At 46.5% G+C, this 70,775-nt stretch overlaps 3 protein-coding genes across 8 annotated transcripts in view; 1 reads left to right on the forward strand and 2 right to left on the reverse strand.

The window, feature by feature from the left end:
* Window positions 1-13,521: 13,521 nt before the first annotated feature.
* Window positions 13,522-30,372, reverse strand: ATPSCKMT (ATP synthase c subunit lysine N-methyltransferase). Of its 4 annotated transcripts, none has more exons than XM_029216929.1 (6): window positions 30,346-30,372; window positions 24,180-24,469; window positions 22,498-22,635; window positions 20,923-20,973; window positions 16,897-16,946; window positions 13,522-14,661 (listed from the first exon to the last, which is right to left on the reverse strand). In XM_029216929.1, exons 1-6 carry the CDS (start codon window positions 30,356-30,358, stop codon window positions 14,652-14,654), a joined length of 552 nt encoding a protein of 183 aa, XP_029072762.1. In that variant the 5' UTR covers window positions 30,359-30,372; the 3' UTR covers window positions 13,522-14,651. The 4 variants fall into 4 exon arrangements, with proteins under 4 accessions (XP_029072762.1, XP_029072760.1, XP_029072758.1 ...); XM_029216927.1 differs by having other exon boundaries at window positions 13,522-16,319; XM_029216925.1 differs by lacking the exon at window positions 16,897-16,946 and having other exon boundaries at window positions 13,522-14,177.
* Window positions 30,373-30,392: 20 nt separating this feature from the next.
* Window positions 30,393-47,554, forward strand: CCT5 (chaperonin containing TCP1 subunit 5). 2 transcript variants are annotated; one of them, XM_029216931.1, is made up of 12 exons: window positions 30,618-30,893; window positions 33,584-33,644; window positions 34,109-34,273; window positions 35,423-35,621; window positions 37,386-37,578; window positions 37,662-37,811; window positions 40,264-40,383; window positions 40,976-41,161; window positions 41,901-42,038; window positions 42,449-42,629; window positions 43,892-44,046; window positions 47,256-47,554. In XM_029216931.1, exons 1-11 carry the CDS (start codon window positions 30,789-30,791, stop codon window positions 44,017-44,019), a joined length of 1,626 nt encoding a protein of 541 aa, XP_029072764.1. In that variant the 5' UTR covers window positions 30,618-30,788; the 3' UTR covers window positions 44,020-44,046; window positions 47,256-47,554. The 2 variants fall into 2 exon arrangements, with proteins under 2 accessions (XP_029072763.1, XP_029072764.1); XM_029216930.1 differs by lacking the exon at window positions 47,256-47,554 and having other exon boundaries at window positions 30,393-30,893; window positions 43,892-44,471.
* Window positions 47,555-50,064: 2,510 nt separating this feature from the next.
* Window positions 50,065-70,775, reverse strand: part of CMBL (carboxymethylenebutenolidase homolog) — a 23,161-nt gene continuing 2,450 nt past the window's right edge. Inside the window, exons 1-6 of one of the 2 annotated variants that reach the window (XM_029217148.1) lie at window positions 60,959-61,190; window positions 60,615-60,848; window positions 58,468-58,575; window positions 54,798-54,940; window positions 52,168-52,259; window positions 50,065-50,975 (exon numbers count right to left, since the gene is read on the reverse strand). In XM_029217148.1, coding sequence (XP_029072981.1) covers window positions 50,796-50,975; window positions 52,168-52,259; window positions 54,798-54,940; window positions 58,468-58,575; window positions 60,615-60,829 — 738 coding nt within the window. In that variant the 5' untranslated portion in view covers window positions 60,830-60,848; window positions 60,959-61,190 and the 3' untranslated portion in view covers window positions 50,065-50,795. Of the gene's footprint in view, window positions 50,976-52,167; window positions 52,260-54,797; window positions 54,941-58,467; window positions 58,576-60,614; window positions 60,849-60,958; window positions 61,191-70,775 lie in introns of those variants that run through there. The other variant, XM_029217147.1, reaches the window with a different exon arrangement.

The raw sequence follows: 70,775 nt of genomic DNA on the forward strand, positions 1-70,775 counted from the left end.
TCGGGAAGATCCCACATGCCGCGGAGCCACTAAGCCCGTGTGCCACAACTACTGAGCCTGGGCTCTAGAGCCCACGAACCACAACTACTGAAGCCCACATGCCACAACTACTGAGCCCACATGCCACAACTACTGAGCCCGCATGCCACAACTACTGAAGTCCACGTGCCTAGAGCCCATGCTCCACAGCAAGAGAAGCCACCGCAATGAGAAGCCCGTGCACCACAATGAAGAGTAGCCCCCACTCGCCACAACTAGAGGAAGACCGTGTGCAGCAGCAAAGACCCAACGCAGCCAAAAATAATTAATTTTAATATATATATATTATAGAAGTCTACTGTGCCTACAGTGCCTACAGTGAAGAATTCAATATTGTACACTTCACAATTTGTTAGGAGGGCAGACCTCATGGTAAGTGTTCTTACCACCAAGACAAGAACAACTACAAAACACAAAAGAGTAGGAGGAAACTCTTGGAGGGGATGGATATGTTCATACTTTGACTGTGGTGATGGTTTCACAGGTGTGTGCATATGTCCACTCATCAAACTGTATACATTAAATACATCCAGGATTTTGTTGGGGTTTTTTTTGTGTATCAATTAGACTTCAATAAACCTGTTTTGTTTTGTTTTTTAAGAAAAATGTGAGAAAGCAAATAATTAACAAAATGAGTCAAAAAAATATGTAGGGACTACAGAAGACAGTATGGATGGCTAGGAATGAATCATGGCAGGGTAGCGTGTTTTCTTTTTTAACTAGGAAGCCAACACCACTGGGTGTGGGATAAAGGAAAACAGTATAGCTGGACTTCAGTAAGATATGTGAACAACTCTCCCCTGACACCCTTCATTCGCCCATTTATTCAACAAATACTATGGACCAACCGCCTAAGACATCCAGGCACTGTCTTCCGAGCTGGGACACAGTGATGAATTCCACGTGGAGGTGACATTCTGGCTACACGCTCATCTACACATCCTTGTAGTCAAGACAGAGGGACACGAGCTGTACGAGAGCATCACTGAGCAGAGTATAAGCTCAGTGAACAACAGCCTCCCAGGAGTGTGGCCAGAAGAGCAAAAGTACAGGTTACAGGTGGGGAGGTGTCAGGGTTCTGCCTCATTCTGTGGCTGCTTCCTTCACACAACGTGGATGAGAACACTGATGGCATGGTGGTTACAGCTGTGGGCGGCACAGGGGCAACCAGATGACTGGATGATGAAATTAGGATCCAGCAGTCCCCTCAAAACCCCTGGCAGTCGGGCAAGTCAAACACAATAAAATTTCAAAAGGAATATATTTAAGATTCTTTATTTGCTTCAAAAAACTAAAACCCACTTGGGTCAAAAAAAAAAAAAACTCCATGAATGTGGTTTATATAATATTATTATATGGGACGGATGATGACTTAGAAGGATAACTAAAAATTCCATGTGAGTTGAGAGTGTCATGTGTCATCTAACTTGAAGATGAGGAAGGCGGTCATCCGTTCTCCTCTGTGCTGGTTGGGCCACATCTGGGGCCATGTCTGGGTCCAGAAGTCACACTTTAGAAAGATCATCATACAAACTCTAGCTTCTGTTAAGAGGAGAGTTACCAGCCTAGGGAGGTTAGTTTATATGAAGAACTTGGAGAATAGAAGATTCACTGGGGACAGGAGACAGTCCCTCAAATCTTTGAAATTCTAGCCCATGGAAGAAGAATTAGATTCCTTCAGGGTGATCCCCAGGGGGTAAAATTAGACCAGTGGGTGGGAAGTGCCAGGGAGCCTGGTTTCAGTCACGTTTACAGAAGGCATTTCCAACAGGGGTGCCCAAGGTAAACGGGCTGCCTGAAGGGCTGGGAGTGAACTGCCAGTCCCGGGAAGCATTCACTCAGGGCTCCCTAGACACAAAGGAAACATTTCAGACAGGAGTTACGGTTATTTAGAATCAATAACCTAAAGGTTCCATTCAGCACTGTCCGTGCATGTCACTTGCTAATCTACGCAGGATGTCCTTTTTTAGGCAGTACAAAAAGCAAAAGAGAATGCATTTTGGCTTTTAACTTGCTGTCAAAATTTGGTGTTGGGCGTGACCCGTTCCAAACGTTAGTGGCAATCTCCCAGAGAAGGAGGAGGGAAAGGACACCGAGGGCGAAGGTGGTGGGGCGGTGGGGGGGCTGGACGTGACCTACAGCGGCTGGGAAGGAGGGCGGCAGAGGGGAAGGTCTGGCCCAGGGAAGGGAATCTCTGCTCAGGGCTGCCCGCTTCCCTCCTCACCCACTGAATCCACCACCTCGCTCCACCCACCTCCTGTCTTCCAGTCTCTAACTTTGGGGACTGCTGACCTAAATCATACAAATCACGTGTTTCTCTGTTCCATTTGATGATAAAGACACATATCAGGGGAGAAAGAGGGAAAGACCCGAAGATGAAAAGAAAGGACTTCCCTGGTGGTCCAGTGGTTAAGACTCCACATTCCCAAAGCAGGGGGCACAGGTTCGAGCCCTGGTCGGGGAACTAAGATCCCGCATGCTGCACGGCAAGGCCAAAAAAAAAAAGATGAGAAAGAAATCACAAACAATATGTAACCAGAACGATGAAAAAGAAATCACAAACAACAAGTAACCAACACAAACCACTGAAATTTAGCTCTCCATCTTCACAAAAGCACAGTTCTGACTGCCGGTGGATGTGCCCTGAAATACCCAGCTCTCCAATTTTCCACTCATTTACCAACGTACATGGTCACAACAGCCCAGCTTTCAGCCCCACAGCATTGCTGAGCAGGTCTCTCTCCGATGTGCTTTATTTTTTATTATTTTTTTAACATCTTTATTGGAGTATAATTGCTTTACAATTGGTGTGTTAGTTTCTGCTTTATAACAAAGTGAATCAGTTATGCATATACATATGTTCCCATATCTCTTCCCTCTTGCGTCTCCCTCCCTCCCACCCTCCCTATCCCATCCCTCTAGGTGGTCACAAAACACCTAGCTGATCTCCCTGTGCTACGCGGCTGCTTCCCACTAGCTATCTGATTTACGTTTCGTAGTGTATATATGTCCATGCCACTCTCTCACTTTGTCACAGCTTCCCCTTCCCCTTCCCCATATCCTCAAGTCCTTTCTCTAGTAGGTCTGTGTCTTTATTCCCGTCTTACCCCTAGGTACTTCATGACCATTTTTTTTTTCTTAGATTCCATATATATGTGTTAGCGTATGGTATTTGTTTTTCTCTTTCTGACTTACTTCACTCTGTATGACAGTCTCTAGGTTCATCCACCTCACTACAAATAACTCAGTTTCATTCCTTTTTATGGCTGAGTAATATTCCACTGTATATATGTGCCACATCTTCTTTATCCATTCATCTGTTGATGGACACTTAGGTTGCTTCCATGTCCTGGCTATTGTAAATAGAGCTACAATGAACATTGTGGTACATGACTCTTTTTGAATTATGGTTTTCGCAGGGTATATGCCCAGTAGTGGGATTGCTGGGTCGTATGGTAGTTCTATTTTTAGTTTTTTAAGGAACCTCCATACTGTTCTCCATAGTGGCTGCATCAATTTACATTCCCACCAACAGTGCAAGAGGGTTCCCTTTTCTCCACACCCTCTCCAGCATTTATTGTTTCTAGATTTTTTGATGATGGCCATTCTGACCAGTGTGAGATGATATCTCATTGTAGTTTTGATTTGCATTTCTCTAACGATTAATGATGTTGAGCATTCTTTCATGTGTCTGTTGGCAATCTGTATATCTTCTTTGGAGAAATGCCTATTTAAGTCTTCTGCCCATTTTTGGATTGGGTTGTTTGTTTTTTTAATATTGAGCTGCATGAGCTGCTTATAAATTTTGGAGATTAATCCTTTGTCATATTATTTTTTTTGGCTGCATTGAGTCTTCGTTGCTGCACACAGGCTTCAGTGGTTGCAGCACGTGGGCTCAGTAGTTGTGGCTCATAGGCTCTAGAGCACAGGCTCAGTAGTTGTGGCACACAGGCTTAGTTGCTCCGCGGCATGTGGGGTCTTCCCGGACCAGGGCTCGAACCCGCATCCCCTGCATTGGCAGGCAGATTCTTAACCACTACACCACCAGGGAAGTCCCTCAGATGTGCTTTAAAAAGTGGCATCTCATATGTGAATTGGAGCTAACCTTCTATCTGAACTTATAAAAATTAACTTTTCACTGAAAAGTCATATGTATGGTAAAAATGCAAAAAATAATTTTAAAAATATGTAATGAAAGACATCTTCTTCTTACCTCAAGTCCCAAACGCCACCCACCCTCCTGAGACGCAAAAGCTATTACCAGTTTCTCCTATATTCATAGATGACTTCGGGCAGGATGTGTGTGTGTGTGTGTGTGTGTGTGTTAGAAACAGAACACATGTGTGAGCATGTGAATGCCCCGTGATGACATAAACAGATGCAAACATCACTGTTCTGCCCCTTGTTCGTTATACCTGACAACATCCCACGCTGCAACAACACCTATTGTTATAACACCAATTAACTCGCAGACCACTGGTGCAGAGAGTAGAGAATAACCTGTAAGTCGTATTGGTTCATGTGTGATTTTCCTGCAAGGGGAGCTTAGCTTTGAATGATGAGAGCAGAATTGGAAGCTTCGGCTGGAAGGGAAGTAGCTCTCAACCTGGGGCCCTTTCTGTTGTACTTTAAGAAATTGTAAAAGGAGGGTCTGCATCGCCCAAGGGCTTGCACAGTCCTGGGCTTGCAGCAAGTGGAAGCCCTAGGAGACTCATCGTTGCTGTACTGTTCCCCCAAACCAGCATTCCCACGCTATTTGAATAAATTATTATCCCCTGGGGCAGTCTCCAGTGCCACTGAGCTGTCCATCTGGACAGTCCAGGTAATCTCCCCAGGTACCAGTGATTCTTTCTGTTAATGCTCTGATTTCAAGGTTGCACCCATTTTGAATAGTCTCCCATTAACCCAACTTTTCCATAAGGCAGGTGACGTTTAATGTGCATTGTTGAAGAACACGTGTCACAGCACAGGAACCTCTCTCCGGAAATCACACGTGCATTGGTACGTGTCACTCTGCTGTAGTTTTTTTCACAGCTGCTCCAGACACACAGACCAGAAGGTACTAACTAGTCTCCAAACGATGCACATTTAGGCTAGGTCCAATTATTTACTTACGAAACTGATGCCATAATTAACTTGGTCAGATGTTCTTATGGACTGATTTGTGTCCTCCCAAAATTCATGTGTTGAAGCCCTAACTTCCAGGACCTCAAAGACAGGGCCTTTAAAGAGGTGATTAAGTTAACATGAGGCTACTAGGGTGGGGCCCTAATCTGGCAGGACTGGTGCCCTTACAGGAAGAGAAAGACACACCAGGGATGCACGTGCGCAGGGGAAAGGCCACATGAGGACGCAGTGAGAAGGCGGCCATCTGCAAGCCAAGGAGACCAACCCTACTGGCACCTTCATCTTAGATGTCCAGCCTCCAGACTGTGACACATAAACTTCTGTTGTTGAAACCACCCATTTTGTGACATTTTGTCACGGCAACCTGAGCAAACTAATACAGATGGGTACTTTTCACCAGTCGTTTATTTCCCAGCATAGGTGGTCTGTCTGCACTAACCCATCTGTAGGTGGGGTAGACCTATCAGGCAGGTAGATGGGAATTCAGTTCTGCTTAGAAGGTATTATTACTCGAGGACCACCCTGTGCCCGCTACCGTGTGATAGAACCCAGGCTTCAGAGTTTCTCAAGTGTTGCTGATACGTAAGCTAACTGGGTAGACGGGATTGATTCCCGAGCAACAGAATGTCCCCTGCGTCCTGCCCAGGCAGTGAAATGGGGGAAATCGCAGTTTTAATATCAGAGGGCCTGGGTTTGAATACCAGCTCCACTACTTGCCTAGCAGTGCCTGGGCCTTAGCAAACGAATCTCTCTAAATGCCTCCATTTACCCCACTAAGAAATACCATGTCTACACTGCAGAGCTAACATAAGAATTAAAAATAAAATATGTAAAAGGCTGATCACATGGTAGACAGTCATTACACGAGCACTATCATAGTTTCTGGACTACGAATTTCCATTCATAATTAACATTTTCAAGTCAAGAGAAACTTCCGGCAACCACAGTTTGCCTTTCCAAGCTGTCACGGATGTACCAGTTGAGTAGTATAGACTGGGGTAAGGGCAGGTGGAAGCAAGGAATCTGACACTTCTCCATTACAAATTTATCTCTTTCGGTCTTACTCAAATTCATATTAACACACTCCTTAACGAAATGCAAATGCCTTTGAAAATGTAAGGCTTAATAGCAGAGATGTGAAAAAGGGGCTACGAGATGGGAGGAGGGATAAATTAGGAGTTTGGGATTAACAGATACACACTACTGTATATAAAATAAACAAGAAGGGCCTACTGTATAGCACATGGAACTATACTCAATATTTTGTAATAACCTATAAAGGAAAAGAATCTGAAAAATACATATATGTAGAACTGAATCACTTTGCTGTACACCTGAAACTAAAACAACATTGTAAATCAACTATACTTCAATAAAAGTTTTTTTTAAATGTTAAAGTGTGAAAAAATGTGCAAAAAACAAAAAGGTAAAGGGGTAAAGGGTAAGAGCCTGGGACAAGGTCAGTGCAGGGGGAGGTAAAGGGAAGATCACTGGAACAGCAACAGCTTCATGAACTTGCCTTAGGATTTTGCTGACTACCAGCTATGCAGTACGGGCATTCGCCTAATGTCTTGTGACACGCCGCCCCTTCTTCAGCTGTCACGTTCCCCACGGACAATACCGCAAAGCTATATTTATAGCCAACCGTACAAGACCTCGCCAAACGAATGTATCCACGGAGTTTGGGATATAGATGGAGTTTTGTGAAATTATTCTGACACAGCTGCCCAATTGCTCATCCTACAATATTACGGAGAAGAAAACTCACTTGATTCCTCCCTCGAATCCTTGAATTAAACCTAGTGATCGATGAGCTACTGTTTTATCCATCCTTCCGGATAACGTTCACACCATAATATTAAATGAGAAAGAGTTAAGACATCTAATCTCCCTCACCTGGAAAAGGCATATGGTTTTTGTTTGTTTGTTCGTTTTGCGGTACGCGGGCCTCTCACTGTTGTGGCCTCTCCCATTGCGGAGCATAGGCTCCGGACGTGCAGGCTCAGCGGCCATGGCTCACGGACTCAGCCACTCCGCGGCACGTGGGATCTTCCCGGACCGTGGCACGATCCCGCGTCCCCTGCATCGGCAGGCGGACTCCCAACCGCTGCGCCACCAGGGAAGCCCAGGCATATGGTTTTTGTTGCTCATATTCCATTTGCATCAATCCACTGCGTCACGAGTGCACCAATTCCAATACAACCGTAACACGTCCTTATTACAGCAACACTTCACTCCGAAGGGAGAAGGAGTCCTGCCCGAGAGGATCCTGGACGACTAAAGTTTTCTACCTGAGCGAAAAACTTTATTGTGTTATTTAGATGGAGATTTTCTTACATTTATACAAATATCCATCTTTTTCCATTTAAGTATATGACCTGCACCGTCTTTGGGGAAAAAGAGCTCCTCCTGTTTAATACCTGCTATGATGAGTAGTATTTTCATTCGTCCAAAATAACCTGGTTCCTAAATGGAGCTCTTCAAGGAAGAGGACACTCCTCTGACGAGGAGGCAGCTGAGACGTTCCAGGGACAGTGACAGGTCCTCCTGCCGCCCGGCGGGTGGGGGCAGGCACCTGGCAGGGGGTCCCACCCTCCATGTCCCCAGCGCCATGGCCTGGCCCCTGCACGGAGCCCTTGACCCAGAGAGAAACCTGGCTCTCGTCTCTCACACCAAGTTCCTCTGGCCTCAACTTCATAACTTTAACTTCCACTAAGATTTTCCCAATTCTTCTGTTCTCCAGTTAAAATTCTCAACACCGAATCCCGTAGCTCAGCTCGCGTCTATCCGCCAGCCGCACCAGATGTCCAAACCTGGGCTGACAAACTGGAGAAGGGTCGGGGGCTTCTGGTCCTCAGAAGGCTGCTCCGGGGACAAGGTTATGGGTGAGGCAGTGTCAGAAGGGAATGAGGCACCGTTAGTGACCTATTTCCACCAGAGTCTTCAAAAACAGTCCCCTGGTTTAATCAGGACCCAGGGAACACAACTGTGTTGTCTCCAGCTGAGCCCTTGGCAGGGGGGTTATAGATTCCAACTTCCTTCTCTGGTCCTACACATTTCTCAGCTGGAGTCCTGATATGTTTCTCGTCACTCATCTGCACCCCAGTACTTCAACTACCTTGTTAGCAAATCACAGCCTCCTCGTGTTTGGGGATGCTGAGTTCTGCAGTTGTGTGATTCGCCTTCACCGCTGAAGGCTGCTGTGATGCCTCCCAGACCCCCGGAGGTTGGCGGCCCCGCTAAGATGGGAAAACTCATCATCATTTCAAGTCTTAGGACTCAGCCTGCTTGTGGAAGGATCCCTTCGGCAACATCCCCACCAAGTGGCTGTCCAGCCTCTGCTCCAGCATCTCCAGTGACAAGGGACTCACCAGGTCCAGAGGCAACACATTTTGACTTTAAATGACTTTATTAGGACTGTACTTCATCCTGAGGGTGAACGTCACGTCCCTCTGGCACCCACCCAATGACCCCAGTTCACACCCCAGAGCCACAGAACAGGTCGAATTGCAGGGAAGCAGCCAAGTGTAGTAAGACCCTGCGCCTCCGGGTCAGGTTGTAACTGAGCAAGTTAATGATGACACACCACCACCCCCCCTTGGTTAAAAAAGGAAAAATAAGTAAAGACGGTGCCACCTCCCGGAGGATGAGAACGGGACAGTTCCAGTGCATGGAAACCCAGGCACACAGCCGTGTTATCACTTTCCTTTCTGCTGCTGCTTGGCAGCCCTTCAAAATCTGAAAGATCTTTCCTCCGAACCGTCTCTCACCCAGGATAAACATCACAACCACTCTGTGCCTCTTAGGATGTCTTTTCAGGACCCTTTACCATCTAGAAGTCACTCTGCTTATCAATGCGGTTTCTTCTGCTCCCTTTTCTAATTCTAGTTTTTTACATCACCCATGTTAGTTTAGGGACAAACTGCCAAAAGTTTCCCCCGTGTGAGCCTGGAGGGGAGACCTGGAGAGGAGACCCCTCCCGGGGAGGCCTCCTTTGCGAGCATGGTCCAACCACACCCTCCAACAGCGCAGTAGAACTTCTGGAGCCTATTCAGTCCTGACCATCAGGTCAGCGGGATGGTTTGCTGCCCTTCACAGCCGGCACATGGGAGAGTCCTCTTGAAGTTTGGCTCCCTTTAACTTCCTTTCCTCGTCAGAGCTAAGGGAATGCTGGCTAGGGCCCAGACAAGTCTGGGCAGTGCCAAGCGTGGCTCTCTTAAGTACCAGTTTGTCTTAGCCCGGGCTGCTCTAACTGGGGGGCTTAAACACCAAGCATTTACCTCTCACAGTTCTGGAGGCTGGAGAGTCCAAAGTCAAAGCGCTGGCTGATCCAGAGTCTGGTGGGGGCCTGCGTCCTCGTTCATAGATGGCCCTTTTCTCACTGTGTCCTCACGTGGTAGAAGGGGTGAGGGAGCTCTCTGGGGGTCTCTTTTATCAGGGCACTAATCCCGTTGATGAGGGCCCCACCCTCATGACCTAAAGCAAAGGCCCCACCTCCTGATACCATCACACTGTGGGGGGGGTGGGGGGGTTAGGATTTCAACACAGGAATTTTGGGGGACTCAAACGTGCAGTCCATAACACAGCTCCTCTACTTGGCAACCCTACCTGTCAAGAAAGGCAGTCCAAGGTGATTTCTTCCTTTTTCTAATTCCTTTCCCATCCTGAGAAATCATCTCTCCCCCTACAGAATCCCTGGGGGCAGGGATACAGCTGAAGCTCTGCTATTACTCATCCCTGCCCGTGCCCCCAAGGACAGGATGCTCTCCTCGGATGTCACTGTGAAGGCCACGTCCAAGTTCACAGCCCCCTTGACTTGGTAAAGAGTTCCCAAACACCACTCTGGGAGCGGGCTTCCCTGCTCCTGGGAGCTCGCCGTCTCTCTGGGACACTCCAGACATACCTTCCAACCTCGCTAGCAGGTGTTGCCTCCTCCAGTGCCCTCCAGACAGGGGGAGTGGGCTCATTCACACTGCCGGGCACCTCTCGCCCCAATGCAGCCTCAACCCTCCTGTCTCCGTCAGGCTGCTGAGGGTGCAAATAACACAGCACCCACGCAAAAGCAGCTTAAGAACAACATGGTTTTATCACTTCACCGCACAAGATGTCTTGAAGTCAGAGGCTCCAGGTCGGTTCAGCCACTCAGTGCGTCATCAAAGAAAGACCCAGAGTCTTTCCTTCTTTCTGCTCCTCCAGCCTCAGTATCTTGGGTTTCATCTTCATTTTTTCCCCAGTGGTTGCAAAATGGCTGCTAAAACTTCAGGTGTTACTGCCGCAAAACCTTTCCCGAAGTTCCCAGCGGACGGACCCTCCAACCTCACTGGGGGAAACTGGATTACTTGCCCACAGCCCATCCTGACGCCTAGGGGATGGGATCAGACAACGGGCAGGGCCCACGTTCCCTGAACTCATCGATGCCTGACACCTGGATAACTGGTGCCTGTCACCAAGGAGAGGGGAGATGGCTGTTGGGCAGGAGGGAGCAGAGTCTGCACAACCCCTTGGCTGGTCTACTGGCACCCCCTGCTGCCTGGGTCAGCAAACTTTGCTGTCCAGACCAGGTGAGGAATACTCCACCGTGGCCCACATGACTCCAACATCTTAATAAAGGGCTGATCACACTAGGGCCGCAGTGGGCAACAAGCCACACCACACAACCAAGGGATGTGTTTCTTGTCTGTCGAGACTTAAGTAGACTCCTGTCGTATGCTCTGCAATGGCTTCAAGGTCTTTTCTGGAATGCGCTCGGCCAGGCGCTAAGCTAGGAAATACACATACTAGCACAAGCTTAGAAGACTCCTGGACTTGAGGACACTGAATTCTTCACAGCAGGGCTTTAATAATTTTGGCCATCAGGGAAAGTACTTTGGCAGTGGGGTAGTATCCAGTTGTGTGGTTTAAATATCAGGAATCTTACATTTTTTAAATTCTGGCTATCACCTGTCCTGGTGCATGCCGTCTCCCAGCAACGGTGAACAATGTATGTGGAAGAGTCTCATTTCCTACATCTTCTAAACTTGGTTTCATGTGCAGTTGGTGGAGCTAAGCATTTCGAGGAGTCTGAATGCCAGAGTTGGCTGAGGGTCTGATGAGGTGCCCACCTGGCACACCTGGGGAACACAAGCATTGCAATCCTGGGGCCATGCTTCCAGAGAAAGATGCATTCAGATGGAAATGTGCTCAAGTCTTTGAGCACCTGAGTGTTAATGGAACCTCCAAGTCTGTTCACAGAGGCTCCTGTTATGCTACATGACCCCTAAGCTGTATTTCTACTGTTTTTCTTAACTTTAAATTTTATCAGGTTAGCACCTGCCTCTGATTTCAATCTGTATAGACATTTTTTGAATCCCATTTTTTGACATCAAATGTAGCAGCTCTCATTCCCTGCCTCGTGTTGTTTGCAAATTTGATCAATATCCTTAACCTAGGAACTAAAAATCAATTAAAGACCCTACAAATGCCATGAATCACAGAACTTCTATGAAACGGTCCGTTTGTCTCTAAGGCTGCAGGACCTCTCAGGAAGCTAAAGGAGGAACCCCCAAAACAGCCAAGTCGTACATGACTCCGCAGATAGCCTGATGCCTCTACAAGTCCAGCAGGAATATGTCTAGGAAATTATGGAATACCTCCAAGGTTCCACAAAACCCAGCCTCTGCCCACCCCACCCTCCTGGCAGGGAGCTATGAGAGGTCCCTCTCCAGATGCACCCAGTCAAGTTACAGGTCTGGCTGGAATGGAAGGTGGCAGCAAGGGGAAGACACCAAAACTACACACAGTGAGAAAGAATTTGTTCTTCGTAAGGAAATCAGGGACTATTGGGAAACAGATGGATGGTGACAGCTAAAAACCTGACAAATGTCCCCAACATCCCAGCCCCTCACCCCAGACACACAGTTTCTCTCTACACCACCCTCTTCCAGAGAATTCACACACAGTGACATTCACTCACCTGTTTGTCTCTCTTCTAGAACACAAATCCCATAAGATTCAGGAACTTGCATGTCATTAACCATTAAACTGGAAAAGCTTATTACACAGCAGACACTCAATAACCATTTGCTGAATGAATGAATGGAGTCCACAGTGGCTTCTCACTAAAATGAAGATTATCAAATTGATCATATTTTTATCAGTTTAGTTAAAGATGCAAACCATCTCACTTTATATCAAATCCCTCTTAAAACGCTTTGGTATTTAGATTTCAGGTATATAATTGGGAGTTTATTTTCCATGATACACAAGGATTATTCAACTACCATTCAATATTAATTTTTCAGATATGTGAAGCTTGTCTACTCACATTCAGAGGTTTTCCTTAACTTGTCTTTATCTAAATCAGTCAAGTCTCTTCTCATAAATGAGAAATATTAAATAAATGGCTGCTTTCATAAAATAAAGAAGTGACTAGCAGAAATAATCTGCAACTTCTGTGAACAAGCTTTTCTTTAGTGTCTGAAATAATAAACGCCACTTACAGGCCATGGACTTTGTGCCATGAGTTTTACAGATCGGTCCCCAGCCCCCTATTCAGTGTATCCCAACGACAGGGCTGCTCAGGAAACCAAGGGAAAGCCTCTTGTCCAAGGTCCCTGCTAATGAGGAAGCAGGATCTGAACCCAGGTCTGGCTTACACCAAAGCTCAGGACTGTTTATTTTACTATTAAATCCATACCAACTACTCCACTACACCTTGTGTCTTCTCTGAATACCACAGTTCATCATATCGGAGATTCTGTCTATGGTGGGTGACATACAACTACATCATGAAGTACAGCACTGCCAATTACAGTGATAAGACACCATCAACTAGAAAGTACATCACAATTTCAGACATGTTAAAATGTGTATTTATAGACACACATTTACACACACATACACAGCTTAGATTCAACAAAATACAGTAATCCACTAACTTTGGAACAAATTATTCCTAATAAGTGTTATAAAATATAAATACTGGGCTTCTCTGGTGGAGCAGTGGTTAAGAATCCGCCTGCCAATGCAGGGGACACGGGTTCGATCCCTGGTCCGGGAAGATCCCACATGCCGCGGGGCAACTAAGCCCATGCGCCACAACTACTGAGCCTGTGCTCTAGAGCCCACGAGCCGCAACTACTGAGCCTGCCTGCTGCAACTCCTGAAGCCCGCGCGCCTACAGCCTGTGCTCCACAACAAGAAAAGCCACCGCAATGAGAAGCCCACGCATCATAACAAAGAGTAGCCCCCGATCGCCACAACTAGAGAAAAGCCTGCATGCAGCAACGAAGACCCAACACAGCCAAAAATAAATAAATAACTTAATTAAATTTTAAAAAAAAATTTAAAAACTATATATATATATAAATACCTCTCTAAATCCTTTAGAAAATTAATTTTGACCTAGTACAGAAAAAAAAGAGATAAATCTCAAGTGTGAATAAAGTTACAGGAAATTGCAAACATTTGCAAATGCATCCCTCTTTAAATTGTTTATTCTCATCTGTAGCATTAAAGCATGCTCTTTATAATGTGAAGAGCTGCTGACATCTCTCCCACCCATCAACATGACCATAGCTCATCCATATTTTCACACACCCAAGTGCATGAAAAGCAGTGAGCACATTTGTTTTGACACACCATGAAAGGGGCTTTAAATCTACCTACCGTTCTCAACTTATATTTATTTTCTCCAAAAGTTAAGGGAAGCAATCATAATTTCTCATTCCATAACAAGGAAAAATATACTCTTTGCTGAAGACACAGCCTTAAGTCTCTATAAAATCAAAGACTCCCAACACTTCAGAAAACTCCCTGGATAAAGTTTATATTTGAATGACCAACTGGAAATGCACGGATCTTCAGGGCCTTTTCTTACTTCTCCTGAAAGAACTGGCATCGTAGGCCCACACGGTGTCTATGCCCTCCCCCGTGACCTGGGCTGGGGTCCAGTGTGGGAAGGGGAACCGGCAAGCAATGACTCTAGCCTCGTCCTCAAGTTCAAGCTCAAGCTTCTTCTCCAACTGCAGCATCTGTGGAGAACGACAGCCATCATTTCAGTGAGCGGATAGTCCGAGGAAATGACTTCTCAATGTCCTTTTGTATCTGCATCCCTGAAAAAAGCCTGTGCAGAATTACTGATTGTAAAAATGTCACTCCTGGGCATAAATACATCATCAAATAATCCATTAAAATACAGAAGTCACATGAACAACAGTTATAAGAATATTCTAGTATCAATTATAAAATTTGCCATTTATAGCAGATGTGTATCACAGAGTTCCACTCTCCTGACTAAAATCGTGATGTGGCAGTAATTAATGTGAGAAGCAGCCTTAAATTATTTACCTACCTAAACATTTCAATCTACCCTGTCTCAATTACTTATCTTTTTCCACATTTTTAACATGTCTGAAATCAGGATACATCTTACAATTGACATTGTCTTAGAATTATAATTGGCAACATTTTTTTTTCTTTCCCAACAGCAATGGTACATCTTAATATCAACAGCACCTAAAATCAACAAAAAATGGTATAATTAGACCATGAAAAACTATACACATTCTACCAACTTGAAATATGATGAAATATTTCATAGTTTTTAAAAATGCATCCATAATACACTGATAATTTCTTGATAGTCAACATAACTTATAAAAAATAAAATCCTCTTATTTATCACTTTTGCATAATTTTATTACTAATCTATCTGTGAAGGAGGAGTTTTACTGCTTGCTAAGAGTACTGATATTGTAATTATGTCAGCAAATTAACAGCTGCTTAAAATTTTATCTTCAGGTCCTAAAATTATAGTACCACCTTCACCTCCTAAAAACATCTTTTCTACTTTATTCCTTTAATTTGTTATTTTGGAATAATTTCAAATTTATAGAAAAGTTGCAAGAATAGAGCAAAGAACTCCTGTATTCCTTTACCCAGGTTCACCAATTTTTAACAGTTTGTCTTATTGCTCTCTTCCCCTCTCTCTGCACATTTTTTCTAAACCACTTGAGAACAGGTCGTATACAACATGCCCCTTTACTCCTTGGTATTTTGGTGTTTTCTAAGAAAGAGACCCAGCACAATTATCAAATTCAGGAAATTTAACATTGTATTCCAGTAATAATAATTCCAATAGCATCCCAATTTTGTCAAATGTCCCAGTAATGTCCTTCACATTGTCCCACAGCCGAGCTCCCACACTGCATGGAGCTGTAATGGTTCCTCTGCCTCCGTTAGTCTCTCACGACAATAACCTCCTTTAAGAACACAGGCCAGAGCTTCCCTGGTGGCGCAGTGGTTGAGAGTCCGCCTGCCGATGCAGGGGACACGGGTTTGTGCCCCAGTCCGGGAAGATCCCACATACTGCGGAGCGGCTGGGCCTGTGAGCCATGGCCGCTGCGCCTGCGCATCCGGAGCCTGTGCTCCACAATGGGAGAGGCCGCGATAGTGAGAGGCCTGCATACCGCAAAAAAAAAAAAAAAAAAAACCACAGGCCAGTTATTTACCGGGCGTCCCTCCGACACACGCTCATGATGACTTGGTGCGTGCCTCCTTGGCAACGCCCCACGAGCGGGGCTGTGGACTTCGCAGGGCTCCACGATCCCGAGCCCACGGGGTCCTCCTGCTTTGAGGGTGATGTACCACTCGGGCAAGGAGCTTTCTGGTGTCTCCACAGTGTGGTTACTACTGCTCCTTTGCAATGGGTAAGCAATTGCGGGGAGACGCCTTGAGAAGATGCAAATGTCCTGTTACTCATCCAGCTGCCCCCACTCGATGCAGCATTCCTGATGATTCTGCCTGAGTCAAGTTTTACTGTAAGGATTGAAAGTGGCAATTTGCTAATTCCATCCTTCCTCCCAGATCGACAGTCAAAACATCGAGGAATAGCTTTCCCCTCTGTCTCTCCATCACTGTTAAGTGTGAACTCCTGGATTCTCACTTCATTCTATGGGTTACAACCCACCATCGTTCTTGTTTATTCTAGCACACAAATTGTCCCAGCTTGGCCACTGGGAACTCCCTCAAGCTGGCTTCTCTCTCCTGTGGATGTGCCCCATCAAACATTCTGAACACCTCCTGCTATTTGGGCTCAACAAAATGTTCCAGGCTTTTGTATCTTCCCTTCCTCAGCCCTGGGATCAGCCATTTCTCAAACATTCCTGGTTCCTCTGAGTGAGAAATGATATTTAGAAACCAAGATATGAGCAAAACCTACTCCCTTTAAAAGTAACCAATTAAATCAAGATGAACGAATCAATAGGGCTTCTAGGAAGATTTTATTCCTCACTTATATATCTTTAAAGAAAGGTTTGGAAAAACTCCTCTACATGACCTATGGCTGCAGTGAGCCAGAATTCTGATTCTTCATTAGAATCAATACCAAGATAACAAAGAATGAATTCCATTAAGGATGGAATATTTCCATTCTTTTAACTGCTAGTAAAAGATTGCTTTTTTAAAAAATAAAAAAAGGGAAAAGTTTTCTTCCTTGAAGGAAAAAATTAAATAAGCAAAGAATAGGACAATATGTGTTTTTCCAAAATATCAGATGTTTCTTATGGAAATTTTGTTCACAGAAACGACAATTATAAATTTATTCACATTACCATTCTTCTTTTCTCTTTTACAGATCTTTTATTTCCAAATGACTGTCATACGCTAAGTCAAGATAAACGTACAAATGAAAGGCACTATTTCAATCATAAGAAATTAACTGACTAAATTACACATAAATATGCAACAAACCTGGGTCTTGATATCATACACAAAGAGAAGCCGTGATGTGCCATGTCCGCCTAATGAAATTCAAAATTATTCATACAATTACATGTTTCAGAGTGACACGAACTCATCGTATTCTAATTACATCTTCAAAACTTTAAACGTAAGTTGAAACCAGCTCAAAGGCGTAAGACACATTAGAGAAGTGCACCCGCAGCTCCAAGCCGCTTGGTCACTCCTCCCTGGAACGGGCTTCTCTTGGCTTCTGGAGTAACCCACACACACACCTGCTCTCCCCCTCCCCCTCCCCCCCCCCCTCCCCTCCCCCTCCCCTCCCCTCGAGTCCTTTGCTGGGGGTCAAGGCTCAGGCCTTACATGGCTCCGGCCCCTCCCCAGGTGACCTCAGCCACTCCTTGGCTTCAACTCCTGGCACTAATGTCCCACGAGCCCTCCCTCCCACGCCCCAGACTCCTGGCGTCCACCACCGCCCACCTGACGTATCCACACGCGTCCCAGACTGCACAGGCCACGTGGAATTCCTGGTCTCCCCTCCCGCCCCTGCGCACTCTGCCTGCACCTTTCTGGGCTCAGCAAACTCTAGCAGCTCAGGCCAAACACCTTGGGGCGCCCTGGGCTCCTTCCTCCCTCGTGCCCCCAACTGGATCTGCCTGCTCACCCTGTTGGTTCTCTCCTCACGACGCATCCAGAATTGGACCACCTCTCACCAGCTGCTCCATCGATGGCCTCGGATGCCTGCCAGAGCTCAGACCCCGTCCCCTGGCTCCTCCCCCTCTGCTCCCCATGGCAGCCTGTGTCCTTCCCGCCCAAGCCCTGTCTCTTCTCGGACCCCACCTCTCCCCTGCTCCCCTCCTCCCGCCCACCTCCCTGCTGCTCCTGGAACCTGCAGGCACACACCCCTCAGCACCTCTGCCTTCGCAGTGGCTGTTCCTCTGCCTGGACCGCTCTTCCTGACCACCCGGCCACACAGCTCCCCCCTCGCCTCCACGGGTCCCCTTTTCAGGACAGTCTCTGCCCCGTCCCTCTCTCGCTTCAGTTAGCCCCACGGCACTGACCCCCTTTTATCGTACGACACATTCTGTCAGTACACAGACATCTCACTGAATACCTGCTCTCCCCACTAGCACATAAATACCTTGGGGCGGGGATGTTTTTCTTTTTCATCCACTAAAGTATTCCAAGTGAGCAGAACAGGGTCTGCTGCTTAGTGGGCCCTGAATGAACACTTGTTGAATGAATGAATGAATGATAAACGATTCGCTCATGAATCATGTTTCTTGATCAGAACATGATGATAGTGTTTTCATTCATCAGGTCATAACAGGATTCCTAACTGAAAGTACAGGAGTCACATCCTCTGAAGTTACGAAACTTAACAGCCCACTGGAAGAGTGTACTTAATGGGTGTATTTATACGATATTCGTCCGTTCGTTTGACACAAGTTTCCTGGGCCATCACTGGGCCGGGTGCTGCTGAGCTGGAGGTCTGGCAGCGAGGACAACAGGCCCGCCCTGCTCCTGAGCTCACAGTGCGCGGTGCCCATGGCCGACAGCACCAAAGCCATCGCACAAGGAAACGTGCGGCCATGTGTCCTCAGAGAGAGGAAAGGGCTCTGGAAGTCGGGGGTGTTGGGGCTTGTCTCACAGGGCGATCAGGGATGGCTCCTCGAAGGAAAAGACATCCGACCTGCGAGTGCTGAGCAGACGCTCCCTAACCAGGCCCAGAGCTGGGGGCACTGAAGTCGGAGGAAAGGACACACACAGCCCCACACAGTGCAGTTTAAGGGCCAAGAGAAGGATGGAGCTGGTGTGCAGAGGGCTGGCGGAAGCAGGACCACTCGGGCCATGTGGAGGGCCGGGCCTTACCCTCACTGCTTTCAGGTAGCAAGAAGTCACAGAAGGGTTTTCAACAAGGACACAACCGATCTGTCCCACATTCCAAAAAGACACTCTTGGGGCATGAGCTTGTGTTAAAGTGCGGCTGTTTACCATCTGAGCACTGGCCTGCCAGGTCCACTGGCACCCTTACTCCTGCTACGCCGGACACACACCCAGGATCAAAGGTCAGGGCCGCTCTCATCTGAGCTACCACTGCACAGAGCTGCTAGGAAGCACCAGCCCGGTACCAGGAGCAGAGTGAGGATATGTAACACCAGGGTCCCCACCTCTGAAGCTCCCTAAGCATCCTCCGGCTTCTCGCGGCCTATGTGTGCTTCAGTTGCCATTGGAAGCCTTTCCTGCCATGCTGGCTTTGTCCGGCCACCGAGCCACTGCCAGGAAACTGGCCAGGGAAATGCATTCTATTAACAGAAAATGGCATGATGGGGCCCAGACGGGTTGAAGAACTTTCCAGCGCTCACACGACCCGCAGAGGGCCAACCCGGCCCCGTGAGTCCCCTGGGAGCACTCCCCTCCGCTCACTGCCTCCACGTAGGCAAAGCTTGACAAGGGGGAAAGCAGGGCCCTCCACCCGGAAACCGGGGCCCCCAGACCCACAGAAGCCATCTGGGCCCTGCACCCCGATCGATCCCCCTGCATGGAAGACTCCCAGTTGGCTGAATCCCTCTTAACCCAGGGAAAGTGGGTGCTTCGTGTATTTCACCTGCTCCCTTTTTCTGGGAACAGTGAAATGCTGCAAGTTCCTTATTTAAGATTTCTCTGTGTACAGAAGAATGGACAATAATCGTAACAGTATTCATCAAAATTACACACTCTTATTTCCCTTGAGTGAACAGTTCCCAAAACTGACTACAAAAGTGGTTAGAAGCACAAGGAACTAGAGCCCAGCAAAGGCCACTGCTGCCCCCCACTGGGACACAGCTGCTGCAGCCACCACGGGGCCTCTCAAGACAGCGAGGAATAAATATCAACTTTCTATTTTTAGAAAGTACAGATTGCAAATTAAAGTTATTTGCCCCAAAATGCTTATTATTCCAAAAGAATGCCCAAACTTCACAATAAGTAGGAAATAACCATCAAATTCTATAGCAATTCTATGATCCTAAATAGTTTTTTTTCTTTTCTTTTAATAACCAGGGATCATGCCTTTCTACCTCTTTTCATTTCTATAACAGAAGTGTAGATGCGGAGGTTTCATCTTAATTTTAGGCTTGCTAAGAATTACGAACATATAAACTCCTGTCACTTTCAAAATTTTCTAACAAAAGCACTTCTAAATAGACTTTTTAAAGAAAATGGCATCGCACTGAAAGTCCTAATAGTAAGACAAAACTTCTCCAGCGTTGAGACATCTTAAACAAAAAGTAAGGTATGAATAAGAAGGCTTAACAACAAAAAAAGTAAATTTCTTTTTTTTTTAAATTAAAAACCACATCAGTCATACAGTGGCATTTCAGCAAACATCCAATTTTACCAAGATTATTATGGCTACAATTATATACTTTGAAAAGTGAAGGGGGATTTCTTACTATGGTCTGTAAACCAACAATTACAATGAAAGCATCCCATTCTGGTCACCTTTCCAAAGGCTAAATTTAGGATCATTTTCAGTCTGATGCGGCAGCATTTTCACTTGTGAAAGTACAGAGTCAGAGTTCAATACAAATCAGTCAACTGAGGTCAGCTGAAACTAGTCAACGCTCATGCACCCTGAAAATCATCTCACTGCAAAATCCAGGGAATGATCAACTCCAAGGGAACATCCCCTTAACTTTCCCAAGTGATTTCAGCAGAATATAAGTGAGTGAACGTGAAAATATCCACCCATATTAGACACCAGGAGCTCATAAAGCAGTTTTCAGACTGGAATTTTTAGGGCTTAGGTAGATCATTGAGACCTTTATCTAAAGCAAAAGTTTTAAACTACAAGACTGGATCTTTTATGATTAATCTTCTAGGGCCCTGAAGTACTTTGTTAAACCAATGATCTAAAATCCGATGTTCCCTCAGAATCTTGGGAGGCTGTCATTTTGCACATGGGGGAGCAGGCCTCAGATACATGGTCTGTTCGGGCTGGAAGCCCCCTCATAACCTAGAACCAAACACGCAGGGGGCAGGAGAGTGCATACTCACCATCTGGGGCACGCCAAAGACAACAACATTTGAGTACTGCGAAAAAGTGACCTAAAGGGGAGGGAAAAAACAATTCACAGATTAATTTTTGAAAGCCAAACATTAGCTTAAGTTTTATTTCAAAATGAGTAGCAATTTCCCATTTCACCCAACAGTGGGTTTTCGCAAAGAGTGGTCCTTTTTAAGATTTCCCACGTTCACACTTTCGCCCGTGTTAGTTCACCTGTTACAGTTTTCCAAAAGTTTCCCGTAAGTTATCTCATCTCATCTTCACAGCCACTCCATGCAGGGCCGCCCGGGGTCAACTGTCAGAAAGGCAGTGACTCATCCAGGGACCACTGGTACTCATCCAGGTAGCCCGGGCCGTCTGCACCCCTGGCCCACTTTCTACTCCACTCTCTACCAAACGAGCTTAGCAAGAGCTCAAGGGATTTCAGAACCACCTGTTTTTCCTGTTGAGCCATCCTTAGAATTCTAGACCCCCTCCTCTTCTCTAAAATACTAAGTAAAAAATGCAATGAAATGGTCTTTAGTTGGAAAACTGGGGGGAAAAGTGCTTCGCCAGTCAAAATTCTTAGTGCCCAATAAAAGTTTTATTTACTCTATGGAGAGATCATTTACGTATATACAGAATAAAACTCGAGTGAATTTTTATAAGCTACTGATGACAATATTACAATGGGAAATTGTTATTTAAGAAAGAGCATTCCTAAAGCAAAATTACAGGGCACTTTTTAGAGAACAAGTAAACTTGGAAATATCTTGTGCTTTATGAAGACATGAAGGAACCATGACAGCATGGTTGGTGGATCCCTTCTTTTCTCCTGCACCATCTCTGTCTCTCTCTAGGTATGTATACACATACACACACACACTCACACACATACACACACTCACACACATACACTCACACACACATATACACACACACATAAACCACATATACCACACATATACACACTCACACATATACAAACACACATGTACACTCACATAAATACACACATTCACAGACACACACACTCACACACATACACAAACACACATACACACAAACGCACATACACACACATATACACATATACATACACAAACACACATATACACACTCACACATAAACAGTCTCACACATATACACACACACATTCACACACACATACATATACATATACACACAAATAAACACACTCACACACATACACACATACAAACACACACACACACCCCTACTATTTACCAAGAATGACATTAACAAGTTAATGCCTATATTACGATGCATAAGACTTCCAAAAGAGATCAAAATCTTATCACTGCATAATAAATAGAAATGAGAACTTTTTAAATTGAGTAAATAAAATGGTAGTATTCACATGACCTATAAGTTATAAACCTGAAGTTTCTACTCTAGTGTTGATTTGTAAAATGTATCAATTTAAAAGCTGTTCACATTTCATTATGCTGAAATATACACTTATATTTCTTCTTTTAATACATCTTCAGTTTTCAGTCATACTAATCATGAATTATAAAGTTTGGGGGTGGAGTTTCCGAGCACCATCCTCTGCCTTACTTACCTTCCACAAGTCTGAGATGTAAAATCTGGCCGATGCCTGCACCCCTTCCCGCCGAGCGCAGTATCTGGAGTACCAGACGAGCCAGGGGTTTAATTCATAACCCACAGCTGTGAATCCTTCCTTTGCAGCTGCTATTACCTGTGGGGAGAGGCCATGTTCAAAATAAGAAAAACATCAACTCACATAGTCAAATGATATGAAAACTTCCTATTTATGGTCTATAATCATAAAACATCCAATCAAAAGGTGTTTGTTCAAGACACCATTTAAAGGTGGGGCTCTGAAGTTACAATAGCTTTGTGGACAACGTAATGCCTGTCCATTTAAACTCAGTTTTCTTATTTTTCTGTCGAAGATTTCACCTTGAGCATCAGAACAGGCTTGCTTTGGACAGCTGCCTAATTCATTCTGGACTGGCCCACCCCAGGAAGGGCTGACAAAAAGTTTCTGAAAACCTGCCTTCTCCTTCCATCACTGACGGAACAGCAGCAGGCGAACTGAGCGTGCCTGGAGACTGTTTTGTGAACTAGCTGTAACATGCAATGCGAACAACCGGTCAGTGAGGAACCTGCAATTAATTACACATTTCCTTGGTATTTAAAGATGGTTCGCTCAAAATCGACAACGGGTAAAAACAAAATGGAGCGAGTCAGGATAAAGTCAAGTGCCGAATGCCCCCGGCCTCCAAAGGTGACAGGGACGGTGGGCTGGGCTGGGGTCTCTGCTCACCCTGTTTTGCCACCACTGTTCAAGGGAGCAGCCCTGAAGGAACTGTCCCATCTACAGCAATTTCCCAAGTAACTACAGTGTCGCCCCTTTGCCATTTTCTTAGAAACCAGAAAGAGACGATCCAGAGATGTAAAGCGTTCATATCTGGATTTTAAAATGTCCTCCTAGTTAATATATACATCCCCTGATTTCCTCAAAACAAGTCACTCTTGCTGATTATTCCAGGTCACTACCATGAAACTGCAGGGTCCACGTCTGCAGGGGCAGTGAAAGGTGCTGTACCCTGCTGGTTTCCACACTAAATGTTTCCAGAACACGAGCCTATGCTTCTGCTATCCTCACTTTGTGCTCATCATCCGGAGGGAGGCCTAAAGATGGTGCCACCTTGCCCAGCGAGGGACACTGTTGGCCAGTCAGTGGCTTTAAGTCTTTATTTATAGGTTCCCAGCTGGGGTCACAATGAGCTGAAGTCACTGAAAGTCTGATTTTTGGATAAGTAGGGCTCAACACATTGGCTCTTCCTTATTTAACTCAATATTACCACACAGGAATTATGATAGTTGTATAAATACAGGTAAATGTAGAAGCATTTATGATGCAAAAAATGTAAAACAAACTACATGACTTAACATGTTTCTTCTGGTTATGCCACCTCTACTGCCTAAGTTTTTTAATGGACAATTTCATAATTACAAATTAATTGTTCCTTTTTACCTGGCAGATCTACAGTGCACTTTCACCTTTAAGAAAAATTAAATCTGAGAAAAATAAATTCCAAAATCCCGCTGGAGGGCTTAGAAGTTCAGCCAAACAAACACAAAATTAAATGACTACTTTATTAGGCTGTCAATTTAGCAAGTCTTTGCATAAGCCTCACAAGAAATGTGAAACAGAAATTTTAAACCTTAAAACCTAAAAAAACATAAACCTTAAAACATCTTCGCATAACTCACGATACGTCCGTCGCCACTACCGACGTCTACCAGGGGTCCTCTCCTGCATCGCAACATTTTCACAACATTTTCAATCTGCTTTGCAGTTGCAGGTACAAAAGGCAAACAGATTCTTCGGAAGGCTGGTGTTATAAACGGTGTGGCCACAGCATACACGACCACCAGCGTCCCCCCAACAATGCCAGTAAATAAGAACCCCCAATTGCTTTTCTTCAAACTGTTGCCCTCAAGACTTGTAGGTGGAACACATCCTGACTGCCTTTCTTCTTTAAGTGTTTCTGGGGGTGTCCCTGGATTGAGAGCAAGCAGAAAAGATATATGTAGCACCAAATCGGAAATCCAAGATAGTGGGGTTTTTTTACAATTCTTATTGACAAATAAACTCATGCTTTTTAAAGGATAATTTTGCTCAATACAATTTAAATTACAAATGTAGAATTCCACAATGAGTTCTAGAGTCCAGCAACTAAAGTGTTTTACAGAAAAGTATTCAATACTCATGGAAGACTAAAACCTTTTCTTTCCAACATATTGATTTTTTTTCTAGGCATATCCTTAGAAAACAATGTGTTCCAATCTATTTGGTATTTTATGAATCAGTATCCATTAATTCAAATATTAACTATGTACTCCATATTTTTATGGTTCAGAACAAAGCCCCATAAAGAAATAAGCATGAAAATGTCTGATTATTACCCTATTTCAAATAGGATGAAAGTATTCTACATCAAAATTGGTCAGGCATCAATTATCCAGTTGTACAAATTCAATTCTGAAGTACAGAGGAGACAAAACTCAGGTTTTACTAAATATGGTAATAAGGAGATTTTTAAAGCAGATCCACAAAGAACAAAAAATAAAATAAGCATTTCAATGTTATCACAAGTACAGAATAAAGCAAACTCTAGTCACTGATTACAGAGGAAACAAATGGTAACTTACATAACCTCCTCTTGAGTTTATCCTTTAGAACAGTATTCCTAATAGGATCTCAAGTTTTTTAAGTTGAAATTGACTTGAAATTAATTTCTAAATGGATTAATGATGAGCACAGCACAAGAGCGAAGGGCTGCAGAGGCTGCCAAGGTCAGCACCCTGGCTCCACCCCTCACTAAGAGCTGTGACCCTTCACCTCTCCGAACCTCAGTCTCCTCCTCTGTAAGGTGAGGATCATGGGATCCTTGTGAGGATGAAACAAGCGGATACAGGAAGAGCACTCAGAACACCGCCCAGCACCTGAACCCCACAGGGAACAAGCCCATCGCTGCCCTGAACCAGCTCTCGACCATGCTGAGGCACTAAGACCAAAACCACAGGAATCTGCAGGAAAAAGGAGAGTGAGAGGAGGGGCGACAACAGAGTCTTATCCATCGAAGGCATTAGTGTTCATAGTTTTGGCGTTAGTAAGCCGTACAAAAGGCCCACTGGGTTAGTCTCCTGCTGCTGCTGCAAGAAATAACCACAGAGTTGGGGGGTTCGAACACCACGCAGGGCTGATGCGGATGATTTTAATTTTTGTGACTTCCTGTTTGAATTAAAAAAAAAAATCCCACAAGGACTCAGAGGCAAAAAACATATAAATCAATTTTCACAGCAAAGGGAAGGAGCTGTTACAGGGGAGGATTCCTGGACTGAATGTCAATATTATGACACAGTGCGAGTGTGTTTCGTGTTTGGTAATTGCAATCATTGTTGCTTTTGTCGTGGTCATCCATTTACAATGCTTGGTGTCAGTCTATTTATCTCCTGTAAAAATAAAATACAGTGTGTGTGTGTGTGTGTGTGTGTGTGTGTGTGTGTGTGTGAAAAATAAATAAATAAAAACACGCATTTATTAACGTACAGTTCTGGAGGTCAGATGTCTGAAATAGGCTGGCTGTGTTCCTTCTGGAAGCTCTAGGGTAGGATGGGCCACCCGCATTCCTCGGCCACCAGTCCCACATCGCTCAACCTCTGCTTCCATCGCGACACCTCCTCTGACAGCCCTGCCCCCCTTTCCTTTATAGGAAAGGGATCCTCCCCTTGTGAACATACTGGCCCCCCCAGACAAGCCAGGATAATTCCCCCACATCAAGGTCCTTAACTTAACCTCATCTGCCAAGTTGCTCCCCAGGTAGCGGCCTCGCAGGGTCCAGGGATTCAAACATGGACCTATTTCCACCTACCATACCCATAAGATGTGGTAATCTGTCACAGCTGTGGTGAGGTCCAAATGTGAACACAGGACACACCAGAAGCTGGCCCACGGCTGTGAGTCACTGCTTGGGGGGGGTGGGGGGAGGAGCTGACCCACCTCAGCATCTTTGTTGCAGCTTTGTTGTTGCTGCCCGAGGTGCCCTGAAGCGAGTTTTACAACTAGTGTCAGGGAGGAAAACCAGTTCAGACACAACAACAGAAGTCTATTGCTGATGCAGGCGATGGAAGTAAAGTAAAAGTAAAGTTTAGGAAAGTGATCGTGTTTGATAGAAAGCAAGAGTTTTAAATACATTCTCATTTATACTTTTCAGCATTGTATGGAGGACTTACATGCTAATAGAAGTGCATTTGATTTTTTTTTTTTTTAAGTCAAGGCACATCTGTCATGCCTTGTGTAAAATCCTCCTGCAGGCATTCCAACTGTAGAGGACAGTGGTTAGGAAGATTCCAGCCACACAACTCTGGAGTCTCAGAACTGAACAGGTTGTGTGGCACTAGTTAAGCTGTTGCTAAGGCTAATTTTTCTTGCCTGTAACATTCTAAAATAATACTATCCTTACAGAGTTATTGGGTCAGTTAAATAAACAATGCATATAAAGCCCTTAGCACAGCCCGAGAGAGAAAGTGATGACTACTGGCCACTATTATTATTACTCTCAGTACTATCACGGGGGGGCTCAATCATTTTTAACAGCTTTATTGAGATGTAATTCATATATCATACCATTTGCCCATTTGATGTGTACAATTCAAAGGTTCTTAGTAGATTCAGATATGTGTAACCATCACCATAGTTAAATTCAGAACTTCTTCATTACTTCCGGAAGGAACCCCTTATGCTTTAGCCATCACCCCCCATCCTCCCCCCTGCCCCTCTGGCCCTAAGCAGCCACAAATCTGCCTTCTGTCTCTAAAGAAAGCAGACTTTCATGAGTGAAATCATACAGTATGTGGTTTTTGTGAGTGACTTTTCACCTAGCATAATGTTCTCAAGATTCATCCATGTTGTACTATGTATCAGCACTTTATTCCTTCTTTTGGCCAAATATTTAATATCCCACTGTATGGATAGCCCACATTTTGTTTATCCACTTGTCTGTTGATGGACTGTTTCTCTAGTCAGCATAAGCCAATAGGGAGTTGATTAGACCAACACGAGTCAGATGACCCAAACGGTTTCACCTGTGTACACAGGGGCCCTTCAACTTAATCAGCAAAAGATGTGATGAACTCCTGGTCTTCAGGGCCCCCATTAGCCTGAGTGAGTGGTGGGGGCCCAGTGGAGACAGTTACAAGGCAGGTTGTGAGAGATGCTCTAACGTGTACCAAACGCCATAGGAATACGACAGGAGGTGGAGGAAAGACTGATCCCAATGATGGAACCGGGAAGGTGTCGGCAGAAACAGAATCTGAGCGGGGCGTGAGGGTACAGGTTTCCCCCACTGTCCAAAAGCAGACTGTTTCCATGAAATCTTTCGTAAGCCAAACGGCTTAAAGCAAAAGAAATCTAGGTGAAGCACAGATGCTCCTAGACACAGTTCAGGGCTGTGGCGGCTGGATGCTGAGTGTGGTTTCTGGGGAAGGAGCCTGGCGGGGCTGCTCCCGCTGCCGGGGTGCACACTGCCTCCGGGACAGCTCCCTGCAAAACTAACTCAGCACGCTGTGTTCCCTTTTCCCCCTTTGTCATGAAAGCAAAAACCTTCTTTGGACTCCTTTCAGTTTGGGAAAACAGGGGCTAATGTAGGTTTTTCACGAAAGCAAAGTGGTGTAAAGTTCATTTTCAAAAAGCAAAGGATGCCTGTATTAGAAAAGGGACATTCTCAAAAGAAGGATGGACACCTTGGAACCAAGGCATGGAAGGTGGGGGAGCAGTTTGATGAGCACGAGGTGGGAGACAGGAAGGACGGGGGAGCCCTTTCACACCAGGTTAAACATGTACTTTATTCTTATGCACTGGGATGAAACTTTCTGTGCAAAAGCACTACAGTATTTGTGTTTTTTAGAAAGTCAACACTGGCAGCAGCGTATCCCTTGATGAAATCACTCAATCTTCTCTGTCAAGTTTTTAGACCTGCAAAAGTCTTTCAACGTCACAAAAACTTGCATGAGCTTTTGAAGAAGTTACTATGTAAATCCAATGTATATATCCAAAATATTGCTATGTCCGTTCTGTAAAAAAATGTACTGATTTTTATCAGTGAAAACCAATTCTTAAAGATTCAAAGCTAAAATCAAGACTGCTTCTACAAATGTCTAATCCTCTGGATGGAACATGTTAGATTCAGTCTTACTGTCATATAAATGACATAAGATTTCTGTCACATGTGCTCTTTTGAACATGGCAACATTCCTTTACATGAGAGCTGTGGGGACCATTGGCTATTTTTGAGCACTTGGAGGGAGCCAGTTGTTGAAAGTAAATGACCCAAAAAAGTGAACTTCTGTTGTCTCCAGCCTTGCCTAGTTACTGACTTCTGATAATGGTTGAAAATCTCTATTTTCAGTGACAGATTTGGGTCAGCCAAAGCTAGAGGCAGTGAGAGGCACAAAAAGATACAGGGTTCTTATTCAAGTTCAAGCCAAAGGAAAAAGGCCAGGAAGAAAGGCCAGGCCTTTTGGGGATTGGGACCTGCCGTTTGTTTAAAGTGGGGTTTATATTTGAACGTCACAATATTTTAGGGCTGTTCACCGTGTACTTGCATATACATACAGGCTGAAAAACTACAGCATATATTTTATGTCCCTTTAACGTATATTATTTTGTCCCTTAAGAAGCCTTTCTTGTACTGGTCTAACGTCATTTGTGTCTTTTTGAAATAGAGAATGTACTGACATTAGAAAAAAACTTTTTTTCCATGTTTTGACAGGAAATAAACTGCATAGGGGACATCATTAGACATTTCCTATACTTCAGGACAATCTAATGAACCAAATGGATTACAGGATTCATCACTGTGAATGAGGAAACACTGACTTGGCCAAGCCAAAGTGAATTGAGACCAGAGCCAAAATGTCCTCGGAGCATCACTGAAGTGAGCCAAGCAACAGGAGAGGTTAAATGCCCACCACCAAGCATCCACTGACAAAGCCAGTTCTTAACTTTCAGGCCACAGTTAAATGTTATAACCCACGCATTCATTTCAACATCTGAGCAGCCGATAAAGGCTAGGAATAATACAGCAGGGTAAGTCCCTATTCTACAGCAGCTAGAGTGCAGGGAGACTGGAAACCCGTAACAAAGTCTAAGCCTAGAAACTATTACGTCGTGATCAGCACTCCGAAGAAAAAGCAGCAGAGGGGATTCAGAGGACCTGGTATTACTTAGATAGGGTTGCCAGGAAAAGATCTTTCAGAGGCAGCACAACGCAGGGCTTCAAAGTGGGACTCTTAGCGCAAGGCCAGGCCATTTTGCTTCTTACTAGCTGGGTAACTCTGGGCAAGTTACTGGAGTATTCGTGCAAAACGGTGATCTCTTTAACAAATACAAACAAATCTCTTTAACAAACACTTAATACAAACAAACAGAGCTTGCTAGGGACCAGGCACTGTTCTCCCTGAATCCGTAAAGCAGCCGTAAATAGAGATGCTACTGTTACTATTGCCATTTTTGCAGACAAGTCACTTCTCCAAAGACACAGCTAGTAAGTGGCAGAGCTGTGATCCCCACCCGGACAGTGTGACTCCAGTGCCCACATCTCAGAAGACCGTTCCGGATTAAGTGAGTTATTCGCTCTGAAGCGCTGAGAACAGTTCCTGGTGGCCAGATACCAGGACCGCCGCAGGCACAAGCACTGAGCACCGAAACCCAGACCTCGAGCCCGAGCAGCGGCCCCGCAGCTCCCAATCCCGCCGCGCCGACACGGACCTGGTGCATCGCTGACATCCCGGCTGACTGACCACCAGGCCCAGGAGGCCCACGCCGCGCCCGCACCCGCGCCCGTAACACACCACCACGCCCGGCCGCGCTCACCTCCTCCTTCCATCGCGAGATCTCCGGTAGTTTTAAAAACAGGAAGTGGACTCTACCATATTCTCGGAGCCGGGGTGGGAAGGAGGGAGAAAATAATGCTCTAAGTAAATGAGGTCCTCGTTGGGAACCACTGTCAAGAAATAGTCAATTTTATAGATTTAATAAATGTTGAACTTCTATCTACTCCTGGCTTGTGGGTTCTCAAGTTCCCGTCCGTGTCTCCCAACTTCCCCCCACAGCTTCCTGGATGATAGAAGTTTCCGAAGGCCGCTGATTCCAGAAGGTACTGTCCGGCGTTAAACTAGTCTCTAGTAAGAAATAAGTCTCAGGCGGCCTATACTGCGCATGCGCGAGGTTTTGCGCCCGCCCGCGAGAGCAGAGTGTGTTCTTGCTTCCGCGGTAGTTTCCGCCGGTTGCGGGAGAGTAACTGCAGTGGCTGCATCATGGCGTCTGTGGGGACCCTAGCCTTCGATGAATATGGCCGCCCTTTCCTCATCATCAAGGATCAGGACCGCAAGTCTCGTCTTATGGGACTTGAGGCCCTCAAGGTAACGGGACGGGGACGCACTGGCAGTGGGATGAGAGGACGCGGCCGAAGCCAGTGGCTCTGCGCCTGCGCCTCTTCACAGTGGTTCTGCCACGTGCTCCCGGGGAAGGTTCGAGGGAGCCCCTCTGGTCTCCAGTCCTGCGGCCCACGCCTTGGGCCCGGGAAAGGCCAACGTATAAGCCCTAGTCCCATTTGGGGGTTAAAGAGGCCCGCAGGCGCCCTTCAGAGTTGGGTGGGGTGGCTTGAATTCACAGGCGTTGAAGGCGCGTCCCCTCTGGTTTCTCCAGCCTGCAGTCCTTCCGAGCAGCGTTTTCAGCAGTAAGATGCAACGGAGGTATTCTCAGGTCACCTGGCCGGTTAGGACTCTGATTCTTAGCCTTCAGGCGGTGTCCCTACAACAGCCCCAAAGGAAATGAGTTTCATTTTCTTTGTCGCGTTCTAAAGGTTTAGTCATTTACAGCGTATTTCATTTTTGAGTCCGTTTATGCATGACGTATTCCTGGACGTGGGGTCGTAAAAATTTAAAAACGAGCTACAGGAGTGAAAAGTTGTCACCAATAACCATAATACAAGATTGTGTGCGACCAAAATCACCAGATTTGGGAGGGGTGGCAGGTAAAAGTTGGAGGGTGCCCTTCAGGCGTTGGAGAGAGGATTGATTGGCTTTTGATCAGGGATGGAGTTATGTTTTGAACGGGAAAGAGCTAGCTTCCAGGAACAGGAAACAGCGAACGCAAGGACCGGGGCAGGAGAACGCATGGCATCTTGTAGAAGACAGCACTTCGGTTTTAACAGCACAGTCTACTTAAGTTACAGTGGCTCCGAAAAGTGGAAGTTCTTGCATGCCCCGCAATCGAGATGTTATCCTGAGGGATGGGAGGGGAGCCATTGAAGGGGATTTGAACAGAATCACAATTTAAGTAGAACTAAACTTGGGGAGGTAGCATTTAGGATGGAATCCATGACGTTGCTGTGCATGGACCGTGTCACCAGGTCAGAGGTGTCCCTGTTTGCTTAGTTTCTTGGGGTTTTACTAAATTAAGAAGCAGTACAGTTCTACTCCGGGCTGTTTGTTTGACTTAGGACAAGTTACACAACCCAGTGGGGGCAATACACCCCCGTCGAGCTGAGGACCAGAGTTAAACAGGGTAACGTAAGGAGTGGCCGCCCAGTCTTGGTATGTGGTAGATGCTCACACGACTTGTGTTACGCATTCAATTCCATTTTTCACTTCAGAGAAAGTAACAGCCAAATACATGCACCCAAAATACCAGTATAACAGAAGGTCCAGGTTATTTTGGACCTGCCACATCTCACGTAGTTCTCGCACTCTGAGACAGGTACTATTTTATGGAATAGGAAACTTGACCCCAGAGCAGTTAAGGGATTGCTTGAGGTCCCAGAGCTAGTAAAGAACAGGGTCACGGTTCAGGCCCACCTCTGTGTGACTCCGCAGCCAGTGGTCTAAAGCCCCACTTCTCGGCCTCGGCGCTGTTGATATTTGGGGCTGAATCCTTCTCCGTTGTGGCGTCTGTCCTGTTCAGGATGTTTACGCCTCTACCCACGGTGGTCTCCTCCCTGACTGTGGCAACCAGAGGTGTCTCCGGGCATTGCCAAATATCTCCTGGCGGGCAGTATCACCCCTGGTTAAGAATATGTATGCCACGCCCCTGTGGTTATTGGCCTATAAAAATTCCATTGTGCAGACCTATCAGTCAGGGTGTATTTTGAGGATTACCAGTATTTTCACAAACCTGGTGAACTTTGTGTGTTTTGTTACCTGTTAGATGGGGTGACAGGGGTAGGCTTCACGGCATGTGTGCGCTTGAACTGCTTGGAGACTTGGTCAGGATTTTGACGGGCGGAGGGTTTTCTGTGCATCTGTGCTTCAGCGACTAGAGGACCTGTTGGGTCGCAGGCACAGGCTGTCCTCACTGGAAGGGGGTGGGGTCTCAGACTGTGGAGGGCTTTGAAGAGCAGCTGGAGCTTTCAGACGTGAGAGTTGAGGTGCTGGGGAGCCATTTAAGGGCTGGGGACTGGAAAGTAACATGTTTGAGAGAAATGGATAGCTTAGCTGGATGGAGGATGAATCCGAAGGATCGGTGGTGAGGTAAGAGACCAGGAAATCTGTAAGGTGCGATGGATCAGGGTTAGGTCGGTGACGGCAGGAATAGGAAGACAGGGAACCAGACAAATGAGTGTAATCGTGTGGAAGGAGGAAAGGATGCATTCAGGCTGCTGTTATTTTCAGCATTGACCGCCTTGTGGGTTGTGTACTGGCTGGACCACCTGAGAGAGGAGTGTGCAGTAAACCGTAGTGCGACAGTTCAAGGTGCTGTGTGTCGACGGCCAGACTCTTCACATGACGTTAGCATTGCACAGTGCTCTTGCAAGGCCTGTCAGGTCAGACTGTCTATGCTCTGGGCTGTAAAATGGGCCCGTAGAACCTGCCTCATAGATGTGTTGAGGATTAAAGAGAGAACACAGAGCACTTAGTTCTGTTCTTTTACATAAGAATTGTCTTCTCACACTAGCAGTTGGGAAGTGGTCACCGTTAGATGTGGACCTGTCTGCTGCTACTTCTAGAGAATGGAAAATATGTCATAAGTGATTTTTATAACCATCAGCTCTGTGTTCTTAACTCTTAAAATTATATGTAACTTGAATATTGGCTTTTTCTGTTTCATTTAGTCTCATATAATGGCAGCAAAAGCTGTAGCAAATACAATGAAAACATCACTTGGACCAAATGGTAAGAGACTAACATTCTCTGTTTTTTAACAAAAGTCATAAATCATAAATAGTCAATACGGTATCTTTGCCGAAAGTTAGGAAATGAAGGGAAGCATCCTCTCCCCTAATGTGGCCAAACGTTTTTGGTGTATTCCAGACCTTAAACACGGTTACAGTCATAATGTGCATACAATTTTAGATTAGGTGTTTTATCCACTTAACATAATTACCATTAGCATTTTCTAAATCATAGCTGTTGTCTTTTGTGACATTATATTTTGTGATGACTGTTACATTTTTTTGTCATTTCTCTAGTTTTGGCCATTTTAAATTGTTCCCAGTGTTTTGCTTTAGATTAGCCAATCTAGAAAGGTCTCCATGGAGATATTCCTTTATGTATGTTGAATTATTTATTTATAATAAATTCCTAGATAGGAACTGGGTCAAGAGGTCAAAGCCATTTTAAACATTGGTGTCTTTTAGGGCTCGATAAGATGATGGTGGATAAGGATGGCGACGTGACCGTAACTAATGACGGTGCCACCATCTTAAGCATGATGGATGTCGATCATCAGATCGCCAAGCTGATGGTCGAACTGTCCAAATCACAGGATGATGAAATTGGAGATGGAACCACAGGAGTGGTTGGTAAGAAAAGGCAAAATGTCCTTTCTCATTTAAGAGGTGTTATTTAATATTACAGGCCTAACACGCCTGCTGAGAATGTTTATTCTGAATTAAATCATGAGGAGGCAGTCGGACAAATCCAAATGGACACGATACAAGACAAGTGGCCCAGACTCTTCAAAACTGTCACTGTTATAAAAGAACAAGAAAGGGGTGGGGAGTAGAGTTAGGCAATTATTCTAGATTAAAGGAGCTAAATAGAAATGACAGCCAGCTTTAATGTGTAAAACTTGGTTGGATGCCTGGTTGGTTTGTTTTTCCTAGCTGTGAAGAATGTTTGGGACATATGGGGTCATTTGTGAGTCATGTATTAGAGTAGTATCTTATCGATGTTAAGGTTCCTGCGTGTGACAGTTGTGTTACAGAGATGCAGGAGAATGACCTTTTCCTTAGGAGCTGTGTTGAAGTATTTAGGGGTTACATGGAGCTGTGTTGAAGTATTTAGGGGTTACATGTCTGATTTCTGCAACTAATTTTCACATAGTTGAAAAGAAAAGGCACACATCTGTAGAGAAAACAAATGCGGCAAAATGTTATTAATGAGTAAACTAGTGTTCATTTTACTGTCATGAAATTTTTTCTGAAGGTTTGAATTTTTTTAAAGTTTGGGAGGATTGATAAGATGAATATCTTTAATGTTACTTTTTCTGTATCTGAAATTTGAATTAATTTATTCAGCAAATATTTCAAATATTCATTGGGTACCAAGCACTGTTCTGGATGTGCTTGGAATACAGCAGCATTAAAACAAACTCCTCATCGTTGTGATGCTGAAATGAGAGGGAAAGGCAAGGTTGGGGGGAGGGTAATAAACAAATTTTATAATCCTTTTATCGCCAACATATATGTCCCTGAACAGAAATCCCTGGGCCAGGATACATAAGTTTTTTCCCCTTTATAAAAATGTTTGCGATTTATGTTCTTTACATTCTGTATATCACCAAGAATTGAACATACAGGTTAGAACCGAAGCAGAATTAGATTAGATGGCCTCGGCCTCTAAGATGCTTCCACCTTAATTCTGGAACCTTCGTATTTCCAGCGGCAGCATCTAATTTGTTTTGAGTTTTAGCGATTTCCTGAGCCAGGTGTGTGCTGTCTCATTCTCAGTCCTGGCTGGTGCCCTGTTGGAAGAGGCTGAGCAGCTGCTGGACCGCGGCATTCACCCCATCAGGATCGCCGATGGCTACGAGCAGGCCGCCCGCATTGCTATCGAGTACCTGGACAGGATCAGCGATAGTGTCCTCGTCGACACGAAGGACACCGAGCCCCTGATCCAGACCGCGAAGACCACGCTGGGCTCCAAAGTGTGCGTGTACAGTACAGTGTTGCCGGGCGCGTTCACAGAGTGGGCAGAGTTTGTGTGCTTGTTCAGAAAGGCAACTGAGAATTATCATTGATGGTTTCCTGTTGATTTAATGAGCTGCTTTCGGTTTGTGTTGTTATTTTGGTTTACTCTGTCTTTACTGCAAATGTAGACAGGCATTTTGTGTTTTAGTTGGAAGCTGAATTTCCAGGTTTGGTTATTAAGGCCTCTTGACAGTAGTTGGAAACTATAGAGTTCTTTAATTTGGCAGGATAGGACGGGTTAGCAAAAGGTCCTACTAGTGGGCTGTATTAATTTTTCATAGCACTTCTTTCTACCATTTCTTTGCTAGGAAGCCTTTTAGTGGGAAAGTTCTGCTTTTATTCATTCAACAAGCAAGTTAATGATCCAGAATTTTGATTTAGTATGAAGGGGCAGTCTTGAAGTTTGACTTAAGCTGAAAGTGACTTACGTTTGGAACATTTACATAGTACTGACTGTGTGCCAGGCCTGCTGCCAAGTCTTGGGAACTCAAGACCCAGTCGTTGCCCCAGAGACTCAAAGCAGCGTCAGCCCCAGGACACACTTACTTTGAACAACGGTAGAGACTCGTGGGCTCTTATAAAAATGTAGCATAAAAATCCAGTGTAAGGTGCCTTATTATGCTGTTTTTCTTATCCATATCAATTTGAGAAATTTTTTAATTTGTACCAAGAAGGAAGACATGGTCTCAACTTAGAGGTCAGGGGAAGTACTACAAAAATGTCTGCTGCCTTCTGCCTTCGGGGAAGGGCATCCACTGCAGCACTGTGTTAAAGCAGAGAAGTCTTCGGTGATGCCAGCCGTCCCCTTGTTGCATGTCTGAGCTGAGACAGCTCTGGGGCAAGGGTGACTACCCAGGGTGGCCTCTGTCACAAGTACAGCATTGTTTTTCTCCTGGAAAGCAGGCATTACCCTCTCTTGAAGTACACAAATCATGTGTTATTATTGCTTTCTAAGTTGACCCTGCTTTATTTGCAAGTCTTTATAAAACCCCAGTATGTGTAGGTCTTTACTATAGAAAATGTCCAAATGGATTAACGAGAGCCAGATATCCTCAACATAAAGCAAAACGTTGTATATCAGTTACTTAGGTCACACGGTATTTTTAGTTTCATGGTTACCTGCTCTAGGTGACCTAAGATTTCAAGCACTGTATTTCAAGTACTAGAGTTCCCTTGTGGTTTCTCCAGAATCAAATTAAAATTACTGAGCAGTCTTTTCCGATGTTTCAAAACTTTCAAAAAAGATAACGTGCCCCCTCTGTAACTGATATGGTCAGGCCTTTCTCATTAAGTGCTGCACCTCCTGTGGACGAGATTGGCTTCTCCTTGGTGGTTTCATCGCTCTCGCATTCTGTTTTGGACTTCAGAATGTTAGTAGTATTAAAAAGTGGCAGTCTTGGTAAATTTTTGGTTCTTGCCGCACTTCAGTGGTCTCTTACGTATATTCATAATGGAAGGAAATAGTAAATTTCAGTTATTGTTAGTGAAAATAAAGATGGAATTTTTTTCCCATCCCAGGTTATGATTCCCTTTGGGGGTCCCTGCATCCCAGGTTAAGAATCCCTGCTCCAGACGGTTGAAAGTGAAGGTCGTGGTGGCATTCTTTTTGTACAGTATCTGTGGGTCACAGTATGTTGTGTCATATGAGTTACCACATCACATGTTGTGCTCTGGTTGCAGTCACTGTTCAGTGAACGTGAAAGGTTTGTTTCATGTGTTTCAGGGTTAACAGCTGTCACCGACAAATGGCCGAGATTGCCGTGAACGCCGTCCTCACTGTGGCCGACATGCAGCGCAGAGACGTTGACTTCGAGCTCATCAAAGTAGAAGGCAAAGTGGGCGGGAGGCTGGAGGACACCAAGCTGATCAAGGGCGTGATCGTGGACAAGGATTTCAGTCACCCGCAGATGCCCAAAGTGAGTCAGCGCCTTCTGCAGCTTCAGGCTTTTCCCTCCTTAGCCCAGCGGTTTGTTCATAACGTTTCTGTCTCTCACTGTAGCAAGTGGAAGATGCTAAGATTGCCATCCTAACATGTCCGTTTGAACCGCCGAAACCAAAGACGAAGCATAAGCTGGATGTGACGTCTGTAGAAGATTTTAAAGCCCTTCAGAAATATGAGAAGGAGAAGTTTGAGGAGATGATTCGGCAGGTAAGTCTTACCGTGGCTCTTGGTGAAATTTAAAACTTTGAAAGGATGCAGTTAGTTAGCTCCAGGTAGTGAATACATGTGCTGATCTGTGTTAATCTTGCTACTTTATGTGGCTACAAATAAGGTATTAAAGGTATAGGCTTCTTTCCTTTATTTTTTCTTTAAATCTTATTTTTTGTATATATAAACTTATTTATCTTTGGCTGCATTGGGTCCTCGTTGCTTTGCGCGGGCTCTTCTCTAGTTGCGGCGAGCGGGGGCGACTCATTGCGGTGGCTTCTCTTGTGGAACACGGGCTCTACGCGCACGGGCTTCAGTAGTTGTGGCTCGCGGGCTCTAGAGCGCAGGCTCAGTAGTTGTGGCACACGGGCTTAGTGGCTCCGCGGCATGTGGGATCTTCCTGGACCAGGGCTCGAACCCGTGTCCTCTGCATTAGCAGGCGGATTCTTAACCACTGTGCCACCAGGGAAGCCCCTCCTTTACTTTTAAATTATCAAATGGGTAAACATTCACAGTGAGAAAAAAATCAAATGGCACAGGACGGCATAAGGGGGCAAGCCTTAAAATGGTAACGTGTCTGGGGCGCATGAACGACTCGGCCTGTGTATTTGGAGCTGCACTTTTGATTTTATGTGCTTATTCTCCTGGGCACATCTGAGCTAGTGTGTGCCAGGTTTGAACAGTTGTAATGTGGCTTACCACATGTTTGAGACTTCCAAGTATAACTTTCAGACAAAAGAGTTGCTGAGTAACCGAAATCAAACCAGAATGCAGTCATAGTCATCCCAGTTCATTGCTTCAACAAGTCAAGAGTGTTATTTTATAAATACTTAACTTTCTCTCTGGCTATTAACGTTTTACACGTGCCTGCTCTCCGACGAAACGGTTTCCTCTTTTGGGGACTCTGTCCTTGGGAGTTTTAAACACCAGCACTCAGGGGTGCATGAACATGGGTCTCTATTGAAACATTATCATAGCAAACAAACTAGAACCTGTTCCAGTGTTTTTGAGGGGAGGGGGGAATAGTTGAGTTCATTTATGCTTTCATGGTATATCTCTCTGCTTAGTATATACCAGACGCTGTCGTGGGCACTGGATATACGGCAGTAAACAAAGCAGAGCGCTTGCTCTTAGGGTGCAGAATAAGGGGAAAGCGGGTCGGGTGACTGTCACAGACACTGGTCAGAGGGCCTCTGAGGGCGTGGCATGTGGGCAGAGACCTCAGAGAAGTGAGAGCGGCATGGCTGTGTGAGGAGCATTCCAGGCTGCGGCGAGGTGGGAGTGGGCAGCATGTGCAAAGGCCCTGAGGCTGGGAACAGAAGGCTGAGGGGTTGGGTATGCTGACAGAGGGTTGTAAATGAAAGCTTGTTACCTGGGCTCTATCTAGGGTAGCCATGGGAGTGCTGGCCGAGGTGCCCTGCAGGAAAAGAGGACAGGAACCAAGATGCCAAGGGGGTCAGGTGGACCGTGACGATAGGTGTGCAGGTTGCCAGGAATGCTAACAGGAGTTGTGATGGGGCTGGATGCCAACACTGTCAGGAATGAGAGTGTGACCCAAAGAGGGGTGCTGTGGGTGGCCAGGAGAGGCAAGGGCCCCTCCTGTTTGGAGCAGGTGGGAGGGAAAACAGCCATTTGAGGAGGAGGCGTGGCATGTTGGTTTTTCAGGGGACGCCAGCGATCGTTCACAGCCAGAATGGAAAGGGAACATTGCCAAGAAGGAGTTTGTCAATGGGCTCAATTCCAGAGGGCCACTGGAAGCTTCCAGAGGGTCGGGGAAGTGGGGGAGGAGGGGGAGAACCAGGTGGGTGGGTGGAGACAGGAGTGAAATGGCAGCTGTGGGACACGGCATAGTCCTTACCGCCCGGGGAGGGATTGATTGACAGTACCGATCACTGCCGCCGTCCCGGGACGAGCCGCTTAGCTGTTTGTGGCATTGGGGGCGGGGGAAGGTAGTGCTAGAATCAGGGTCACCTCTGTCGGCCTGTAAATTAGCCTGTATCTTGTTCCACGGAGGATAGCCTACTCAAGTGCGAAAAGCAAGCTACAGAAAATTGTATCGCAAGATTCAACTTTTGTTAAACACACACACGAATAAACTGCTTCATAGGTGTTCGTGGCAGCACAGAGCTGCGACCTTGGTTTCCGGGGGGCAGGGTTTTGGCCTTGTTGACGTGCCTCATGTTGCTTCACTTGTAACGGTGGCATTCACGTGAATTGCTAACGTTTAAAGCTTTGTTTAAAAATGAGGTGATTCCCGTTGATACGTGTTCAATATTTAGAGTTCAGAGATGACAGAAGGTAGACATTTGGGTATTTCTTTTCTTCTCTTTTCTGTGCATTATTTTAATGCACCCACCTACACACCTAGCTATGTTTCTCACCGTTTTTCAAACAGAAGAGCTCAAGGAGTACTTACTTTTTATTAACATGATTGTGGCATTTCTTTCCCCAGATTAAAGACACTGGCGCTAACCTAGCCATTTGCCAGTGGGGCTTTGACGACGAAGCAAATCATTTACTTCTTCAGAATAACCTGCCTGCGGTTCGTTGGGTCGGAGGCCCTGAAGTCGAGGTAGGAGGCTCCCTGTGAAGAGACTGTGAACACGGGTTGAGCTTACGGTGCGTTTCTGTACGTGAGGCTGCAGTGACCTCGCTCGCCTGCAGTCAGCACACTGTGCCAGGGCTCCACAGATAAGAGGAGGGTGCGCTGGGGATTGTCACCATTTTTATATGTGTTTCTGATGTTTCACGGCACTTGGAGACGCTTTCCCCTCTCTCCCTGGCTGTCTCATAGGCACTCTGAGGCAGGAGCACAGGCTGCCCGCTTCACTGTCAGCCCCATCAGTACTGAGAGCCATTGCGGACGTGGTCCGTAGCCCGGCACACGTGGCCTCGTGGCTGCTCGTGGCGGGGACGGGTGGGGAGCTGAGGGCTGCGCACGGGGTCATGGCGCTGGGCCGCCGCAGCCTGACCAGGACACCCAGCTCTTCGGAACCTTGCTCAGTGAGCCAGGCTTTCGGGGCAGACTTTGAAACCTGGGCCAGGCTGGGGCAGAGGTTCTACTGAACACGGCGCTCGTGGGTCAAGTGTGGCTCCTCCGTGGTGCGATTCTGAGAGTCCCCGCTCACCAGCCTGGTCTTCCTTTCCCCCGGCCTGCCGGTCAGCTGATCGCCATTGCCACGGGCGGCCGCATCGTCCCGAGGTTCTCAGAGCTCACGGCCGAGAAGCTGGGCTTTGCGGGTCTTGTGAAGGAAATTTCATTCGGGACCACTAAAGACAAGATGCTGGTCATCGAGCAGTGCAAGAACTCCAGAGCCGTCACCATTTTCATCAGAGGAGGAAATAAGATGGTGAGAACACAGTTGTTTGTCCTACATTTTTTCAGAATTTGGAACGTGATTTGGCTTTTCCCATTATGTACTTAACTGAGACACAGTTACCTTAAGAAAGATGACAGCATCTTTCTTAGAGAAGCAAGGACACGTCAGGAATTCCCTGGCGGTCCAGTGGTTAGGACTCAGCACATTCACTGCCAGGGCCTGGGTTCGGTCCCTGGTCAGGGAACTAAGATCCTGCAAGCCGTGCGGTGCAGCCGGGGAAAAAAAGGACATGTCACAACGTAAGATACTGAAGACCGTGTTCCACTGTTGGGTCTACGAGGCCCACTCGCCTTTCCTCTGTCTCATAGGTATAAATGGGGAACCTGAGTGGTAACCATAGGCATGCTCTCCATTCACCAGGAATGGGTTTTTAGTGCATCGAGATGAGTAAGACTCATTGTAAGGGTGTTTCTTTGTCGTTTTTGTTTGACCCCCTTCACTTGGGCATAGGTCCTGGAATGAGTCCCTGGCTGCCCTGTATTTTGGGGGGTTTTAACTACATTATAGGGAGGAAAAGTAGAATAGATAGAAACCATCTGGCAAAGAACTTTCTGGTACCAGTCTTTTTAGCCAAGGATATTACTGGGGACGAGGTAGGAATATTTCCAGTACCCAGCAAGCACTTAGATTAAACCCCAGGTGCACGGTATTCGGCTCTAAAGTGATTAGATTGTGATCACGTTAACCTAGGCAAAATTGTTTTCCCCAGATCATCGAGGAAGCCAAACGATCCCTTCACGATGCTCTGTGTGTCATCCGGAACCTCATCCGTGACAACCGCGTGGTGTACGGCGGAGGCGCTGCTGAAATAGCCTGTGCTCTGGCCGTCAGCCAGGAGGCCGACAAGGTGAGTGAGACCCGTCACAGACTGTGCAGCGGGGATGCTAGACCCCAGGCGTCCGATCTGCGTCGATTCTCGTGCCCGTGTACTCGAGTGCGGGTTACCACAAACCAGCGTGTCTCAGCCTTTTTCAGACCTTGCAGCCTCAACGGCAAATCTCTGCACTCTTAATGTTACTTGAAATTCAGAATTAGACGTCGTACCTGCAGGCACAGCAGGAAGGGCTGACCTGTTCCGACTTCTCACACATGTACCTTCTCCATCCTTATCCTGTAGTGACGTTTTCATAGGACGGTCTGTCCTTAGAATTCTTTATGAGTTAGTTTTTCAAAGTACGCGATTTAATTATGTTTCCAAGTAGCTGCTGGTGGGGGGCATTGGCCGAGCACGCTGACCGTAACCGTGTGCCCTTCCAGTGCCCGACCCTGGAGCAGTACGCCATGAGAGCCTTCGCCGACGCTCTGGAGGTCATCCCCATGGCCCTTGCCGAGAACAGCGGCATGAATCCCATCCAGACTATGACCGAAGTCCGAGCCAAACAAGTGAAGGAGATGAACCCTGCCCTCGGGATTGACTGTATGCACAGGGGAACAAACGGTGAGGCACCGTCACCACTCTGGGGCTGCGGTTCGACTTAACTGGAAACATCACGTGCTGCGTGTTATCCTGTCTTTTTAAGTACTTAAACACACTTCAGGTATTCAGGTCCTGAATTTTAGAACATTTGATTTAATTACCTTGGGAATTGTTAGACTGCTGGTCTTAGCAATCTACAACTAATTTTAATAACAAAAAGCTGCAGTGCGGTATTTATTCCAAAGGTGACTTCCATTTTAGAAAATAATTTCCATCTTACCTTTCTTACGCAAATGTCTGTCGGTGTGGGTTCTGTATGACCTATAAGACAGCTCTGAAATTGACTTTCGGTTTACAGCTGATTCTGTGGTCGTGTCCCATAAATTCCAGGGTGTTTTATAAATGGGATGTACTGTAACTTCTGTAGCACTCGCATAGTTCATCTGCTGAAAAGGTAGCGCAGCTTTAGCCTGTTGGAACGGTGGTCCTGGTGATTCCCAGTGATTCCTGATGGGGCCGTCTCTGGGGTTCTGCAGTTAGTCCTGACCACAGAGTCTCCAGCAGTTCGTGTTTTGGTTTTGTTTGTTTGTTTTGCGGTACGCGGGCCTCTCACTGTTGTGGCCTCTCCCGTTGCGGAGCACAGGCTCCGGACGCGCAGGCTCAGCAGCCATGGCTCATGGGCCCAGCCGCTCCGCGGCATGTGGGATCTTCCCGGACCGGGGCACGAACCCGTGTCCCCTGCATCGGCAGGCGGACTCTCAACCACTGTGCCACCAGGGAAGCCCTTGGTGTTGTTTTGTTCTGTTCTGTTTTTACTTAGAACTGTAGGTATGTTCTGGGTTTTAGGTTAACAGCCCAAGGACTTGAGTAACAGCAGCAACTCCTTGTCAGACACATATTTCAGTTCCTTTAACTTGAATGCCCAGGTCTTCGTTGGAGTCACTTTACGTTTCAGGCACGGTCACATGGGGCTTACTATCAGTAAGTGACGGCATTGGGTGCGCTGTGGGATGAGGTGTTGCTGAGCGATTCCCCCTTCGGCAGGTCACTGAGAAACTCAGCCTGTGGTTGAGGAGGCCCTGTCCCCACAGCTCTCTGGAAACCAGGCTCACATTCCAGAATGTCCTGGGAAGCAGTGGAAGTGTATTCTTCTGAAAATATAACCGGGACTTGTGGCTTCCAAATTTGTGTTTCTTAAGTTTTACTCTAATTCCATAAATTGGAGCAAGGTATTAGTAATAAATATGTATGCTGTTTTATAGTAATTTATATGTGTTTTTCAGATATGAAGCAACAACACGTCATAGAAACCTTGATTGGCAAAAAGCAGCAGATCTCTCTTGCAACACAAGTGGTTAGAATGATTTTGAAGATTGATGACATCCGTAAGCCTGGAGAATCTGAAGAATAAAAAAAGAATTTAGAATAAAATGTAGAAGTAAGATCCACTACCGTGATTAAATAAATGGGTGTCCCGTGATGCATCTACAGTTATTTATTACTGTGTCCTTCATTAGACACTGTAGGTGCTATAACAACAGTAGCTGTTTGGTAGCAATAGTTTGACTTGTTCAGAGACCTGGAATTGTAGAGATGTGATCTCACAGGTTTTTTGTATTTGCTATTAAAGGGAACTCTTTAAACAGCCTTTATATTCTGCTCTTCAAGTTAAGAAACATTCACTGTAACATTCATCAGATGCCTTAATTGAAGGGGTTTGAGTTGGTTTTTTTATTCTTTTTTTTCTTTTTTTTTTAATAAGCCGTAGGACCTGTATTTAACAGCTTTAAATGTTCCGTTTGTTCTCAAGATTTATTTTAACATTGAGGAATTATGGGCTTGGTCCTATTTATTTAAATGCTGCATCTGTGTAAATGGGTGTATCTTTGACTGTAGAGACCCGTCAGAGGTGAGTGTCCACCAGACGATTGTGGGATGTCTTAACGAGCTTTTAGGTTACACCGACGTGTGCTAGGGCATTATTACTGTGCCACTGAGACCGCGTTAACAGCGTAACCTTCACGTAGTCCCCTTGGCGTTATCCTGCCCTGGCTCCACCCTAAGCGCAGGCCAGCACGTGTACAGAGAAGGCCAGAGTGGGCACAGACTCCTGCACCACCTGCAGGTGCTTAGAAGGGCGATTCAGAAACCTGTTGGCATTTTCTTATCAGAGGAACAGAACGAGTGGAGGTTAGAGTGAAATGCAGAAAAATGGGTTAAGTGGGAGGAAATACCTTGCAATGACCATGTGTACCTTGCAATGACCATGTGTGAGTAGATTGGTATTGAATTAATTCTGCTTATTAAAATAATACTGGCTAACAGTGACAGCCCTTACCGAAGGCCGGTGTGTTCTGAGAACTTTACCTGTTCTCACCACCTTGTAAAGGAGACAGTTTTCTTGTTATTCCCATCCTACAGGTGAGTTTTGACCATCTGCCAGCCTCTTCCGGCCAGTACATGGTAGAGCTTAGTCAAACCCTGGCAATCTAACTCGAGAGTTCCCCTCTCCCCATTGGCTTGTGTTTGGTTCTCTAAAAGGATGTTTCTTAGAGAATCATGATGATAAAGTTCACTCTTGTGCCACCAGGGGGAGAGGATTTGGACCAGTCAGTTTCCATAGAATTAGGAAACGATCCAGGGTTCCTTCTGGGGACCTGGGTGCTGACCAGTCCTATCTATTGGGTCGTTGTGTTTTCTCTACGTTAATGCATTGGTGGTTTCGCTAGGAAGCGTAGTAGTAAGCGCCAATATCATTCATCCTAATGAACATACAACCTGGTACACATTTCATCATGAAATGGATTGTGAAGTGGCGCTATCATCACTTACACTGTTGCTTTCTGGGTGCAGCGTCAAAATGCGTCAAGTTTGGGATCACGTCAGACTTAGACCCACTGAGATAAATATCTTGACCTAGTAGTTCAGGTGAGTTGATTTACAAGGGTGGATTCTAGCCTATAAAGAACATACGGCAACTTGCTTTGGACCAGTCTCACAAGAAGAGGTTTGTGGTTGAATGAAAAGAGCTACGAAACCACTCCTCCAAAGAGTGGACCTCACAGATGCTTCTGCTGGTTTGGGTTGAGAGAAACTATGTGGCTTATGAACAAACTCGTACACATGTTGTTTCACAAGCTTTTGATTTTTTCTGGTAAAAGCACCTCTTCAGGGTACCATGTTACCTTTTATCTTCCAGTTCCAAATGGCTTGTCGAGTTTATATCCCTTGTATTGTAGCCGACCCCGTGTGTATCAAGAGCACACACCTCATCCTGTGTGTATCAAGAGCAGTGAAGGCACTTGACCCTGAAGCCGGAGTCCCACGCAGGGCCCAGCATTGTCCTGTTGATTCCCAATTCCTGCACTTGTGGCTTTATTCAGTGTTTTTGTTTGTCCTTTTGTTTGTTTTGTTTTTTGGCTGCACCGTGCAGCTTACGGGATCTTAGTTCCCGACCGGGGATCGAGCCCGGGCCCCGGCAGTGAAGGCACCAAGTCCTAGCACTGGGCCACCAGGGAATTCCCTATTCAGTGTTTGTTAGGTGGCCTGGTCTTTAATTATAAACAACCACTCAGAAATACAAACACTTCTGCAGGGGCTGAGAGGCTAGTGGGTTGTATGTGACCGAATGTCTTTAATCCTTTCTTTCTCTGTTCGTGGTGAAACAGCTCCACTAAAGGGGGGGGGTGGGAGTAACGAAGTAACAAATAATTGAAGTACTACTAGGCGTGGAGAAGTGTTTCTGCATTTCAGGTGCTTCTTGGGGGTAGCCGGGCAGACGGGGGTCATCTGAAGTGCCAGGAAAGGGGGCACCAAAGACAGGTGGCTCCTTGGGGAGCGTTGGGGGAACGCAGTGGCAGCAACGAGGGCACCTGGAACATGCTGGGTCCTGAGTGCTGTTGTAACGTCTTACGTAGGTGATAACAGCGGTTTTCAAGGGGCTGTGAGGTCAACAGTAGTTTCTAAGAGCTGATTTGCCGTTTTCACCGTGTTGACAGTTGCACTGATGGTGCAAAAGCAGTGACGGGTAAAACTCGTGAGTAGGGATCAGGTGGTGGTGCTAGAAGCTGTATTCCTCACCACCACCCGCTTATAAAGCTGCTGTCACTGAAGGGTGGCCTCGAAGCAGTGCCAGCCCCTGAGTCATTAGATTTCGGCCCCTGAGTACAACGGCGTCTCGGTGCTCGCTCGACACAGCAAGTGTGTGAAGCACCTCACATAACAGGCATGGCGGCCGCTTCAGCTGGACTGGCCCCTCCCTGTGGACACCGTCTTTACCTAAATGTGACTGACAGCCGGTTACTCACACGTCTGCGTGACAGACGGCTGCTCAGAAAAGAATTGTGACCCTGTCACTTCAGTGGAACACCTACAACAAAAGTACCGTAGTCCAGGTGGCTTAGACAACACAGTTCTGGAGGCTGGCGGTCCAAGATCAAGGTGCCGACGGGTCCGGTGTCTGGTGAGAGTGCTTGTAGGCGGCAGCCACCTGCTCACTGTGTCCTCAGTGGCTCCAGGAGGGTCTCTGGAGTCTCCCTCTTTCTCCCCCCGCCCCGCCCCGCCAGCAACGACTGATGGTATTTGTGCGTGGCTCAGTAAGCTGGTGTTTTCCAATCATCGATATATTACGGTCTCGTTCTTGTGTAGGTGGACCAACGTAACAGAATGAAAAGTTGATTGAAACTACCACTTGTTCTGTTTTGGAAGAGACTAAAACAGAATATGCACTGTTTTCCAACTACTGAACATATCGATGTGGCCAGACTCTACACTGCACTGAATTGAATGTGTTGTTAGAAGCAGATGTGAGAACCCACTGTCCTCTGCTAAGAGAGACATCGAGGAGATTTGCAGAAGTGGAAAACAACGCCACTCTTCTTCTTTTGTTTTGGAAACTAGAAAAAGTGTATATTAACGTGTGTCCATTATTATTTTAAAATAAATATTTGCCTTAATTTTTTAGTTTTATTTTCTAACACTAAATGCCAACGGGTGTAACTGACAAAAACATAAGCTTTTGGGAGGAGGGGGGAGGGTCCTTAATAAGTTTTTAAGCGCATACAGGGATCTTGAGATCAAAACGTTGGAGAATTACTGCATTAGCACCTTAAATCCTCATGATAATGCCGGTCATTGCCAAGAGACACTGCATAGTTTGCACCATTCACTCATTGAAATAAACTCGTTTATACAGCGCTGAAAATCTGCACTTACCAAGACATCGTATGACCTTGACCCGTTTCAAGGGCAGTTGAAGCTGATAGTGTGAACTTCCGGCCTCTGTGCTCGCACCCGTGGTCATCTGTGCAGCCCCTCCACCCCCCTCCCGGTGGCAGGCAGGATTCCAAACCAGGGTTCAGTCTGGTTACGCAGTCATCCAATCACGCTGATCTAGGTGCTGCCGTGAAGGGACTTTGCAGATGGCATGAAGTACTAGTCAGCTGACCTTAAGAGGGAGGGGATGCAGGTGAGCCCCGTGATGTCACAGGAGCCCTTCGTGGTCACAGAAGGGAGGTGCAGGCGCGAAGGACTGGATGCCCCCCTGCTGGCCCTGAGATGCAGGGACCATGTGCAGGCCCTGAAGACAGACCTGAAGGGGCCGAGGAAGGAAACGGGGCCTCGGTCCCAAACTGCAAGGGACGGCTGTGGCAAAAACTGGGGAGCACACTTGGTCCTTGAACAACACGGGTTAGGGGCGCCGCCCACCTGTGCAGGTGAAGACTCCTGGGTGACTTACAGCCGGCCCTTTGGCCCTCCATACACTCAGTCCCACATCCAAGGATTCGACCAGCCGCGCATCGTGTAGCTCTGCAGTGTTTACTGTTGGAAAATACCCACCTGCAAGTGGACGCACGCAGTCCAGGCCTGTTGTCCAAGGGTCAGATGTATTTGGAAGTGGATCCTTCCCAGACCTCCTGAAGGGAGCCTAACGAGCCAGCCAGCAGCTGGACTTTGGCCTTGTGAGACCCAGAGCAGAATAAACAGCTGAGCTGACGGAATAATACATTTGTCTTTAAGCCGCAAAGTTTGTGGTCATCTGTCACAGCAGCAGTAGGAAACTCACAAACTCCTGTCGTGTGTGGGGGCGGGGGGTTACCCTAGATTCCATCTCTTCTCAAGCTTACTCCCTCAGTTCCCCATCTCGGGTAGTCACGAGTAGGAAACTCATACACTCCTGTCGTGTGTGTGTGGGGGCAGGGTGTTACCCTAGATTCCATCTCTTCTCAAGCTTGCTCCCTCAGTACCCCATCTCAGGTAGGCACGAGTAGGAAACTCATACACTCCTGTCGTGTGGGGGGGGGGTGTTACCCTAGATTCCATCTCTTCTCAAGCTTGCTCCCTCGGTTCCCCATCTCGGGTAGTCACGAGTGAGTCTCGCCAACACGTGGCCCTTTCTGGGCACCCGACGGGATCGCGCTTCCAGATTCTGTGACCAGCGGGGCCGTGTGAGCAGCTCAGGCCAGTGAGGGGAGAGAAGCATCACTTCCAGGCCAGAGTGTTGACTAGCCATGCAGGGCCCTCCAGGGTGCTGTCCTCTCAGCACAGCCAGGTGCGTTATTCCAGGCGGCCACTCCAGCCTGGCCCCCTGGAGGGACAGTGATGGGAGCCCCCTCCAGCAGCCGTGGGCATGGAGCAGAGGTGGGTCAGGGCTCTTGGACAGGTTCACCCTGAGAGCTGAGGTCCCCCTGCCTAACAGAACCTCTCCACTGCACCTTCAGCCCCCCTCGCACCTTCCACCAAGTAGCTCCCCTTAAAAAGCAGAACAAGTCAAGCCCCTCTGGGTCCTGAGTCCTGGGCTCTTCCCTCGCGCCTCTCATTTTCTCTACAGCCAGCCTGGTTCCCCGCGCCCTCACCTCCTCTCCACCCCACCCACCGCTGCCCGGCCTCTGGCCCAGCCCGGGACCCCTTCCCGGGGCCTCTGCAGGCCCAGCGACCACGGAATTTGAGGAGCGGCTCCCTGAGGCTGCCGGGACCTCCTTGCTCCCTGGCTTCCAGACAAGAAATTTCCCCGATTTCCCTCCCGGAGCCCCAGCCCTGACAAGAAACGGCCCCCAGTCAGCCATGCACATTGGGCTGAAAGCCCACCCTCCACCTAGGACCCAAGCCGGCCCCCTCCCCGCAGCCCCACCTGGCGAGAGCCTCCTGCAGGGCCGGCCCAGTGGAGAACAAGGTAGCCCTTCAGCACCTGCAGAGCCTGCAGACCAGCGGGAAGGATGGCTGCCTGCTCTGGTCGCGAGCACTTGGCCGGGTAGAGAGGTCCTCTGGGCCGGGACGGAGAATGACGACCACTGGGCTGTCACGTGGGGGGTGACGGGGTTAACTGAGCATCAGCAGGATGCAGCTACAGCACGTGAAGTGGCCTGACCGGTGCAGACACGCACGCCCCATGCAGTTCCCACCCGCCACCCATGGTTACTGAAGGCTTGACCTGTGAGGGCTACTGAGGAGCTGGGCCTTCGATTTGATGTGATTTTTATTAATTTAAGTGTAAAAATTGAAACTTTACCCTTGACACCACCCTTCTGGTTGAACACAGGAGAGATTTGTGATGCCACCCCAGCCCCAGGGACCCGAAAACGTCACTGTCTGAAACACCACTGCCTAGCAGGGAGCTGGATGGCAACTCTCATCCATCGTTTTTTATTAGCTTTTAGAAAAAGCCACAAATTCAAAAACTCAAAAATTAAGTCTTTAGCTTGATATGATTAGGTCAGTCATTAAAACCTTATTTTAATCTCAAAATTTCTCATAGTGCAGTATATGAACATGACAAATTCATCTGTATTAAGACAGAGATAAAAGTCCAATTAAGGTGGGCTTTACCTGAGTTTACATTTCAGGCTCTTCACGGTTTTGCCATATTATTCGTTTTAGAGGATGTGCTCAATTCAAGGCCCGAAGGCCATGCCTGATCTGTGAGCTGGTCCCTGGATAGCTCTAGGTTTTTACTAATAGTTAGGACATTACTCTACCGGTCCTGACCTGTTGTTAAAATTTTTCTTTATGCACATGTTAAAGGTTAAAGTATTTCATACATTAACTTGTCCTACTGAATTTGTGTTTCAGATGAATTTCAGGATTCCTTCATTCATCTTCTGTAAAGTGAAAATGAATCAAATGATCTAAGCATTTCAAAGCAAATTTCTGGATGCGAGCTATTTTGAGAAAGTTTGCCCTTGGCCTTGGCTACACGTACTTGTTCAGCCACTCGAGCAAGCTCCTTCTCGCCTCATCGATATAGGGCTTGTCTTCAGGCGAACAGTCTTCTCTCTTGCGATGCACGAACCCGTGCGTTTGCCCAGAAAACGTTTTAATTTGATATTCCACTTTGCAGTTTTCTTTCAACTTCTGAGTCAGCAAAGAGACCTGGTTGGCAGAAGATTTCATGATGATAGGACTTTAACCCTCTAGCAATATTTTCCATTCTCCAAATCTTCCCTGAATGCTTATCAAAGAGCTTTAACATCTGTGCTTTAAATTAAGTTCCATAGCTATCATGAATTTTTCACTTTTAATTTTATAATCGGCACAGTCCGCACCTCTGGCAAAGGAGAGAATTCAGAGTGATATAAAAATGATACATCAGGGGACTTCCCTGGTGGTGCAGTGGTTAAGACTCCGCACTCCCAATGCAGGGGGCCCAGGTTCGATCCCTGGTCAGGGAACTAGATCTCACATGCGTGCTGCAATTAAGGAGCCCACGTGCCGCAACTAAGACCCGGTGCAACCAAATAAATAAAAATAAAATAAATACTTTTTTTAAAGATACATCAATTATTTGAAATTGTATTAATATATTTATATATTATTCAATATATACTTCAGTCTATTTGCATATACCATATTCAATGTATTCAATATACAATTCATAGATTCAAGTATAAGTTGTTTAAAACATATCAATAAAATGTATCAGTTATGAATAACAACAGTAATTTCTAAACAACTGCTTTTGAACCACAGTTTCCATCTGCCTTTTCCTTATCAACATACTGGATTTAACATAGCTGTGTCTTCACTACATATATAAAATAGTTAACCAACAAGGACCTACTGTATAGCACAGGGAACTATACTCCATATTTTGTAATAACCTATAAGGGAAAAGAATCTGAAAAAATATATACATATACATATATATGTATATATATATATATTTTTTTATGTATAACCGAATCACTGTGGCGTACACCTGAAACTAACATGACATGGTAAATCAACTATACTTCAATAAAAAAATTTTAATTAAAAAAAACAAACAGCTGTGTCTTTAAGGACAGAGATCTTATGATAACTCATGGGTTCCACACGGAGGGGGCACGGGCAGGGAAGTAACCAGCCATCCAGCCATGGCAGGAGCACTTAGGGGGTTACAGACCCCCTCAAAGTCCCTGACAAAACACACCTTTAAACTCAAAGTCCCCGATAAAACACACCTTTAAAACTTTAATGTTGAAACATATTTGGAGGAACAAATGAATCCTTCGGGATGTTTTCCCCAAAATGTCAAGTCCTGCTATTAAACACAGAGATGAGAAGAGTTAAGATGCCAACTTACCTGCTCCAGAGGAATCACAGCATCGTTTTCAGCAAAAATGAACAACGTGGGGTTCTTTAATTTGTACACGTCTTCAGAGTCTTTGATGATGCCTGGAGAATGGGGGCGGGACAGGGACACAGGGTATGACTCCCGTACATGTGCCACAGAAAACGATGTGAGTTAGATTTTTCAAAGGAAAACATGTGCTTTAGGGGTTTTGTGTCTCTTCTTTTTAGCAATTCCACAAAAGTGGCCTGTTCTATAAAACTGGGCTCAAAGAGAAGGTTACTGAGTCTGAGCTCCCTTCTCTCTACCTCACTCACCAGGAATCAGGCCATTAAATGACGGCTGTAGACCTGGCCGGCTGCTTGGCAGGTAAAGATACGGAGCAGCCTGAAAAATGCTCCCTCTTGGGACGTGTCTTCATTTACCAAGAGGTGATAACTTTCTAATCTGGACCATCTGACCACCGCTGTTCTGGAAGTTTCTCACGGTTTACTCAAGCCCCAAGGTTCTGACGTCAGTGTTTGATGGGGTATTTGTGCTCAGAGGAGACCACGTGTGTGAAGTCCCTGGGCACGGCAGCGGGTCCCAGCAGGTCATTCATAATAATTAGTTTTCATCCTTCTAAAGTGCCTTCAGAATTTTAGAGATCATTTAGTCAAAAGCATGTTGGACTTCGGGGATTCAGACAACTTTGAGTGTGCCCACTCCTATAGGAAAATAAGTAAAAGTTTCAGACTTCACTGTCATTCTGAGATGAGAGGAGTTCTAAAGAAAAGATTATTCTGGGCTTCCCTGGTGGCGCAGTGGTTGGGAGTCCGCCTGCCAATGCAGGGGACACGGGTTCGCTCCCTGGTCCGGGAAAATCCCACATGCCGTGGAGCAGCTAAGCCCATGCACCACAGCTACTGAGCCTGCGCTCTAGAGCCCACAAGCCACAACTACTGAGCCCGCATGCCACAACTACTGAGCCCACGCACCACAACTACTGAAGCCAGTGCGCCTAGAGCCCGTGCTGCGCAGCAAGAGAAGCCACCGCAAAGAGAAGCCCGCGCACCGCAAGGAAGAGTAGCCCCCGCTCGCTGCAACTAGAGAAAGCCCGCGCTCAGCAACGAAGATGCAACGCAGCCAAAACTAAATAAATAAAATAAATAAATTTATTTAAAAAAAGAAAAGATTATTCTGGCACTTGTCAAAGACGGTAAGGAAGATTTTATTTGAGGAGACCACGGCAACAAGGGTTTGCAGTGAGGGAGGGACACCAGACTCAACCCCAAATGCGAGGACAAGTGGGATTTTCCACCACGGAGCAGGATGGGGGCCAGTGGATGGAAAATGACTAAGGAATCATCGGGCTACGGGGATTCTGGCCAGACAGTATTTGACAAAGCCTTTGCTGAAGGCAGGCCAGGTGACAAGGCATGGAGGGGGCGGGTGGACAGGAGGAATTTGATCACATATCAAGGATGGGGAGTTCTCGCTAAACTGACCCAGTGGGCCAAGGAGAGAGCCCAAGGTCGGGACATACTCAGAAAGAGGACTCACAGCGGAGCCTGACTCAAGGGTGGTCATAGAGAATCCCAGTCAGTACGGAGGAGAAAAAATTGTTTTCCATTTCCTGTTGGCAGTATAGCAAAGCCAAGTAAGCCGGAGAGCCTCCCCTTAGCTGTAACTCCTCTCTAGAATGCAGGGAGCCACGGGCAAGAGGGCCACGCTTTCCGCCCTATTCTGTGAAGGCCACGTTAGGTGGCTGCACAGCGCTTTGAGGCCCCTGGGCTCCAAGTCCCGCCCGGCTCCGCAGTCGCGCACTGCGCAGAGGCGGCCACGAGGGGGCGCCGGCGAGCAGTCCACTCCGGAGCGCCTTGTGCTAATTCACACAAAGGCGCCACGAGGCATTGTGCACAGCGGCAACCGGCAGCTTGCTGCTGCCTTTGAGTAAGTAAACCGGTAAAGGGCTTTTTTTTAATGCTAAAAGTAAGTGAAAATACCGCAGTGAGGAACCATTAAGCCAAATAAGAATCATTAGTATAACTGTTGGATATACTATCATGAAAGAAAGCCAAGGTCGGATGTTTCCATATCCTCACTTAGTAACAATTTCTATACACAGATATAATGTTCTTATGTCATTGGTGTGATACATTTGGTTTGTTTGCATGAAATGTTTATGTTGCTATTTTAGAGTCGGTTTTCCCTTTCCCTGTTTTCATATATATACACATATATGCATGTGTATATATAGTGTGTGTGTGTGTGCAGGACTGCATGCATGCGTGAGTAGGTGAGAATTAGTCATATCTTGGAAAAATCTTTTCACAGCTATTGCTCATAAAAATATTGCTTGATATTAACCATTATCACAGGAAGAAAGTTATCCCCTTCATCCTAGGTTAAGAAATTGAGACCTCGGATTAGGGGATTTCCCCAAAGGCACACGGTCAGGACCCAGGTTCCCTCTGGTTAGATATTACATACTTCCGCCTCTACCGTCAGATTTTTAAAACCAATTCCTTAAGATAGGCCATCTCTGCTCCACTGGGGTTTGTGTTACACCAGAACCCTCAGTTTGGGAAGAGGCTCGTGGCCTTTGTCACTCAACCCCTCCTCCAGTTTTCATTGTGTAAAAATGCACAAGGCAGGTTTACCGTAGATGGACACCCCTGCCCTGAATTCTGGGTATTTCGTCATCATGTGATGGACAGCAACTCCACCCCAGCAGAATCCCACGACGCCAATCTTCTTGGCATGACAACGTTGTTTCAGATACTTCAAGACCGCATCAACTTCTCTAGAATGAAAGAAAAGTTATTCAAGGGGAATTCCCTGGTGGTCCAGTGGTTAGGACTCTGCGCTTTCACTGCCGGAGCCCGGGTTCAATCCCTGGTGGGGGAGCTAAGATCCAGCAAGCTTCTGGCACAGCCAAAATAAAAACAAACGAGGTATTTTGTGGCCCTTTGAAAGTACACTGGGCAGCAAGCACTAGTGGTAACAGGGCTTTCTCAGCAGCTGTTCCTTGAGGTTCTGAGATCCCTACTTTCAGAGCTCCATCCTCACCACCTCCTACCGGGTGACGAGTAACAAGTGACATCTCTCCCCCGCAAGTCTCCCTGCCAAGCCCAGCCTCTTCCAACCACCTGACAGGGTGGCACAAATCAGACCATCTTGAGCAACAGCCTTCCACAGCCTCAGGAGAGATCAAGGCCCAAGGCCACAGCGCGGCTCCAGGGCTTGATCCCAAGATCCGGCCCCAGGGAGCTCCTTCATCTCCTCTCTCTCAGCAAGGCGCAGCCTCAACCAGGAGGCAGCTCCCCAGCTGTGTGACTCAGCACATTCCATCCCCCTGCCCGACACCCTAACTCTGCATCGACACCCTAACTCTGCATCGCCTGTTTCCTCCCATGCCCAAAGAACACAGTAGTATTTGGAAAGCCACGAGGAAGAGGCAAGCCCGAGGGGACGGGGAACAGTGGCTCTGGCCTTGCAAATGGTTCGTTTGCAAATTGGTTGTCTGGAACTCATACAGCTTCTGCAACTAGAAGCATGATGCCAAAATAGAGGTAGTGCTGCAAGGCCGGCCCGGAAAGTTCTGCTGGATCTGATAAGGAAGAAACGCTGTCTGTTTGCACTTAAGAAAAAAAAAAAAAAGGAAAAAGCAATTCTATTGCACGTTCTTTTTCTTTTAATCGTAAGATATCTTTGAACACATTTAAACATATGTATCATACCATTCTGTGTGCAAGTAGTTATTTTCATAATGTTAGAAGAGCTGTAATTAGGTAATTCTGCAAAATAAAATGGAATAAGGAATAGTTTTTGTCATTTTGTTTTTCAGTTTTTCTCAAATGCTTTGATCTTAAGAATAACTGCCTTAACTGGAGGGGACAAGAAGGAAGAGGGCATTTCTATAAACGTTCTTTCACTGACTCAAGTGAACTATCTATCTTCCTTTTGTTGCCGAGTATATATTCCCCACTTTCCTGGGAACACCAGAACTTAGCTTTGGATGAACCTCCCTTCCCCATGCTCGGTCCATATACTTCGGGGGGCTCAGTTCCAGGAGGGGAGTATGTGGCTCTGGCCTGGCCAATCGCAGCATAGCAATCTCTAGCCACAACGATTGGTTCAAGGATGGACTTGTGACCCAGTCATAACCATCAGGACAAAACGAGAATTTTGCTGGCTTGCTGGGAAAGGAGCCAAGGGGAGGCTGGAGCTGCTGCAGCCATCTTGCCACCCAGAGGCAAATGCTGCCTGACAATGGAGCCAGCGTCAGACAAGGGTGCTGCGGGATGCTGGGAGGTCGCATCCTGGGGATGCCTTCTGAGCTATAGACCAACCTCTACTTGAAGCCAGAAATTACCTCTTTTCAGTGCTATAAGCCAATAAATTCCATGACTCCTTAAGCAGTAACCATTCAAGATGGGTTTTCTTTCAAACAAAAGATATTTGACTAGACACAAGGACTTTAGTCTAATTTCCAAGTTAGTGTCTCCATTTTATGTCTCATTTTGATTTAAAATGTGTGGCTCTCCTTATCCCCTGTGGAGAGGTACCTCTGGGCTGCTCTAATGCCCTCCAGAAAGGATCACCCTGATTTGCACTCACAGATAGAACGCAGCCCCACAAGGCTTTTCCTCAAAACGTCCTAACTATTCCCCTCCACGCAAAGCTGAATTTCATATTCACATCACAGGCTCTCTGGGTCTCTCGTGTTTCTACTTGTATTTTACTCGTAACTTCTTGCTTCATTTTGTTTTTCCTGGGCTTGCAGCCTGAGTCCCTGGGAGGGAGGCCTGGAAATGGATAAAGGTGTGGGAAGTTGGGTCCTCAGTGATCTCAGAGACCACCCTGGGGAAGGCAAGGGAGGAAGCAGGGCAGAGGGAGAAGCTGGGCTGTGATGTGGTCTCCACAAAAGCCTCAACCGGGGAACTTGGAGCCGGGCCTCCACAGCCCTGTGGTGAGACTCCCCAGGGTGGGACTTAAGACAAGGCGCTTCGCACCTCCAGCCACCGGCAAGACCCCGAGGTTCCTCCTTGCTGACAGCCCGGCAAGCTGGGAGCCCCCAGGGCAGCCTGCAGCGTCTCCCTGGTCTGACGGACTGTGCAGAGAGCCGAGGGAGACCCTGGCCAGAGCTGCAGAGCACAGCTGCTTGGCACAGGCCCGCAGAGAGAGGGTGGCCAGAGAGCAGGAGAGTCTGGCCCCGGGGAGTATGCGGAGGGAGGTGAGGCCCCTGAGGGCCGTGGACACAGGTCTGCCCGGGGTCCGCCGGCTCAGGAGCTGGACGGGCCAGCAGACCTGGCGTCAGCTCTGGAGCAGCAGAGGCTTCCAGGGACCAAGTGGCCACAGGCAGAGTTAGCAGCAGCTGCCCCAACCTGGGTTTGGGGGACAGCTTATCAAACATGAGGCTCCCGTGCGTGACGGGAGGACGTCCGACGATGGGAGAGGACAGCGTTCGGGAGGATGCCTGGTCACGGTGAGCCGGGGGCTAGGGCTGGGGGACCCCTTTGCCCTGGGCTCAGGTCCTCCTGTTCAGGAGGAGCTTGGCACTAGAGAACATCCCTGCCTCTTTCCCCGCTCCATCCTTATTCCTCCAGACCACGAAGAGGGGATCTGAGTGGCAGCTGAGCCCTCTGGTCCTTGCTTCTGGACTGAGTGGAGCCAATTTAATAAAAGGCTGCAATCCTGGGGGATCCACCCCCCTTTTCTTCCCACAGTTCCCTGGACCCTGGCAAGACCGCGGTCCTGGTCTGGTGGGTCTGGTCTAAAGACCCAGTTTCCCCGAGGCAGGGGGTGGGAGGGTAGCATTTTGGGGGGAGGGGATGGCACTTGGGGCCTCAGTTTCCAATCAGCAGAGTGGAAGTGGGGCTGACGTGTTCTCTGATCTCTCTTCTCTGCCTGTTGTTTCAACTTGTTCTGCAACCAGAGGGGAAGGAGGGAGTGTTGATCTATGGACCCCTATAGCCCAACTGTCAAGGAAAATGGGACCCCCAGGTACTTCAAGGAAGCTGTCTCAGCATCGGTGCCACAAAGCATTTCCCAGAGAGGAAAGCAAGTGAACTTATTGGGCAGCAGGGTACTTGTTGGTTTCTAACCAACCCTCCGCTGCAAAGACTGTGCTAAACGAAATCTGTTTCCTTTACGCCTCAGGAAGGACTCTGCGAGCTGTGGCCTCTGAGGTCGTACACGGTGGGAGGGCAGGCAGGTGGGTGGGTGACCGAGGAAGCCGGACCCTCCTCTCCCTCCTGCCTCTTGCTCCTGGGGCCCTGGGGCGCCACCAAGACAGCCACGCTGGCTGGTAACGTACTTGGGACTTACTTATCGATCCTTCTGGCATCTCTTGTCTTCAACCACTCCGGGAAGGTGGACCAGTCTCCTGAGGGGTGCCATGGCTCCTGTCCTACAAAGAAGTCTGGAACAATGGTTCTGTAAGATAGGGACATTCATCCTGCTTAGTTTCAGAGCTGTTGGGACTCCATATTTGCTTCTGTTCATTAAGAACTTGTCACATTGGCGGTTCTGGACCACAGGAGAAGAAAGGTAGTGGTCACAAGGGCCAGCTGTGATCGCAGCAAAGAGGCCAACTGGCTCCAGGCCAGAGCATCTCAGATTTCACAACCGAAGGTGCAGGGCCTCTGGCAGCCGGCTGAGAGCCCAGCCCGTCTGAAAGGCCGAGGCCTCGGTCGTGCACACTCCCCGCTAGCTGTGACGCCCAGGACAAGGGTTCCCAGGCGGCGAGGGCCTGGGCGGGCGGACACAGGCTCCCCCCCTGCCCCTGAGGAGTCGCACCTCTCAGCTGGCCTTTCGCATTAGCCTCAGGCCAGAGGGCACACCTGGTGAGCGGCCCAGTCACCATGACCAAGCAATTTCCCAACCTCCGCCCAGGATGCCAACAGGGCACAATGTCCTGCCCCGAAGGTTTGGTCTCATGCAGGCTCTAAAAGGGGCCGCGGAGCAGACAAGCCAGCTTGCGGGGTCCATGTCAACCTTCCTTCCGCATCAACCCCGGGGTGGGGCAACGCGGCCCCCGCCAGAGAGCCGGTTCCGGAAGTAAAGGTCACGGCCATGGATGGAGGAACACAACCTCTCCTGCAGGGGTGGAAGGGACACTGAAATCTGGGTCAGAAGAATCTAAGTTCAGGTCCCTGTACTGCCCCGTTCTGCCCTGAAACCTTAACAAGTCACTTAATCACTTTTAGCCTCTTTTTCTTGATCTAACAGAGCCGTGCACCCTCAGAGGATTATTCTGAAGGCAAAATACTTAGATAAAGGTGAGAGGCTTTGTAAGTCACAGGCATCTTTACTCATTTTTATGTTCCATCTCCAGCTAATGGACCCACCCAAGACAACAGAAGCCACCATCCCATCCAATCTCCTCTCTGCAGCGGGTGACCTGGGGCAACTGAGACCTCTGCCTTCATGCCCCGGTTTCCTAACCATCAAAATGGGAACAGTGACAGCCCCGCCTTGTCCGGGTTGTTGGAAGGATGACGGGCAATCACCCCGGGAACGCCCTAGGGCCCCGGTCTGGCGGAGCCAGAAAGCAATCAGGGCTGGCTATTGTTTTCATTACTGGTATTGCCCTTGGAAAGTTAAGTTGCCTCATCCACAAGAAGAAACGTGAGGGCATGAAAAAGGGAAAAATCAAGTGGACGTCCTCTTTTCAGTCAACAGGAAACTGCATCACATGGCAGTGGGGGTGCTTCCTTTCAATGGGTTTCTCTTTGTAGGAAAACGAGATGGGTGCACGCTTTGGTTTTCAGCTCCTCTTTCTAAGAAAACAAAGGGAATTGGGGTGCACCACACTCAGGGCTCGCTGAGTGAAGCTGGGCTGGCAGGGATGGTCCCTCCTCTCTCTCCTCCGTGCTTTACTGAAGCTGCTGCCAACAGCACAGCGGTGCGGGGCAAGCAGGTGACAGCAGTCACCAAAGGTGGCCATGGTCACACAATGTGACAGAGGTAGCCTTTGGGAGCTGAGGTCTCACTCTGCCAGTTCTGGAAGCCAGTCTAACTCACATCAGGCCATGACAGTTCGTGTTCAGACCAGGATAACTACGTGTGCCCTGTGCGTGAAAGCTGACCCCAGGCGGAGATGCTTCAAGGGCCAAGTAATGGATCCATTTCAGAGCTGGCGCGTTCTGCCCTAGGGGTCCTGTACCAGTGTCTGCGCAGCGCCTCACATCGGGAAATAACTCTCCCAGCGTCCAACAAGTCTACAGGGCTAGCCATCCTAGGAGGACCTGAAGCCCTGACATTGGGTTGGGAGCAGTTGGCTTCCACTGGACACTGGCTGTCGTATGTGACAGTCTCCATTTACCTGCACCCCAGTGAGATAAGAAAATACATAATGTACATCAGAATATACTCAGGGTTTTTTGGTTTCATTTCCTTTGAAGGGAACAAAATACAGAAATTTACATGAATTTAAGCAAACAAAAAAAAAAGGAGAAGAATTTTATACGTACGTGTATCCATTTCCTGCAATCATGTCCGCCATGTACCTGGTATTGGACAACTGCCAGCCGAATATATCTTGAATGACAATCACAGCTTTGCCAGCGTCAACGGGGGATTCGGTGAGATAAGCCTTGATGTGCTCAACTTGAACTTCACGCCCCAACCCTCCGTACTCTATTCTATGGCCAATGTCACATGGACAAGGGTGAACTTCGTTAGCCATTGGAGATGTTTAAGTCAGGCTACAGAGAGACACATGCATTACACTGAGTGGGGCACATCCAAAGATTATAAACAATGAGAAAACTAAAATCAAGAGTACAGGAAAAAAATTAATTTTAACTATACTTACAGTGTATTCATGCAAGAAATCAATGATAACTTCTGGTTCTGGGTGATAAGATTAAGCTAAGAAGAATCCATTCCCAGGCTTCCCTGCTGGTGCAGTGGTTGAGAGTCCACCTGCCGATGCAGGGGACACGGGTTCGTGCCCCGGTCCGGGAGGATCCCACATGCCGCGGAGCGGCTGGGCCCGTGAGCCATGGCCGCTGAGCCTGCGCGTCCGGAGCCTGTGCTCCGCAACGGGAGAGGCCACAACAGTGAGAGGCCCGCGTACCACAAAAAAAAAAAAAAAAAAAAAAAGAATCCATTCCCATTATAAACAGTAGAAATACCAGAGTGAATGCAACTAACAAATAAAAGTTAAAATGGTGGAGCTCAGAGGGAGAAGGAAGCAACCTCCATCCCCGGGTGAGAGAGGAAACTGGAGGTCAGGGTCAGGGTGGCAGGAGCAGATGTGAAGGAGCCAGGATGCTGGGGACAGGGCCAGACCCAGAGACAGGCCCTCACCTAACCAGTGCTTAGGACTCTGTGTCCAGTGAGGCCTTGGGACCCCTTGAGACAGGGATTTGTAACTGAGACTTTCCCACACAAGGTCTGAGCCCTCAAAGATTCATATTTAGCAGACAAAATTCAGAACAAACAACAAAAGAAAAACAACAAAAGAACAAACAAGAAAAGAAAAAACAAAAAACAAAAGAAAGCCTAGGAATATGGTAAGGAAGCCCAGGAAAGGGAAAAAGAAACAATAAAAAATAAAATAATAAAATAAAACTGGAAAATAAATGAATGTAAAGTCTTCAGCAACAACAACACAAAAACCAATCCCCCAAATTTGCACCATCCTTTTGAAGTAGGAATACCTAGGCTGAGAAATTGACGGAACAGTGGACCCTGGGCAGTGAAATCCCTGGGCACCTGGCAGAAACAAATGCAAGACTTTCACAATCCAGGCCGAAAAATGCTTCCCACTGAAGAGGTGCTTACTACAAATAGCTTCACAGGAGGAAGTGCTCCAAATAAACACTCATCAGGAAGACTGATGGTGGGAATGGGGGTAGAAATGAGGAAGAGACCCAAACACACTTGACCAAACAAACAGCAGGAAAGGAGAAGAAAAAGAACAGTAAACCTATCAACCATAAAGCAAAAAATAATGTGGGCTGAAATAAATCCAAACAAGTGTAAATATATTAAATTCACTGTTTGAGACAGATTCTCTAATTAAATTTTTGTTTTTAATTCAAAGAGGTTTCCTTGGAAAGGAAAAACTAGGAAGCCTGAACCCAAAGATAGAGAGCTCTTCAATAGCAATCAGAGAATATACAGTCTTTTCAAGCAGACGTGAACAGCTACCAAACTGCCCACATATTAACCCACAAGTCAACAAAAATTTTATATAAAACATGTTATATTAGCACAATGAAGAAATGATAATAAACATCCAAAAGGTTTAGAACCGAATTACAATGAAAACACTCTGTCGCAAAAAGTTGAAGCAATACACTGGTACTTAGAGAAATATTGATACCCTAGATTCCAGTCAGAGAGAAAAACACTTTCCCCTACCCTCTTAGGTTCAGCAGCTGGGGGCCTGTGAATTTAACCGACAAAAGTCAGATTAACAGGAGAAAAAGCATACACGTTATTAATATTTTTAATTTTTAGCACACAGTGGTTTTGCAGAAAAGAAGTGAAAACCCAAGAAGCAGTTAGACACATGGTTTATACAGCATTTTAACAAAGGGTGATAAATTGTGGAGGCATGACTGGGAAATATATGGGGAATCTGGTGATAAGAGTTGCTCCCCTCATAGGGGAGAGGGAATTTATGCCCTAATTTTAGGCAGAAAGGGGGAGGGAGAAAAACTCTTTTTGCATCTGCTGTTTCCTAATTGCCTTCAGCTCAAAATAATCAATACGCCAAAGTGCCATATTTGAGGAGGGTATCCTTTGATCCTCTTCAGTTGCATGTATTAGACAAAAGGGAAGACTGGAAATAAGTTAAGCATTCAATTCAAGAAGTGAGGGGAAAAATTAGAATAAACCCAAAAGGAGAAAATAATGAGATGAACATAAACAATGGAGAAACAGAAAGTGATTAAAATCTGATTTTCGAAGTTATAAAATAGGTATATCTCCAGCAAACCCGATCAATAAAAAGGAAAGAATGATAAAGACACATAACAACAACAGCATAACAACATGTGGAATGAAAAAGGTGACATAAGTACAGATTTTTCCCTTTAAAAAAATCACCAAAAAATTAGTATAAACAACTTTACGCTAATAAATTTAGAAACAGAAAAAACTGACAAATATGCAGAATGAGAGGAAAAAATTCCTAACTTCAAAAATATAAAAGAAAAAAAAAGGTGATGAGACAGCTCGAGATTAAAAGAGATTAAAGAGAAATGAAATCAAATGCACCATGTGAATCTTGACTACATCCTGGTTCCAAGTTAAGAACCGCTATAAGAGACACTTGGGGAACAAGTGAGGAAGAAAATGTGGATGATAGTGCATATTACGAATTAATACTAATTTTCTACGGTGTGGTAATAGAAGCTCTATAGGAGAATGTTCTTATTTTTAAAATATGTGTGCTCAAGCGGGGGATGGAGTATCGGCATCTGCAATCGACCCTCAAATCATTATAAAACACACATGCACAGACATACGCACAGAAATATAAAGCAATTATGGCAAATTGCAAACAACTGTTGAATCTAGGTGCTCACAAGTGTTCACTTTCTTCCGGTTTTTGAGGAACAACAAGGAACAGTGTAGTTGGAACAGAAATATCAGGGAGAGAGCGTGGTGGGGAACACTGCTTTTCCCAGAATCCTCCAGCGGCTTCCATCTCACACCGAAAAAGCCAAATTCTTGCCACGAGAATGGTAATGGTGAAAAGAGCGAGAAAGGTCAGGGTCTAGATAGATTTTTCAGGTGCAGCCAATTGGTTCTGCTGACAGATGGCATGGGTAGGCTATTTAACAGAAAGGAGTCAGTGGTGACTAGGTCTTTTGCTTGAGCAACTGGAAAAGGATGGAATGTCTAAATGAAAGGGGAGAGTGCCGAAAGAGCAGGTTTGAGGAGACCAGGACTTCAGGCTGTGGCATAAGCAGTTTGAAATGTCTATGAGACATGCACATTCCTGTCCAGCGGCCAGCTGGATAACAACGCACAAGTTCAGGGCAGGGGTCCAAGCTGAGGATATGCATTTCAGAGTGATCGGCATACACGGTGGAACCTCATTATCGGCAGATTCTGTATTCATGAATTTGCCTACTTGCTAAATTTATTCGTAACTCCAAAATCAATTCTTGCTGGGCTTTTTGCGTCATCCACAAATCTGTGTAGAGCCACAAAAAATCTGAGTCACTGAGATGCACGTTCCCAGTCAAGGTCGAACAAGGCTGTGCTCTGTCTTCCTGTTTCAGCTCTCACGCTGTAAACAAGTGTCCTTCTCATGGTCTATTTAGTGCCACACGTTTGGTAATTTTGTGCTTTTCGTTGGTGATTTCATGGGCAGCGCTAAAGTGCCGTCTAGGGATCGAAATGCAAGAAGGCTGTGATGTGCCTTAAATACGTGTTAGACAAGCTTTGTTCAGGTGTGAGTCACACTGCTGTTGGCCATGAGTCAATGTTAATGAATCAACAATATGTAGTAAATATATATTGTGTTTCTTCATACAGAAACACAAACAAAACAAGGTTAAATATTGATGAGTTGATGGAAACGTGACCAGAGGCTCGTAGGAACCGACTACATTTCCCTGTGGTCCACTAGCAGCTAGTTCAGCGTTCACAGCAACTTTACCGAACATAACTTCTGTGAATAATGAGAATCAGCTGAACACAGTATTTACAACCTTGAGAGTGAATCACATCATTCAGGGAATAACAATAAAGAAGAATGCATAAGACGGAGCCCTGGGGTCCTTCAGTACTTAAGCCTTCCTTTGGGGAGGTAAAAAGGGACTAGTGACTGTGTCTGAGAAGGATGGGCCAGTGAGAGAGGAGGAAACCCCAGGTGTGGTGTCCAGGAGCCAAGCCAAGGAAGGGCTTCAAGGACAGGAGAGTGGGGCTTCCCTGGTGGCACAGTGGTTGAGAGTCCGCCTGCCGATACAGGGTACACGGGTTCGTGCCCCGGTCCGGGAAGATCCCACATGCTGCGGAGCGGCTGGGCCCGTGAGCCATGGCCGCTGAGCCTGTGCGTCTGGAGCCTGTGCTCTGCAATGGGAGAGGCCACAACACTGAGAGGCCCGCGTACAGCAAAAAAAAAGAACGGGAGAGTGTAAGCATAACGGAATCACTTTGCTGTACACCTGACACTAACACAACATTGTAAATCCACTATACTTAAAAATGAAAAACCGTGTATGCACCAAAAATAATTAATTAATTTTTATAAAAAAGAAAGAAGGAAAGGGAGGGTGTAGACCATGCAACATTCTGCAGGAAGACCCGAGGGTGCAGACAGGGTTGCCCACCAGGCTCTGCTCGGTGGAAGTCAGGCTGAGGGCGTCCAGAACAGGTTTGCAGGAGCGGAGAGGGCGGGACTGCCGGGGCCTGAGACAGAAGAGAGACGGGGAGACAGGAAATACAGAAAGCTCTCTCTAGACTGTCACCAGTCCTAAAAAAGAGAGTGAGCAAAAGATGCAGGGAAGATGTGGAAACAAGTCTTTTTTTTTCTTTTTCTTCATGGAAGAAATGTCAGCATATTGGCTTGTGGATGAGAATGTACCACGGAGAGGGAACCAGTGGTCTCTGGAGAGAGGGGTGAGGACAGCACAGCAGAGGAGGCACTGGGCAGGTCCTCCCACAGCCCTGGGAGAGAAGGCAGAGGGTGAGGACACAGACACAGGTGGGTGGGCGCTGCCAGGAGGGAGGTTGTGGATGCTCCCACCTGCCTCTGTTTGCTCAGAGAACTAAGAAGCAGAGTCAACAGATCAGGGTAGAAGAAGGAAGAGATTGGAGGGGAGAATAGAAGTGGAAAATGAGGGCACGGAACATAGGCAGGGTCAGCGAGGCTGTGTCCCCCAGCCAGGTCCAGCTGCAGGGCACAGGCAGGGAGAGGCCGGCAGAACAGACGGGGCTCTGCCGGGTCATGACAGGGGCAGGAAGGCTCTGTGACTCCTCAGGAGGTGGGATGGACACCAAGCAACCCAGGTGAGAAAACAAAGCCCTGTGAGTCACTGCCTACCACACACAGAGATCCTGTCAGCCTCCTTTAAAGGTGCGAATCCCATTATGGGGGCCCCACACTCATGACCTCATCTAAACCTAACTGCCTCCCAAAGGCCCCGCCTCCCAATACCATCTTCAACATGTAAATTTGGGGGACACAATTCAGTCCATAGCAGTAGCCAACTGTAAAAAACACTTATAAGAAAATTGGGGAAAACTGAACTGACTGGATATTTGATGATACTGAGAATCATTTTAATGGGGGGGGAGGGAAGGAGGAATAATGTTATAACAGTGCTGGGTTTTTTTTAACGAGTCCTTATCTTTTATAGCTACGTGCTGATGTGTGTACTGGGACTTTCCCAGTAGGCTGTGGAGATTGTGGGAGAGTGTCTAAGTACTGACAGTACTGGAATTGGGTGGTTCAGGAGTGTCCATTGTACTAGTCTCTCAACTTTCTTTTTCTTTTTAAATTTATTTATTTTATTTATTTATTTTTGGCTGTGTTGGGTCTTCATTGCTGCACGCAGGCTTTCTCCAGTTGCGGCGAGTGGGGGCTACTCTTCGTTGCGGTGCATGGCTTCTTACTGTGGTGGCTTCTCTTGCTGTGGAGCATGGGCTCTAGGCGCACGGGCTTCAGTAGTTGCAGCATGCAGGCTCAGTAGTTGTGGCTCACGGGCTCTATAGCGCAGGCTCAGTAGTTGTGGCACACGGGCTTAGCTGCTCCGCGGCATGTGGGATCTTCCCGGATCAGGGATTGAACCCGTGTCCCCTGCGTTGGCAGGTGGATTCTCAACCACTGTGCCACCAGGGAAGCCCCTCTCGACTTTCATACATGCTTGAGATTTCCCACAACAAAAAGCTTTCAAACTTTTATTAAATTTTAAACACTGTAAGATAAAAGTCTCCGTAAAAAAGTGAGAAAACAAGATACAGACTAAAAGAAGAAATTATTTTCAAAGCAGAGGCCGTAGCATCCAGATAAAATATATGAAGAATTCTTAGAAATTAACAAAACAAAGACAGCCCCAATAGAAAATGCTCCAAAGATATGAGGCAATTTACAAAAGGATACACCTGAATGGCCCGTAAACATGTGAAGAGATACTCAACCTCACTGGTATTTAAGGAAATTATAACAAGAACAACAACAAGATACCATTTTACCTCTTGCAGATTGGCAATGAGTCTATTAACACCAAGAGATGGTGCCCAAGTAGGGAAACGGAAGGGAGTGTAAACTGATACACACTCTGGGAAGCAGTTCAGCAAAGGCAATGAGGAACACACCCTGCAACCCAGAAATCCCCCCACTGGTGTATTCCCTAGAGAATTTCACACTCGTGTGTGTGTGTGTGTGTGTGTGTGTGTGTGCATGTGTGTGTACACACAGACACATGCAGTGGGTATGCAAGGCTGTTCTTGCCACCAAAATGTGGCAATAATTGCAAGCAATATAACGACCATCAGGAGAATGAGATACGTTGCCATTTATTCATTGTCGTGGGTTGAACTGCATCCCCCAAAAAAGATACTGTTCAAGTCCTAACCCACAGAACCTGTGAACGTGACCTTATTTGGAAATAGGGACTTTGCAGAGGAATCAGGTTAAGACAAGGCCATCCTGATGAAGGTAGATGCTAATCTAATTAATGGCTGGTGTCCTTAGAAAAAGAGAGAGAAATCTGGATACAGACACAGACACACATGGAGGGACAGCCATGGAAGACACAGGCAGAGTTTGGAGGGGATGCATCTACAAACCAAGGAACACCACGAATTGCCAGCAACCACCAGAAGCCGAGAGAGAGACAAGGAAAAACTCTCCTCTGCAGGTTTCAGGAAGAGCACAGCCCTGCCAACATCTTCATTTCAGATTTCGGGCCTCCAGACAGTGAGAGAATAAATTTCTGCTGTCTTAAGTCACCCAGTTTGCGGTAATGTGTTACAGCTAATACACTCCTAAAAAGAACATTACATAGCAGTTCAATGAGCAAACTCCATATATATTTATCAATACAGTAAATCTCAAAAACATAATGCTATATAGAAAGACAATGAAAGAAATGAGATTAGTTATTTGTAGTGAGGTGGATGGACCTAGAGTCTGTCATACAGAGTGAAGTAAGTCAGGAAGAGAAAAACAAATACCGTATGCTAACACACATATATGGAATCTAAAAAAAAAATTAAAAAAAAAAAAGTGGTTCTGAAGAACCTAGGAGCAGGACAGGAATAAAGACACAGACATAGAGAATGGACTTGAGGACACAGGGAGGGGGAAGGGTAAGCTGGGACAAAGTGAGAGAGTGGCATGGACTTATATATACTACCATATGTAAAATAGATAGCTAGTGGGAAGCAGCCGCATAGCACAGGGAGATCAGCTCGGTGATTTGTGACCATCTAGAGGGGTGGGATAGGGAGAGTGGGAGGGAGACACAAGAGGGAGGAGGTATGGGGATATAAGTATACGTATAGCTGATTCACTTTGTTATACAGCAGAAACTAACACAACAATGTAAAGCAATTATACTCCAATAAAGATGTTAAAAAAAAGAAAGAGACAATGGTTTTTTGATGCTAAGTTAATACTAAAACCCCTGAATAATACATATTTTTAAATTAATTAATTTTATTTATTTTTGGCTGTGTTGGGTCTTTGTTGCTGCGTGCCAGCTATCTCTAGTTGCGGCGAGCAGAGGCTGCTCTTCGTTGCAGTGCACGGGCTTCTCATTGCGGTGGCTTCTCTTGTTGCAGAGCACGGGCTCTAGGCGCACGGGCTTCAGTAGTTGTGGCACGCAGGCTCGGTAGTTGTGGCTCACAGGCTCAGCAGTTGTGGCTCACGGACTCTAGAGCACAGGCTCAGTAGTTGTAGCGCACGGGCTTAGTTGCCCCGCGGCATGTGGGATCTTCCCGGACCAGGGCTCGAACCCGTGTCCCCTGCATTGGCAGGCAGATTCTTAACCACTGTGCCACCAGGGAAGCCCAGGACAAAATGTTAATATCTTTTTTTTAAAATAAATCTGCGTCATGTGACTATAGGTGGCTATTACATTATATCCTGTACTTTCCAGAATGTTCTAAATGCTCATAACTAGAAATGGCTAAATTTTAAGGAAAGAGAAATTAAGAGCTAGTCATTTGATCAAAGAAAAATTTGACGGTATTTTTCATAGTTTTGTTTCCATAAACTACATTATAGAACTATTATAAGAGAAGTCAGAACAATCCAGTATCAATAGCAGTAAACTTTATGTCCCACTGCACATTACTTGTTGAGAACTTATTCCTCAGGCTGATTTCTTACCTGGCTGTCCTATGAGGATGCGAGACCACAGAAAATAAGCAGTCTTGGATCTGAATCTTTTTATTTACCTTCGATTGCTATCCACTTTCCAAAAGGAATGTTTACAGCTAAGACAGCCACTCTCTGAACTGATCCTGAAAGGCCTTTCTCCCACAGAAAGGGGTGCTGGCTGGGAAGGCCTGGATGTGCCACACATGAAGGCTGGACTCCTGCCAGACACTTCACGGGGCACAGCAGCCAAGCCCAGCCAGTGTGTCCCGGGTCAAGGCCACAGTGGGCAGGGCAGACAGTCTCTCTGTGGGCAAGAGCCTTGGGAAACATACCCTTGACACTCTACTGATTGTACTATATGTAAACCTTCTGTATATGTATTTCAAGATTTGGGCTCTTTTCCCTCCCAAATGACACATTTGTTAAAACACAATTTTCAGAAAAAAAGTAAAACTATGACTCCTATACAGTTACCAAAATGAATTCACATTAAGGATTGTATTTTACTCATATGATAGGAGGAAATAAGGCAGATGTTACCACGGGTCCTAAGGAAAAAAGAAAAGGCCACTAATTTATATGGAGTAGAGGGATGTTGAGATGAATTATAAATGGAGACAAAACCAATTTTTCCACAGTAGGGGAGGAAGCCAATTAATTCTCCACCAGACAGGACAGAATTTACAAACCTATCAGTTACCCCCAACTTTCACAGAGCTGCAAAACAGCTCAAATACAATGAACAGGGCTAGAATCAGACAGCCCGGAAGGGTGGGCTATAGTTGATGGGTACTTTTCCATTGAAACACAGAGTTTCTTCTATGACATTATAAGGTCACAGTGAGGGATAAGGTTTCCTCCTGTAAGGGGATGGGACTGTGGGTCTGACATGTATGGTGGGGTCCTCATAAAATGTACCAAGAAGCGTTTTTCTGTATCATGTCAGGTGGACTTGGCAACACACTCCAGCCACCCTGAGATCAGATCTGTGGTTTCCACCAGTAACGCCTCCAGAAGTCAGAGTTCTCTTTATGACACGAGGGATGGCCAGGACATGCTCCAGCAGGGGAGACCCTGATGGGCACATTCTCTGTCAGTGCCACCCAGGATGCAGTACTAAAGTACATGATTCCCCCATAACACCCATGCAAGATCCCACATAATTGTGAATGACTGCGAGACCCGTCCCCTACAGACTGACTTCTCTGGCCCCTTGACAAAGATTCTCTCCTTGACCGAACTCTAGTCAGGATCCTCTGAACTCTCTTCTCAACTAGGCTCTGGCTTTTGGGCTTTGTCCAGTTTTAGTAAGAATCCTGCTAGGTCGGTTTAGCAG

This window comes from Monodon monoceros, unplaced genomic scaffold (assembly GCF_005190385.1).
Source record: "Monodon monoceros isolate NGI ecotype Baffin Bay Population unplaced genomic scaffold, NGI_Narwhal_1 Super_Scaffold_12, whole genome shotgun sequence".
Classification (NCBI taxonomy): domain Eukaryota; kingdom Metazoa; phylum Chordata; class Mammalia; order Artiodactyla; family Monodontidae; genus Monodon; species Monodon monoceros.

Bases quoted from the DNA above. Each gene is read 5' to 3' on its own strand.
- ATPSCKMT (XM_029216925.1), bottom strand. The intron at 22,636-24,179 runs GTGAGTTATGCG...CTCTCCCCACAG, and splicing joins GTAGTGGCGACGGACGTATC to GTAATAGCAGCTGCAAAGGA. The intron at 20,974-22,497 runs GTAAGTAAGGCA...CCTCCCCTTTAG, and splicing joins ACATCTCAGACTTGTGGAAG to GTCACTTTTTCGCAGTACTC.
- CCT5 (XM_029216930.1), top strand. From the start codon at position 30,789: ATGGCGTCTGTGGGGACCCTAGCCTTCGATGAATATGGCCGCCCTTTC. The intron at 33,645-34,108 runs GTAAGAGACTAA...GGTGTCTTTTAG, and splicing joins AACATCACTTGGACCAAATG to GGCTCGATAAGATGATGGTG. The intron at 41,162-41,900 runs GTGAGAACACAG...TGTTTTCCCCAG, and splicing joins TCAGAGGAGGAAATAAGATG to ATCATCGAGGAAGCCAAACG.